Source organism: Sphaerulina musiva, assembly GCF_000320565.1.
Source record: "Sphaerulina musiva SO2202 unplaced genomic scaffold SEPMUscaffold_10, whole genome shotgun sequence".
Classification (NCBI taxonomy): domain Eukaryota; kingdom Fungi; phylum Ascomycota; class Dothideomycetes; order Mycosphaerellales; family Mycosphaerellaceae; genus Sphaerulina; species Sphaerulina musiva.
Window position 1 is genome coordinate 455558 of NW_016017392.1, and position 61504 is coordinate 517061.

At 40.9% G+C, this 61504-nt stretch overlaps 10 protein-coding genes and 1 non-coding gene across 11 annotated transcripts; 3 read left to right on the forward strand and 8 right to left on the reverse strand.

The window, feature by feature from the left end:
- Window positions 1-14113: 14113 nt before the first annotated feature.
- SEPMUDRAFT_51683 (uncharacterized protein) lies at window positions 14114-14314 on the reverse strand (the record flags this gene model as incomplete). The annotated part of the gene is made up of 1 exon (XM_016909199.1): window positions 14114-14314. A coding segment is annotated over one exon (201 nt), but the record flags the coding sequence as incomplete, so codon positions are not given.
- Window positions 14315-24779: 10465 nt separating this feature from the next.
- Window positions 24780-27062, reverse strand: SEPMUDRAFT_151401 (acid protease). Its single transcript, XM_016906795.1, has 2 exons — window positions 25058-27062; window positions 24780-24951 (listed from the first exon to the last, which is right to left on the reverse strand). The coding sequence occupies exons 1-2, from the start codon at window positions 26364-26366 to the stop codon at window positions 24836-24838; spliced, it is 1425 nt and encodes a 474-aa protein (XP_016757457.1). The 5' UTR covers window positions 26367-27062; the 3' UTR covers window positions 24780-24835.
- A 4580-nt stretch (window positions 27063-31642) lies between these two features.
- SEPMUDRAFT_120195 (uncharacterized protein) lies at window positions 31643-32019 on the reverse strand (the record flags this gene model as incomplete). The annotated part of the gene is made up of 2 exons (XM_016901579.1): window positions 31643-31823; window positions 31904-32019. 2 exons carry the CDS (start codon window positions 32017-32019, stop codon window positions 31643-31645), a joined length of 297 nt encoding a protein of 98 aa, XP_016757458.1.
- Window positions 32020-32129: 110 nt separating this feature from the next.
- Window positions 32130-33789, reverse strand: SEPMUDRAFT_151402 (uncharacterized protein). Its single transcript, XM_016906796.1, has 2 exons — window positions 32349-33789; window positions 32130-32296 (listed from the first exon to the last, which is right to left on the reverse strand). Exons 1-2 carry the CDS (start codon window positions 33597-33599, stop codon window positions 32144-32146), a joined length of 1404 nt encoding a protein of 467 aa, XP_016757459.1. The 5' UTR covers window positions 33600-33789; the 3' UTR covers window positions 32130-32143.
- A 347-nt stretch (window positions 33790-34136) lies between these two features.
- On the forward strand, window positions 34137-34210 carry SEPMUDRAFT_t68. Its single transcript has one exon. It is a non-coding gene; the product is annotated as a tRNA-Val (tRNA).
- A 581-nt stretch (window positions 34211-34791) lies between these two features.
- Window positions 34792-38814, reverse strand: SEPMUDRAFT_151403 (MATE efflux family protein). The gene is made up of 7 exons (XM_016906797.1): window positions 36181-38814; window positions 36056-36109; window positions 35748-35999; window positions 35551-35665; window positions 35100-35475; window positions 34994-35030; window positions 34792-34923 (listed from the first exon to the last, which is right to left on the reverse strand). The coding sequence occupies exon 1, from the start codon at window positions 38690-38692 to the stop codon at window positions 36713-36715; it is 1980 nt and encodes a 659-aa protein (XP_016757460.1). The 5' UTR covers window positions 38693-38814; the 3' UTR covers window positions 34792-34923; window positions 34994-35030; window positions 35100-35475; window positions 35551-35665; window positions 35748-35999; window positions 36056-36109; window positions 36181-36712.
- A 620-nt stretch (window positions 38815-39434) lies between these two features.
- SEPMUDRAFT_51707 (adenine nucleotide alpha hydrolases-like protein) lies at window positions 39435-40392 on the reverse strand (the record flags this gene model as incomplete). Its single annotated transcript, XM_016909200.1, has 2 exons — window positions 39435-40065; window positions 40190-40392. 2 exons carry the CDS (start codon window positions 40390-40392, stop codon window positions 39435-39437), a joined length of 834 nt encoding a protein of 277 aa, XP_016757461.1.
- Window positions 40393-40936: 544 nt separating this feature from the next.
- Window positions 40937-42427, reverse strand: SEPMUDRAFT_166069 (uncharacterized protein; the record flags this gene model as incomplete). The annotated part of the gene is made up of 2 exons (XM_016908199.1): window positions 40937-42262; window positions 42404-42427. 2 exons carry the CDS (start codon window positions 42425-42427, stop codon window positions 40952-40954), a joined length of 1335 nt encoding a protein of 444 aa, XP_016757462.1. The 3' UTR covers window positions 40937-40951.
- Window positions 42428-44961: 2534 nt separating this feature from the next.
- Window positions 44962-46533, forward strand: SEPMUDRAFT_120200 (uncharacterized protein; the record flags this gene model as incomplete). The annotated part of the gene is made up of 2 exons (XM_016901580.1): window positions 44962-44968; window positions 46196-46533. 2 exons carry the CDS (start codon window positions 44962-44964, stop codon window positions 46531-46533), a joined length of 345 nt encoding a protein of 114 aa, XP_016757463.1.
- A 1437-nt stretch (window positions 46534-47970) lies between these two features.
- Window positions 47971-48870, forward strand: SEPMUDRAFT_151405 (glutathione-dependent formaldehyde-activating enzyme). Its single transcript, XM_016906798.1, has 2 exons — window positions 47971-48562; window positions 48675-48870. Exons 1-2 carry the CDS (start codon window positions 48009-48011, stop codon window positions 48679-48681), a joined length of 561 nt encoding a protein of 186 aa, XP_016757464.1. The 5' UTR covers window positions 47971-48008; the 3' UTR covers window positions 48682-48870.
- Window positions 48871-50562: 1692 nt separating this feature from the next.
- SEPMUDRAFT_51909 (uncharacterized protein) lies at window positions 50563-50730 on the reverse strand (the record flags this gene model as incomplete). The annotated part of the gene is made up of 1 exon (XM_016909208.1): window positions 50563-50730. A coding segment is annotated over one exon (168 nt), but the record flags the coding sequence as incomplete, so codon positions are not given.
- Between the last annotated feature and the right edge of the window lie 10774 nt (window positions 50731-61504).

Here is a 61504-nt window from a genome sequence, read left to right on the forward strand (position 1 = left end):
AATTACCTCGGAACCTTCTAAAGTAATTGATATAAAGAGGATACGAACCAATCAGATCAAATGTTCCATAGAACACTGTATACCTAATTGGAAAGCTTCCGAGAATAATATAATAAAATCACAGAGGGACTATAAACTGTTATAGGGCGTTAAGCTAATAATAATCTAATTCTTTCTGTACCGAATTAAAGTTAGTTCTACTCGTATATTAGACGATAAGAATTAGAGATGTAATCTGATAAAAGAATAAGTTATATTATCTATACCAGGTAGAAATATAGATTGTAAGTAAATTGATTACCTCTATAATCTGGTATACTGTTCTAGAGTTTATTAAAATTCTAATATATAGCTCTATAAGGCTCCGAGATCTCTATCTCTACCTATCTGTAATTTGCTTCTCCGTTCTTTTATAATAGTCAATAGAGAACCTCAAAGATACTCTCTAGAGAGAGTAGGCACTTCCAGACTTTTTAAGGATCACCTAGAAAACTATAGAGTTACCGTAATAGTATGCTAGTTTTAGAGTAATCTATAACAGGGTTCGGAGAGCCTTTTTTATAGATTGTCTAATGCACATTCTGTAGAGTCTCCAGAGAAAGTAAGAAAAGCCACTATTTTTCTTCTTACGATATTTATATAGTTTGATACCTGATCCCAGCATTAAATACATCGATAGAAAGTTCTGATTGATCTAAATTGATCCTTTAGAATAGAAAACAATTTTGTGTAAGGGTATTATCAGTAGACTACTATTCCTTTCAGATAGCCTAGAGTCAAATTATTATAATGCTTTCAGAGCTATGCTGCTAAGATTTAGAACACGCTAAGTTATTGGTACTTAGAAAATCTTACTCCTAGCCAAGTAATATATTTCTTTAAATAAATACCTAAGATTCCCGAATCAAGCTGAAAGTACAAAAGCAGACCTTTTTGAACCCGAACGTTCTTTCTCTAGAAGACTTGAACTTTTCTTACCTATGGAGTATTACCTCCGAAGGCTATAAAAGCTTACATTAGAAAGTTTCCTATCCCTAGAATCTGAAATTCTCTATCTCTAGAATACTAACTAAATAAAATATCTATTAGACTATAAGTAGAGCATAATACGGGTATACGTAGAGCTATAGTAAGGCTAAGGCTATAGATCATAACTCTCTACTAATGAAGTAGAGCTCTATAATCTAGTTAACAAGAATCTTATAATGCTATAAGATATAAATGTATACAATACCTTAATAGAGGAGCAGTCAAATACGTTATTTGCATTCAGTTATACCTCTTTGTCTATATTGCCTAAATCACAAGAAAAGGATACGCTAATAGGATACTTCTAGACAAGCCAGGCTCATTTCTCTAGCTAGAGTATACTAAAGCTAGATTGATTGGTCCTGAATTCCTCCTACTCTAGCCTACGCTTCGCTTCAACAGGGAAGTCGGTCGCTCCGTAATAATAACAATTTATATAACACATTACGTAGTATTCTAGATAACCTAGTACTACAGCTGAAAATCGTAGTTTATTATAGAATACTTGAATACTAAAATAAGTATACTACCCGTAACTCTATTAGCCTATATAGGTTTTCTATACTACATTTCGTTACTTTCTATAAGCTTAGGACCTTAAACATTACAGACTCCTCTAGAACGTCTTTTACGCCGCCTTCTTTATTCAATTGTCAGATTTTCCGAGCTGGCTTATATACAAAGTTAGTCAAAGCTTACTCAGTCTATTATATAGTAGTGTCACTTTTAAAGTAGTGTCCGAGAGACAAGTACGTAATATAGGGATAATCACGGAATTAGGTTACGTTAATATAATCTCTTTCTAGGAATAATATTAATAAGGTTTAGAGTTTGCGTATATATATATAGTCGCTTATCGTGTCGGCTAACTCGACTCTTGTATATACTTATATTAGTACCGAACTGCTACCTATATCAAGGACTTTATAGACATTATACTAGCTTGTACGTTACCTAGATTAGTAACGAGAAGAACTTTACTATTAGAGGCGTTACGTTTGGCCGTATACAATTAGCAATATTAAGTATTGATCTACTTACTAAGTTCTACTATATATATGTATATATATATATATTACTCTATCGAATTTATAGAGTATAGATAGAATTAGATTCTGAATTGGTGTTATTAGTAGATAGATCGTATTTATATAGTACCTATAGTAGAGTTTCCTTCTCGTAGCAAACAACTACTATAAGAGTTTTATATGTATATAAGCTATTTTAGCATCCGGCGCTATAATACCTTCTATACTTATATTATAACAGAAAATACTACAGTTATTTGAGGGAGAGCTTTCTTAGCTATTAAAGGATACTAAAATATAGACAGTCGATAGTACGGAGGTAATTACTAAACTCTACTGCTCTACTACTCTAGATAGCGTATAAAGGGTATACTCTCTAATAGAACAGTACTTATTACCTCCTTAGTAAAAGGACCTCTTGTCGTAGAAGATAGGGATTGTAATATAGGCGCCGGACCCTTCTCTATCGAGTTCTTAGAGCTACGGTCTAGTATAATCTATTCTTTTGATTATTATAATAAGGTAATAAAGTAGGGTCTTATAAGGGTTTGTTGTTAATAGCGCCTATTCAATGTTATAAAAAATCTAGTAGCTCTAGTTACTAGGCCGGCTTCTATCTAGACGTTCTTTAAGAGTATAATCTTATAGCTAATAGATACCTCAATCTCTACCTCTAATTAACTATATTTATCTATAGAAGTATACTGTCTAATACTATCGTCGTTATGCTTAGCTCTAAGCTTAATAATAGAGGTATACAATACAGTTAGTCGCTGCTCGTTAAAGTTCCTAATATTATCGTTAGTAAAGTAGATATAAGTAGTATCCTTAAAAGATTAGCGCTCTCCTATAGAGAGTATAGAAGCAATACGAGTAGTAAGAACCTACTAGTCCTAACAAGTAAAAGCATTTCTATAGAGGCCTTTTAAATATTTGCGGAAAGTTAGTTACGTATTAGCCTTGTTAACTCGATAGTATAATTGAAGGTATAGTAATCGTTATGGCTACTAATATCTATAGTATAATTAAGATTAGTAATAAAGAGCGGAAGTCTAGTAATAGTTAGAAGTTAGAAGAAATTACCGAGAAGGATAATGTTTATTCCGCCGAATAGCAGTTGACTACTACGTACCTAAGAGAGCCAAAAATAAAGACTAATTACAGACTTTTCGTCAATAATAAGATAGTAGACTCTATAAAGCTTAGCCTATACGCTCTATAATATAGATACGGACAGCTCTTAAAACTAGCGGTACCTATAGGCAGTTCAAGGAGTTTGTAAAGGGTTTAGCTATTATAGCGTAAGTAGCTATACTAGTTAGTACTAGGCGGAGGACTAGATTCCTACGAGTTCTAGCTTTAGCCTATAAATATACAGAGGTAAGATTAATAATATATAATTTAGTAGCTCTAGTACGTCTATTAACATTTAGAAGTAATTGAGGAGGATCCTAGCTATCTAGAAGAGAGAGGTAGTAATTAAGTACTGTATTATATACTAAACGTTGCTCTAGATTAAGAAACTCTTTTTAATTGGTTGACTAGGAATCTATACAGAGTTCTATAGGGTTAGCCGCAATTTCTTCTTTCTAATACTTACGGGTTTTTATATATAGCGGGAGCATAAATTTTATACAGCGGGAGGCATTTTAGGATTAACCCTAAAGTCTAGGCCTTAGGCATCATTCTTGGCGTTGTGTAATAAGACACCTCCGCGCTCGCACCAATATATTAGCAGGCTACGATTCAGGCTACTACTAGAGCGATAGACGCGACGACGCGACGCGACGACACGACGACATTACGAGATGTACGCGAGATTGGCTAATAGAGAGACAGAGAGATACTGTCGATTATAGTAGGTAATATAGCTAAAGACAGCGGCAAACGCGTTTTTGGCTTAGAACTAATTCAGTTACCTCTAATAGACTATAACCAAAGATACAACTATTAAACAAGTTCGTCCTATTAGTATATTGTTACTATAGTTAACCTAATTTTCCGCTATACCAAGTCTGTAGTTATATGTATTGTTGCTGTCGCTATTACGGTATGTTAGGAAAATCTTCCTATATATGTATGCCTAAGGTTGTTAGGGTAAGCCCTAAGAGGCCTCCTGCTATATATAAAAACCTATACTTACAGGGAATTATATCCGGCGGGAGCAGAAATTCTAAATAGCAGGAGGTCAAGTTTGCCTAAGGCACGCCATGCCTATATCGCGCCGTGTGTCTATCGCGCCGTGTGTCTATCGCGCCGTGTGTCTATCGCGCCGTATGTCTATCGCGCCGTATGTCTATCGCGCCGTATCTATTGCGCCGTATCTATCGTGTCCGTCGCCGTATCTATCTCCGTATCTATTTCTCAATTGCCTACCTAGTAGGTAGGCATCTCTATCTCCGTCTCCGTCTCTATCTCTATCTCTATCTCTATCTCTATCTCTATCTCTTAATTACCTAGGTATTTCTATCTCCGAGCCTATTTGTTGCCTAGGGACCTTGTCTTGTCTTAGTTCTTCGAAAAGTCAGGTAGGTAGGCAGTACCTGTAGTATATACATTCTGCCTTAGGCAAATTTGGCCTCCCGCCATTCAGAATCTTTGCTCCCGCCGCATATAATTGCCTATACTTACGTTATAGATAATAGTAGATATTAGGGAATTTAACAGTATATTTACTAATAAAGGTAGACTAGTCTGCGTTAATATCGATATCTCGATTGCCGAGGGTATTAGTATCTGACTTATACTAAGTACGGCGGATATTAAGCTTATCCTAATATATAGGATCTACGTCTTCTTCGTCGAGTTGTTCTTTAAAGTCTTCTATATTAATTCGAGCTTAAACCTCTTAAGATAGCTTCTAAAGAGGGGCAATATATAGATCTAGGTAGTATTTATAATAGCGGCGGTACTAACGGTAGGTACTAGAATAGGTATCAAATATAAAGTTGTTAGTGCCTTATAAGTTAAAAAGAGTAACTAGTAATATTAGATAGGCTCTCTATAGACCTTCTAGAAGGACAACCTAAGTACGACAGTAATCCTTATATATAGAATTAGCCGGGTTATTCTTATACTTTAGATAATAACTTAACAGACGTACGGAGCCCTAGGGAAGGCCTTTTATATAAGGCCTACTTAACTCGTAGTTTGTAAGTACTATAAAGAAAGTAACATCTTTATATTACGGAGTATACTAGATATACTTCGTCTAGTATAATTTTCCTCTTCTGAAATCCTCTCGGGGAGGTACGTTGTCTAGATCCTTATTACCTAATACTAAGACGCGCTATTAAGCTAATAGGGGCCGCCTATTATCTTGTTTATAGCCTTGGCGGCAAGTTGGATAATAGGTTAATTATTAGAGGATACTATAGGGATAAGAGCTCTAAGTATTGCTTCAAATAAGAATAATACTATCTCTACCTTATTATAGTACTTGCTTAAGTATTTGACCGCTACCTATAGGTCCGTATATAGCAAATTATTGGTATTAGTACGCTATACTAGTAAGATTAATAGGTTTAAGTAATTAAGGAGCGTTTAATTGCTTTATACGTAGAATATAAAGTATACTAGATTTCGCTTTTTACTAGTCTCTATAGTAGCCTAAATGAAGTAGAACCGGCAAAAGGTATACTAATTATTAGTATTCTGTCCTCTTCTCTAGCGCTAGTAATACTCTAAGTATCTATAGCGTTATATACGATTGATTATATCTAAGGGATTAAATAGGCTATTAGAGATCTCTAGACCGAGACTAATTACGCTATAGTTAAATTAAGCGGTAGTTTGGCAGGGCTCTAGATTAATAGCAAAGAGATAGCGGCGCTATACGTCGGTAAAATTAGTACGCTTATACTTATTATCTATATTAAATAAGCCTAGCATATATAACTATACGAATTTATAAGCATTATTACTACTAGGTCCTTAGAATTCATAGCGATACTAGTAGTCTTGAATACAGAACTTTAGCTCTTTAGCTTTATTATATACTTAATTAAGGTATCGAGGCACTGTTAGAAGTAAGCGGTTACGATATAGGGGTGATCTCGGAGGTTAGTACAAGAGAGTTTGATCCTAGATTGACTATCGGCGTGATTCTATCGTTAATAGATATCTCTATACTAGTTAGGAGGTATAAGCTTTATTGCAAATTAGCTACGCTAAATATAAAGAAGAGATTACGCTTTATACTAGCGCAATAGGTAGGGGTACCTTGTAGGGCAGATATAGATCTAGTAATAGCATTTAGTAAACGTCGTACCTCCGGATTATTAGGTACCTTAAATATAGCTCGGATATCCTCTAATATAGTAGCTCAGTACTAAGAGTTAAGTTTTAAGAATTATTAATACTCCCTTTACGACTCTTACTATAGTAGAGCTTATAGACATTAGTATACTCTATACCTTTAATAGAGAATAACTATAGTTCTATATTAAACTAGCGCTTATTATATATATTATATATACTTATTATATCCGAGTTAAGAGCAATATTAAAGGTAGTCAAGAGGGTAGCATCAAACCCTAACAATACTAGTCAGTTAAGGTTATTATTAGCTTCTAAAGGTAGTCTATTGCTTTTATTAGTAAGGAGACGTATAACGTAGTACTCGTACTCTCGGTCTTTTAGACCGGATTTGTTAGAAGTCTTATAGTGTTAATAAGCAACGTACTACAACAATAGCGTAGCTTAAGAGCTTTAAGAGTAGTTATAATAATTGGCCGTTATAGTAGGTTTAGTAAATTAGAAGCTAGAGGTACTAAATTAGTATAGTATCGATTGATTCCTATAGTATCGACTCGTTATCTAATATAGGTTCGTAGTCTAACGTCTAAGATATCGAAGGTAATAGAGCTGTCTAAGATAATATAGACGATAATAATAGGAATTAGCAACGCTAAAGGAATTCAAGATAACTATAAGTAGCCGAAGACGTCGTATAAATTCCGAATTAGTTAGCAATTGCCAATTAACCTATATTACAGACGCAATCGAGGATTATTTATATCGCTTAGAAGCGATAGCAACGGTACGGTAGCGCTTAACGGAGTATCGTCAAACAAAGTAGCGCTTAATATAGTACCAATTAGTATAGCTGTCTCGGCGCGGAGGCTAGGTACAGATATAGTAGGTATAGGTATTAGTATAGGGCTCGGTACGATAGCCGGCGGATAGAGGTTTTGGTTTAGTACGAGTAGTTGAAATCGGCTACTAATACTCAATTGGCTTATAATTAATCAATACTAAGGATCGAATCCTAGATCGTTCGTATAGATAGATAGTAATAATTCGGGTATACTAAATATAGGGGCGGCGGTAGGTAAAGCGTACGGTACGAGTAGCTAGAATCGGCTGCTAATACCGAATTAGCTTATAATTGCTTAGTACTATATCGGAAATTAAGGATCGTTAACATTCGTCGGAAGTACGGTTAGTATTAGTATTAGTACTAGTGCTAGTACTAGTACTATAGTAGTACAAGATATTACTTTAGTCTTTTTAGCTAGGGATATATATTAAGTTATAGGTATACTAGGCGCTATCTGTCGATAGTTAGTATACGTCGTAACAGCTTTGCGGTGTCCGGCGCGCTTGTCTACAAAGTAATTCTTTGCTCGCTAGTAGCCGTAGGTATACCTCTTTATACCTAGATACTCGTCGTCGTAGTTAGATTCGAATTCTTTATCTAGATCAAATTGATTAGGTCGATCCGATAGGAGGGTACGCTTAAATAGTTGTTTGTTTAGTAGTTGCTTATCGCCGCCGGCTACGCTGTCCTAAACAGTAGCTATTAATTAGATTAGTAGGTATAGGTATAGTAGATATAGAGTAGGTATAGAGAGTATAGGGTAATTACGGGAGGTATAGGGTAGGTACGGTAGAATAGGGCAAGTATAGTTTAGCGGTAGGTACTTTGTAGTACTTAATTTATAGTACTTAATTCGGCGTATAGGTCGGTATATCGGTTTAGTACGTAGTTTGGTAAGCGTATTATCGGTAGCGTAATTTCTTCGATAGTATATCGGCGGTAGACGTCTTGTAAGAGGGGGTATGTAGTAATATATAGAGCATCCTTTCTACTACGTAGGACAAAGGAACAAAACTAATTCTTGTCCTTCGGAAAGGAGGGAGCGGCGTCGTATAATATACCCCTACGCTAAGTATACGCTGTCGCTGCATTACGCGGGCGGTCGCCCGATAGCCGATCGCCCGACGTCTCGGCTAGCGTTGCTGCCGTAGCCCGGCCTACCTTAGGCCGGTATACCTTAGGCTTAAATACCTAACTACTGCCCGGGCGCCTATAGGCCCGGCTGTTATACGTCTATAGTAGCAGTATACTTCGTTGTCGTTGTCGTCGTTGTAGCGGTAGGTATCGGTAGTATAATATTAGTATTAATATAAAGTAGATAGAAGGAAGCTATATAACTTAAAGTAGAAAGTTCTAGTCTACTTATATTATCGTAATACGTTATACTAGAGGAAGGTTTTCCTAGCTCCGAAAGCTGCGCTCTATACGCCTATCTTACTATATAGTACTATATAGCGCTACGCGCTATATACCTATATACGCAACGCGATATATATACTACGCATAATACGCGCGTAGTAGATTGCCTCTAGTAGGTATAGTAGTCCTTTACTTTGCTATAGAACTGTATAGGGAATGCCTCTGGTAGCTACTATATAGAGCTTTTTTTATACCTATAATAGGCTTTTATAAAGATAGTAACGTATTCGGTTTAGTATACTCTACTATAAAGGATACGCTAATAGGATACGTCTAGGCAGGCGCGTAGGCGCTGCCGAGTTTTTCGATTCCTCTATATACCTTTTCCTAATTAATTAGCCTCTACTCCCTCTCTATACCTAACTTACGCTACGCTTCGGAAGGCTAGAGAGATCGTTCTGTACCAACGAGACTCGCTATATTACTACTACGATAAGCGTAAGTTGTATAACTATATACCTAGTAAGGACTCTATCGATAATTATTTAGTATAAGCAGTCGAGAATTATAGAGAGTATAGAGTATACTATAGCGTCTTCGACGTCTATACTAAGAAATATAGTAAGAAGAAAGGTATTATATATACGTCTAACGAAGGCCTAGGATTGTTAAGAGAATATAGTAGATTTATTGTAGTAGATAGTATATATAGTACTAATAAGTCTCGATTTACTTTATTAAATATATATATCTAGGACTATAATAGCAAGAAACGGCTAGTAGCTTATATACTACTATAGTTACAATATATTATTTTACTCGCTACTAGCTTTAAAGCTCTGTCTTTCTAGGTAGAATATAGAAAGCCTGGCAGCTAGTGGCTTAAATACTATATTATCAATAACTCTATAAGTAATCAGAATGCCTTCAAACTAGTATTCGATCTAATTATCTAAGTATCGAAATACTACTATATTACTAGTATACCTTATAGACTATCCGGCGGAGATATAGCAAAAAACGAGGATATAGTACTATATAGACCGCGTTGCTAGTAGTATTATCGCTCGTACAAGAAATACCTTAGTTAAAACAATTCCTCGTAACGGCTTTATAGAGTCTTCTAGGCAGTACTAATAATCTACTATATAAATATATAGTACGCGAGTAGTCTATTGACTTTGCCCTTATATAGGCGACGTACTTCCAACGAGACAGTATAGTTAAGATAGGTATAAGTCTAAGGTACTCCGAGAATAAGTGTCTACTATAAACTTCCGTCTAGTTACGTACTCCGATAGAGACGAACTACAAACTACGTCGAGGCCTATTATTTAGAGTACAAACGCGGTAACGAGATAGTAATAAAGAGATAGAGCTTATCTAGGGCACTTAGTTACTTTATAGACACCGACTAAAGATAGTATAATAGAGCTAACGCAGTAGCCGATTAATAGTTACAGCTGCTACTTTACGTAACCTTAGATATAAGCGATTATACGATATCCTATACTTTATATAGGTAAAGGTAAAGGACTAGTATCGTATAGTAGAAGCTAATAAGTAACTCTTATTCTATCGAACCCTACTAGAGTTTAATGACTATTATAGAATCCACTTGCCCTCTAGTAAAGATATAGTATTAGACTTCTACTTCTTACTTATCCAAAAAGACTAGGGCTCGATAGTGCCGTTCTCTTCTAGAGTTTAGAAGATATACTTATTCTTCTCTATTATTACTTTCTAGAGTGTTATATGTATAGTATCTGAAATATCTTATAGAGAGTTGTAGAGGTTCTAGAAAGTTATATATCTTTTAAAGAGTCAAAATTAGGGCAGGGGGGAATCATATGCGGGGGTCAAGTTTACCTAAGGTATGCTAGATCTATCGCCGTTTCTATCGCTATATCTATCGCGCCGTATTTATTGCTATACCTAACGCTATATCTAGCGCCGTATAGATAGGGCGTCTATAATTCCTATTACTTCTAAAGCTCTCTCTACTTTGATATTCTCCTTCTACTTCTAATTATACTAGAGCTCCCTAGTCTCTACTATAGTTTAATCTTATAGTAGTTTTCTGTACGTTAGCTAATTTAGCCTTCTTGAGATCTAGGTATTCGTTATAGAATAGCGTAAGCTTTATAAAGAAGATTAGAGTGTTGTCACGTAATAATATTATCTATACCTTTAAGCCTTTGTATACCTCTTACCGCTAGAGAACGTATTAATACCGAAATAGCGTAGTTTGAATATCTTATTTTTTTTTTATATATACTTCTCTTTATTAACCTACTAGGCAGTCTATAGATAGCGTACTATCTTCTACTAGCGTTCAGGTATATTCTTTACGATAGTAGTAATACTAATAGGGTTTTTGATAGGCCGGGTAATAATATCTAGCTCTTCTACTAATTCTACATCTATTTAGATAGCTATAAATACAGCTGTATATATAGTATGAAAACATTCGTCGTTATCGCATTTAGGGATGTTATTCTATTCGTATATAGCTCGTTTGCTAAGGGCTATATAGGCATCGTTATATAGCTCGTCGGGTAATATATATCGGTATATCCGGTATAGAGTAGGGAACTGGGTCATTATAAACGTCGGGTCAATAAATTTTAAACGTCGGGCCCAAAGTTTGCCTTAGGCCGCATTATGTACCTAAGGCAGAATATTCGTATATTACCTGCTTCTACAACAAGAGCGACAAGACAAGACGAGACGAGAGCGACGAGACAAGACGAGACGAGAGCGACAAGAGAGGAGAGCGACAAGACGAGAGCGACGAGACAAGACGAGACGAGCGCAAGGAGACAAGACAAGACGAGACGAGCGTAACGAGACAAGACGAGACGAGCGCGACGAGACGAGACCGACGAGACGAGCGCGACGAGACAAGACGAGACCGACGAGACCCGACGAGACCAACGCGACGAGACGAGACCGACGAGTCGAGACCGACGAGACCGACGAGATATAACGAGACTGACGAGATACGACGAGACCGACGAGATACGACGAGAGCGACGAGACGCGACGCGACGTAACGCAACGCAACGAGAGCGACGAGAGCGACGAGAGGAACAAGATTAACGAGAGGAACAAGAGTAACGAGAGGAACGAGACGCGAAATACCTACCTAGAAAGGAGAGAGAGAGAGAGAGAGATAGAATACCTAAGAGAAATAGTTTGAGATATCTTCTACCTAAGGCATATTATGCCTAAGGCAAACTTTAGGCCCGACGTTTAAAATTTATTGGCCCGACGTTTATAAAGGCCCAGAGAACTCCTATATAAGCTTGCTTAGTATATATCTATTAGTCTTTTTATTCTTCTCTTAACCGAATGTTTTAGCTATACAGGCTCTTACTACTATATATATATACTTTTTAGTAGTACTAGAAGCTAGAAATACCTTCGAAAGCTCGTTTATAGCTACCTTATCTCGATTATAAAACAAATATCTTAGTATTATTGATCTAGTATTCGTCGAAGATTGAAAATGTCTAAATATAGCCCTTATAGGTCTCGTCCGGTATAAGTATATACGCAAGCGGAAGAACGGTTCTAATGAAGTTGAAGTAGAGTAGTAGTAGCCCTAATTTAATAATATTATAATTAGAGTCGTAGATAAGTACCTTAGTATTAATCTTGTATATTCAAATAAGCTCTAAGTATACAGAAACAAAATTCGAGCGGTCGAGCTATTTTCTATAGTTATAAGCTTATAGCGAATCTTAGCAAACTTATTATAGATATTACAAAGAACTAGTACTATAGCTATACTAGAAAAGCCTACTTTAGTAACAGACTCTATCTTTAGTCTTATAGTATATCCGAAGGAATTCGTAAAAGCGCTTCTTACGATATTAGCAACAATAGAATAGTAGCCCTATAGGATCTATACTAATATAGTTGTACTTCTCTATATTTCCAAGGTAGAATAACTACTTACTCTTAGTATTATCCTTATTAATAGCCAAAACCTACGCTATAGTACGATAGCTATTCTACTATATATACTCGTTTGTTTAGGCGATTGCCTCTAGTATAATTTATTATATATAATACTTCCTTACCTTATCTATACTACTAAAGTGTTTCCGGCCCCTATTCTTCATCTAAACAATACTATAATAACTACTATAAGCAACGAGGTATATATAAGCCGAAGGCTTATACTAGTAGAGAGGCTAAGGAATCTTATAGCGTAGACTATATACAGTATCCTCGTCATTAGTAATTACGTCGCTAGTATTATCGTCGCTAGAATCGTCGCTAGAATCGTCGCTAGAATCGTCGCTAGAATCGTCGCTAGAATCGTCGCTAGAATCGTCGCTAGAATCGTCGTTAGCGTTTTCGTTAGCGTTGTCGTTAGCGTCGCCGTTGTTAGCGTTATCGTTCTTAGCACTGTTTTCCGGCGTCGCTTTATGTTAAAGATTATAAGCTATTGATTGATTTAGTATCTAACGCACCTACCCGTGCCTTATATCTTTGTGCTTAAGCGACATCGGTTACAACCCTGACCATAATACTATTACTAACACTCCTACTTAACCGATAGTCGGTTACTTTCCGTAACGCCTTAATAACTCCTTAAAATAATCCTAGGACCCCTCTTAAAAAACCTCTGCCTTTATAGTAGGAAAAGAGTAGCCTCTGTTAATATATCCTAAAAATGCTCTAACTAGATTACTATTAACTCTATTCTCCTTTAACTTCTTTGCCCTTCCCCTATAAAGCCTAACAATCCCTATTCTAGATACGTATTGTTCGAAGGCCGTTTGATTCAGTACCTTAGTAAAAGTATCCGCCGTATTAAATAGTCCAGGTATATATAAGATCGTAATTGTCTTGTCTTTAACTAGTTGTCGTATAAAATGAAATTGTACTCGAATATACTTAGTTTTCTTATATATTTTAGGGTTATTCGAAATCCTGATAGCTACTTAATTATCGACTAGGATAATAATAGTTTCTTGTAGTAATCCGACGAGTTCTAGCATCTCCTTTAACTAGATAGCCTCCTTTCCTATATAATAAAGGGCAGTATATTCGGCTTCGGCCGTTAAGAGCGTAACGGTAGTTTGTTTCTTATATCTCTAGCTTACGGCTATACCTCTAATAGTAAAGATATAGTCGCTAATTGACCTGCTGTCTAAGCGATCCCCGGCGTTCTTAGCATCCATCGGTAAAACCTATTAGTTTACTCTTTAATTCTCCGTTAAATTCGAGTCTAGTATCTAGAGTTCTAAGTACGTATCATAGTATCCGCTTAATTTGTTCTTAGTATTTAGGTAAGGGATTTGAACAATATCGACTAGCTGTTAAGACCGAGAAGACTAGATCCGGTCGAGTACCGAGTATAGTGTATATTAGTAACCCTACTATTAACTGGTACTCTAGTCGCTACTTCGGGGTAGCCGTAAATTCCGGAGGTATAGGTTCCTATCGTTTGTTAGTAATGTAAGGAGTAGTGACTAGGTTAGATTAATAATCCGAACTTATTAATTATAGCCTTAAGATAAGCTATCTGAGTTAGTCTAATCTTACCCTCCTTCCTTTTAACTACAATACCTAGAAAATACTAGTATTTACCTATATCCTTTACTTTAAAGCGTTGTTTAAGTAATTGCTTAACGTCTTCAATTAACTCGAGATCTAGCCTAGTAATAAGCAGGTTATTGACGTAAACTAAGATAAACATTAAACCTTTCTTAAACACTGCGTTATTATATAGATAATAGGTAAAGCCGAGTTCCTTAAGAGCATTTATAAGAGTCTTATACTAGATTCGTAGTACTTGTTTTAACCTGTAGAGTACTTTATTTAACTTATAGACCTTTCCTATCTTCTTAAACCCTAGTAGAAGTTTAATATAAATCTCTAAGTCGATATCTCTATAGAGAAATACAGTTTTGACATCTATTTAATAAATATACTAGTTGTTCTTCGTCGCGAGTCTAAATATAAGTTGATAGCTTATTAGCTTTACTACGGCTGTAAAGGTCTCGTTAAAGTTTATCCCTTCCTATTACTCGAACCCTACGAACAACCTATCGTACCTTAAAGCGAGTGATTTCCCTACGAGACCCTCTCTTTATAGTAAAGACCTAACGGCTAGAAAGGGTAGGTATTCGTATTATTGATTCGTCTATCTTATTCTAGGTTATATTATCCTATAGGGAACTATATTCTTCTTTAATAGCTTTAATCTATTGCTTGCTATAAGGGCAGGAGATTGCTTCGTCGTAGGTCTTTAGTACGATAGGGTCGATTTCTACTAGCTATATTGTCGTAAGTTCCTTATTGTCTAAGGGTTCCTAAGTAGTTAGAATTCGTATATTGTCTTTAATTTCAAACTCTAGTATCGGTTCTAAGGCGTACTTCTTAAGGGACGTATTAAATACTAAGATTTGATCCGATTAATTAATATATATAAACGATAGTACAGGTAGATAATCGAGGGCCGGAATAGTTGGTCGAGGAGAGTTAAAAGGCACTAGGATTAGTATACGTTGGTTATTTGAATTTGATTGAATTAGTTATATAGGACTCGGTATTAATCGATCGCTAGGATATATATAATTCTCCTACTCGGATCGTATAGCTAATTGCTCTTAAATAGGCTAAAGATTTCTAGGGAAACGTTAACCGTAGGATTTTATAGTGTTTCTAGTCGGAAGAATATATTTAGGCGCCTACGGTAGAGTCTTATTTACTAATAGCGGAGGTAATTCTGTCGCTATTAACTAATAATCGAGACGAACATTCTCGTTAAAGAGAACTTCCTTCGCTTGTTCAATAGTACTAGTAACAGGATCCTAGAGTCGATAAACGTAGTAACCTTCGAAACTTTACTTTAGGTATAAGCTTATATACCCTATATCCGACTCGTCGTATCTAATCTACCTCCGGTATATTACCGTAGAATGCCTCGTATAGACTCTTGAAGTTTTAGAGGGCAGTAGTAGGTATATAGTTACTAATAAAGACCGCTGCTTTAACGAGTTTAGGCTAGAGCTCATTTCGTAGGTAACTATCCTACTTTATATTGCGTATACTGTTCTAGAGCGTTTAATGCTTCCTTTTAGAGACTCTATTCTAATTAGGTTAATAGGGAGCTAAGATAATAAAGTCTAGGCCTGCCTCGTAAGAAGCGCGATAGATAATATCTATAAATTCGGTACCTCTATCGGCTCTTGCCTGCTTTAGTTTCTTATTAAACTACCGTTCTATTCGTCTTTCGAAATCTTTGTAGTATCTATAGACTTCTAAGGCCTCTTCTGTTTTTAGGGTATAGATCTAGTAGTATCTCGTATAATTATTAACGATTAGTAGGTAGTATCGTTTACCTACTTAGGAAACTAGCAATAGGCTATAAAGTTCTATATAAACTTTGTTAATTCGCTTAGTTTCTCGAATAGGTTCTAATCGTATATATCTTTACTGTATCTTGTTGTAATTATATAATTTGTAGCTGAATTCGTTGTTAATAAACGGGACGCCTTGTCTTTTAAGCAATTCCCGAAGAGGCTTTTAGCCGATATAACCTAATCTTTAGTGCTATACATAAAGAGGGAGTCGTTAAACTATACGTTGATTAAAGAAGGAGGCGACAAAGTCGACTTTACCTAGATAACTATTCTTCTCTCGATTTTTATTAAAACTATTAAACTAGTAAGAATAGTAGGATCGTCTAAGAGAGACGTCTAGCTTCTAGAGAGATCTATGTTAAATACCTATACAGATTATTTAATTTGTACTTCTATTAATAAAGTAGTAGGCTCTAGTAACTAAGCGGTATTCTGTATTATTACGGTTAAGATTAGCGACAGATAGAAGATTAATACTTATTTAAGGGATATAAATAACCTTCGTAAGAACTATATTAATTATACCATTAGGGCGTATTATAGTAAGAACAACCTTTCTAACTCCTACTACAAAGAAACCTCTTCTATAGCCGATCATTTTAATTAGGTTTGCGACTTCTATATACTTAGTAAATACACTTCTTTCGATATATATATATTCCTAAGTACCTAAGTTAATTACCTAGTTAAACCTCTAGAAAGTTAAGTCCTTAACGTCCGCCTTTTTTACCAAGGGTTAAGTATTATCCTTAATTGCCTTGTAAGTAGCAATTGATATAGATTAACTTATTAAAAGGAAGGTTATAAAGGCCTCTAGAGTAAAATCGCATAACTACGATTAATCCCTAAATTCGTCGGATAGTTATTAATAGTCGTTAAAGACGACTCTTCCGCTATAGAAGTTGCTGTCTATATTAATTTAGACCGTCGAACCTTAACTCGTTTGATTTAGATTAGAGTTATCGGCAGTACTAAAACTTACGGTACCCCTAATATAAGCTTATATCTATAGATAAACGGAGACTTAATTCGACCCTGTTCCTCCCGTCGTTCTAATATACTTTCGCGCTAGTATCTCGTTATACTTGTTAGTGTTCTATTTGTAGTATTTATAATTTATATAATTTAATTAATTATACCTAGGCTACTAATACTTTATATTAGGCTAACCGAGTAGCTTTCCAAACGGAGGTTAATTTGTTCTTTAATTAAAAGAGCGTTTCTAACCTTATTTAAAGTTAGCTACAAACGATCGATTTTCACTTAGAACGAGGGCTCTACTATTATCTCTATTAACTAAATCCTAGTAATTCTAAGCGGCACTTATCGAAGTTGTATAATTCCTATCTATCTCTTCTATAGCCTATAACCTTCGACCCTTAAGTAATATTAGTAACCTAGGCCTTAAATTGAGGTCTAAAGGCGATTAGGAAGAATAGACATTTAATATTATCGTTAAAAACGACATTGCTTCTAAGTCGATTGAATTCGTTAAAGCCGTTTGTTAAATTCGATTTAAAACTCTAGGAAAGATAACGTCTCGTTAAATATATATAACTATAACTTCTTAAGATAAGAGATCGTAAGGTCGGCACTAATACTTATGCACTCGTAGTCGATAATTTGAAGTGCTTCTAACACTCGTTTATAGTTAATAATTTTAGCATAAAGGTATAGTATAACCTTAGATCAAATATATCTAAGAAGTAACTCGTTCTTAGCTAACTACGTTACCTTTTCGAGTATATAGTCGTTCTATTCTTCGGTCGGCGTATTATCTAGTAGTTCTATAGGAGATATTTCTTCTCTATTAAAAGGTAAGAGAAATCTAACTTTTCGAGATACGGTAGAGAACTTTCTAACCTAATCGTTATAGTTAGTTACCCCCGTAAGGACCTTATAGTTATTAAAAGCCTTAGTATCCTTATATGTACCTAGATATTCGGAGATATAGTATCGCGAGTTCTCGTTTAGGCGGAGTACTAGTTCAGTAGTACTACGGCCTCCTCTACGAGATATATTAGCATCTTCGTTAAGAGTAATTTCTCTAATAGGAGCTAAGGCGAAGCGTCGAGTTAATTCGTTAACTATAGGTAAGGAGTCTCGAGTAGGTATAGAGACTTTGTCTTTAGTACTGCTTAATAAATCGCTTAAGTCCAAGGACGAGCTACTTTCTAAGTCTAATAAATTAGAGTTACTAGACGAATCTAGGGCCGAGTTCTCCTAGGCTAGAGGATTGTAATATATTAAGGCTTATGTAGAGGAGCTTTAATCGGTAGCGCAAATTTTTCAATAGGTATATAGAACTATTACCGCCTTATATCCGCTGTTTTATATCGTTAGTTTGACGGCTAATAGTATTGCCCTAGTCGTCGATATTAAAAAATATATATAGTTAATCGATTTTCTCTTTCTATAAATAGTAATTCAAGTATAGAGTAATTCAAGTATAGAGTAATTCAAGTATAGAGTAATTCAAGTATAGAGTAATTCAAGTATAGAGTAATTCAAGTATAGAGTAATTCAAGTATAGAGTAATTCAAGTATAGAGTAATTCAAGTATAGAGTAATTCAAGTATAGAGTAATTCAAGTATAGAGTAATTCAAGTATAGAGTAATTCAAGTATAGAGTAATTCAAGTATAGAGTAATATCGTAGAGCTCGAGGAGGATAATAATTGAGTTGTCGAATACGTAACTCGTAAGCGTCTTTCTTTTATTTCTACTTCTACCGGTAGGTTTACGCGTATTATAAGTATACCGTACTCTAGTACTTAATAATATAATTCTCGATATGTAAAAGATTGAATAAGTCAGGTATAGTAGGTTACGGAGACCGGAGAAGAAGGATAAGAGTTATTTGAAAGTAAGCATTAAACCTCTTTAGGGCATAAAAGGCGAGGGTAAACCTCGATTCCTATTTAGCGTCAAAATTAAAAAATCTTTAAGTACTATAAGCTGCAGACTCCTGTCGGTTATCTGTTCTTATATCTCTACGATATCGGTAATTATCAGAATTTTCTATTGTGTAGCGTTGTACTAATAACATATGTCTTGTCTTAACATTCGCGTAGGTGGAAGGACACTCTAGAGTATATGTATCCTACAATTATTGTAGTATTAAGTAGCGTATAAGTAGCGTAGTAAGGCATTAAGCACGATTGCCTTAATACTAGTCTCTAAACAAAGGTACGTACAATAGACTACTATACTATTTGTATACAAACTTGTTATTATACCTTTTTATATATTCGATAGCTTATCTGTAGTTGTTCCTATCGGCCGTTTAAACGAGGAAACCTACCTGCCTAGGTATAGTTCTCCGCTTATAACAGCTACTCGAAGCAACCTAGTAAGGCTAGGTATCTACTCTATATTTTGCCTCCCTATATTATCTACCTTATACTTCTTTTGTTAGCTTAGACTCTATAAGTACTGCTAATACTCTCGATAACATCGTAGGTCTTAAATATCGAGTTGTCCTAAAGTATAGGTATACTCTGACTACCGTAAGCTAGCCTGTCCTACCTATATCTTTTCCGACAATAGCTCGCTCTTTTGTTCTAATATAGTAATATCCGCTGTGATCTATATTATTTCTAGTAGTACTAACAATCCTCTAGGCTCTATAAGGTACGATTCTATTGCGCGCTCTATAGCAAAGACGCGTACGTACCCGGGTATATACTCTATTTCTTTCGAGCGCCGAGAGTATAAATAACTTTGTTGTAGATAGCGAGTATAAGGTTTCCTTCTCGAATACGCAATAGACGATAGCAACAATAGCAACGATACAAACCTCCGGTAGGGTAGTATCTAGAGTTATAGTAATAGACTTAGTAATAGACTTAGTAATTGACTTAGTACCTTAGGTATATACCTTAGATATATACCTTAGGCAGCAATATATAGACGGATCTAGAAATCCGACCTACTTGAGTTATAGATGCCTAAGATAAAATTGAAGCCTAAGGCAAAATTAGGGCCTAAAGGTACTAGTATTACCGCAGATAAGTAAGCGGCTAGCTAGCGGCTTACTGCAAAATAATAGTATCAGTTGTTTTGATTTTAAGCTACTATACGACGTAGCCGGCGTTTGTATATAAACATCGTATCTTGTTTGTACGCTAACGTTTTATAAGCTGCTTATCGCCGCTAGCGCGTTTAGTAGATAGATTTACTTCTACTGTACGATAATATAATACGTTTCTTTCTAGCGAGCTGCTTAGGTTCAAAATTGACTAACAGTCTGTTATCCGTTTGTACAATTTGGCTATTTTCAATATAAGCGGCTGTTCTCGACTAAGCGTACAGCGCGACTAGCAGTATAGATACCGTTCGTCTTCTATTACAGCTTACTAAAACATTAGCTAACCTATAGTATATTAACTGTTACAAAATAGTAGAGGCCCTATTAAGGTAACCTTGTTAAGATCTATAGTAAGAATAGTATTATAGTAATCGTATAGGAAGTAGATGTACCTATTAAACTCCTACTTTATAGCGTATAGTTTAGCTTCGGCTACTAGACAATAAAATTGTTATTTTGTACTATCTACTAGAGTATATCAAAGTATATATTAATTATAATTAATTGATACCTACTATCGCTCTACCTTAGTAAACGCTTAGAACTCGTTATAAGGTATTATACTACGCCGATAATCCCCGTATATAGTAGTAGAGTTATAGATACTAATACCCCCGTCTATTGCAAGCTAGCGGTCGATATATAAATCTATTTGCGCCTCGGGAATCAGATTGGTATCAAACTAGCTATTAAACTATATATATACATAGGGCAAGTAGTAAGAAAGCTAGGCGTTACAGCTGTATTTAGATAGCGTTGATCTATTAATATAATAGCTTGTAGTACTAAAATTTACAATGTAACAATAGTTAGTCGTTAGCTTCTACTAGTACTAGTCTTTAACCTTTACTTACTTAGGTTACAGAAGAGAGGTAGTTGTAGTAATTTAAGTAATTCGGACAAACTCTACCTCTTTATATATGTCTCGTTGCCGCGTTTGACCTAAGAGTAATAGGCCTCGACGTAGTTTATAGTTTGTATCTATAGATTGTTATTTAAAAATAGTAGACAAATTACTTAAATTTACGCCTATTTTAATTATATTGTCTTGCTAGAAATATACTGCCTATATAGGTATGAAGTCGATAGACTATTTACGTACGGTATAGTTGTATAGTAGGTTATTGGCGCCGCCTAGTAGACTATATTAAACCTTCCAAATATAGTCTTTTGACTATATAGTGTCTTATACTAAAGAAAGTACTATATGTAAAGCGGTCTCTATAATACTATATCCTCGCTTCTTACTATATCTCTAGCGTATCGTCTGTAGTACATATTGTTAATATAGTAGTATCTCTACTTTCGGTTCAAATACTAATTAAATACGTTCTATTTACTTATAAAGTTATCAATAATATAGTATTAAAAGCTACTAGCTACCGACTATCTACCTAGGAAGAGGAAGCTTTAGAGCCGGTAGTAAGTATAATAATATATTGTAACTAAAGTAGTATATAAGCTATATGGCGTTTTTTACTATTACGGACGTAAATCGAGCTCTATTAGTATCGTACGTTCTATCTACTATAATAAATCTACTACAAACCCTTTATAGCGCTAGTCCTTTATTAGAAGTATATACAATACCTCTCTTCTTGCCGTTTTTCTTAGTCTAAACTTCGATCTTTCTAGGTATTACGACACTAATATAGTAAGTCCCGTACGCCGTTGTAGGTAGTCTAGTATTTAGCCTCGCTGCTACCGATATAAGTATAGTTGTTTCTTAACAACTCGCAGATAATAGCTAAAATTATCTGCTACGCTACCTCTTTTAGTATAGTATTCTCGTTCTAGAGGTCGTAATAGCAAATATTATAAGAATAGGGATCTTCGTTGCCGCAATAGGTTCCGGTAGAAAGATACCTTAGGGTAGGCGTTCTAGGTTAGCCTATACTAAATTTTATAGTAGGCCCCTAATAACTATAGAATTAGAATAATATAAAATGAATAAAATAACTTCCCTCTTTTTCATCAAATATATCTTACTCCTAACGTCTGTTTTCCTTTGTTTTTTTTTATATAGCCTACGTAGTCTTCGCGCTTCTAGCCTTTTCTACTTGCCTATATCTCTTAGATTACATTTCCTGTTTTTCCTTTAGGCTGTCTATAGCTTATATATTGCTATGTTTCGGCTTATAGGTATTAAGAGCCGCTATATCTACTATATATATACTCTAAGGGTTCCTAAGTAGGCTTTTAATATCCGGTCTACTTGACAAGTACTTTACGTCCCTTCCCTTTAAGATTTCCTCTATCTACTCTTCTTTATATAATATCGTTAGATTCCTATTTAGGTAAGGGGTCTTAGGCGGCCGATCTTAAGAGGTCGGTATAAAACACTAGGTAAATATTACTAGGGATCCTAGATAATCGTATAGAAACTAGGGATAGGACTTTCTTAATAGTATATTTTGCGTATTTAGTATCTAGGCTCTTCTTTAGGTATATAGTTATATAATTCCGGAGGTCGAGCTATACTTTGTCTTCTTTGTAGTAAAGTAGGGTAGGAGTTCTCCTCTTATTAGCGTTCCCCTCCTATTTCTAGACAGCCTCTACTATATTAGCGTAGTATGTTGTAGTAATCTTCTCTATAAACATTACCGCTCTCTCCGAGGATGCTAGTATAGTATCGTTAGATTATACTATAGGGAGAGGTACATTATAGAGGCTCTCGTTCCCCTCGGAATTAGGTAAGTCTGTTATGAAATCTATCGAGATTTCCCGGTCGGGGACCGATAGAGGATAGAGGAGAATATATTCGTACTCTCTCTATACCTTATTTCTCCTATAATAATCGCAAGGAATTGCTAGACCTATCGAGATTGTAATAGCTAATAGAAATTCCGTCCGAGGATATAGGCTATCGCGTCCCGGCCTAGGTAGCTATAGAGTAGGGAATTGTAGATAGACTAAATTAAATTGGTTCTAATGATATTATAGTCCTATATTCTAGGATTCTATAGATTTATAGTCGGCTTCTAGTATAGTAGGAGCGCTAGCTACTTAGAGTTTTCCATATTATTTTAACCGGTTCTCTTCGTTAATAGTATAATCGCCTACTTATATTTTTATGTATATCTTTATCAAGAAAGTAAAGATACTAAGATAGTTGTACTTTGTATAATTACTAAGCGAGAATGTCTACTCTAAGGGTAAAGGACAGTCCTTATCTAGCGCGTAAATACTTATTGCCGCCTAGTAGTCCGTATGCCTCTTCTTTAACGGCTTACGGTCAAGTATCGCGTACTTAAGGGTATACTTCTATACCTGTAGCGGCTTATTGTTGTTATACTTCCTACTACTATCATTTCTCTAGCTAAAGCTATATTGCTTTCCGTACGCGTTGATATTTTGATAGGTATCTAACTTAGAGGCGAAGCGCTAGATACAGGGTTCAGGAATTTTATAGTATATAGTAGAGGCGGCTAGGCTCTCGTCTTCGGTTTCGATATTACTAGAGACTGCCTCTTCGTCGACTTTAGAGCGATTTACGCCCTGTTCGCTATTATTACCTATACTAAGTCTATCTCTTTCTCTAGCCTATAATTAGCTCGGTTCTCTCGCTTCTACGTCTGGCAGTACTAGCGTATATATTAAGTTAGTCGCTACTAGGTTAGTTTCTGCCTTTGAAACTCCTCCATAATAAGTCTCTAGATAGTTATAAATTTTAGGCTTAAAGATTGATATTCGTATATTCTTCAGATTTACCTACTAGTAGAAACTAGATTATACGTATATATCTCTATCTATCTCTATCCCCTTTTTAGGTATCTTAAGTTCTTAGTTCTACAGTTCTAATATCATATTAGGCTATTTAGTACTATTAGATTAGTAATAATTCTAATTTTGTCTCTACTACCCTTATAATATAGATTTACAAACCCCTATACCCCTATTTAGGTATTATGTACAATTCAGTTATATTGATTTGTTCTTTTATTGTCTTGAGCTTCTTTATAGGGTGTATATCCTACTAGTCTGAGATAGGGCTAGCTAGGCAAGCTCTGTTCATTTATTGTCCCTTCTAGCGAGGTCAGTTGCCTAAGTGTTCCTAGTCATAAGTAGCTATTAGGTCCCTATATTCGAATCTATATTACTTATTAATTCAAGTCTGTTATCTAGTAGTTGTACGCAAGGTAGTTAAAGGGTAATTACTATACCCCTATTGTACTCTAAAGTAAGTAAAGATCGAGATTATAAAGAGCAACACTAGGTAGTTAGGAGCAAGGCAAGATTTTTATCAGCTATAAAGCTAGTTTTGTACCTAGATATACCTATATAGAATCAGACCTATATACGCCGAAAGGCATCTGAATAGGCAAATGAAATATATACCTATCTATATCATAGAAGACTATGTTTCTTATTAAACAATCTGTCGCCTATCAATACTACGAGTAGTAAGGCATCTCTAGAAACTATAGGAAAGCTAGCAAATCAATAGTACGAAAACTACAGAAACGAGACACCTAGAGAGCTTTCTTCAGTAAGGCACCTCTAGAAACTAGAAGACTATAGAAATGAGACCTCTAGAGAGTTCCTAAGAAAATACGACACGGCTGTTGTCGTTGGTGGGTGACCGGTTTTTCAACTACCTGGTGGCATCTGTGGCGCGCGCCTTCTTGCAGAGCCCGCCCGCCTCCGCTTTCGGGGGCTAGAACGCCGCATATGTGCTGAAATGGGCGCTGATGTCGCAAGTCGAGCTAGATTGGCCACGTTTGACCATCACCAGTTGAAGGGAGAATAAGGTGGAAAGAGGTAAGAGGTAAAGATCAGGTACATTGCCAACATATATGTCATTATGTATGCTATGCCAGTGCTTGAGTGCTACCAACAAAGACCTACGATGTAAGAAGTATGCCGCTGATAAAAGCCCCAATCAATGCCAATCCGGAGACACGCAGGCTGACCCCGAATGATTGATCTACGGACTCAGATCCTCCTCCTCCTACACCCCCTGTGACTGATGGGTTAGTAGTTGCTTATCTCTGCAGAGCTCGTCTCTCCCGTTGCTCAAGACACCATCAATAAAGATGAAGCGACGACGATGGAAGATGACTCACCTGGCGATCCAGTATTTTCCGCGCCCTCTGCCGTTGCTGCAATCGTCTCTCCCCCATTCCCAGCCTCGGTCGGCACTTGGGTACTGTTTGTCAGCTCGATAATGTTATCCTCGGTACTGTTGAAGACGGTCTGAGCAAGAGATATCTCGTTGCGCGCGAGATCGTAGACAACGTATGCTGATCGAAGGAAAGTGTCGCCAAGAATATAAAGCTCATCAGACGGCAGTATGCCCAGGACACATAGGTTGCGAGAGTAAGGAATGACCAACTCGTTGAAAGGGACCTGTATCGTCTTTTGGTCGGTGAATTGAAAGTCCAGTGTCGCAGCATCGTCTGCTCTGTCACACTCAATAAATGCGACTTGCTCGGTCCTGCTGTAACGTGCACCAAGCGCATTGTAGATGCTGATAGTCAGGTCGAAAGGCAAGTATGTTAGGCTGGATCCAGAGTCGAGCGCAACAAAAATCTCTTCGCCGCGAGGGATGGACGACTCACTCCCTGTGACTTGAACACTAGCAAGTGGGATCGTAAGTGAACGGTACACGCCATCTTCATATGGAACAACGCCAATCGTCTCCAGTTCTCCTTGGTACTTCTCCGTGTTGACACCTCCGAACAAGAGGTCTCCTTCAGCGGCATCCAAATCGTTCAACCACATAGAATAAGCCAGAGTACTTATATAACCAGAGTTCAAAAGGCTGGTCGGAACATTGCTGTATATCCCTTCCCCTTGTGAAGTTGCTGATGCCACATTGGAGACGTAGCCAATGCCCAGAATACCGTCCTCGGTTGACGAGATGTATCCCACCCCGAATTGCTGGTCCAATAATGAAACTCCCTCAAAGCGCACCGTGTCTGTAACATAATCGCCTTCCGATTCTGACCCGTCAAGATAAGCGATCTCGAAGCCAGAATTGACGTACGAGTATGTACTCGAGCTATTGGCATCGTACGTCCCACCTCGACATGGTTCTGATATGGATGAGCAGTATGCACTGCTGGCTGTGTTGAGCCATAAGTCCGAGCTGCCAGTGTCGATGTGGACTCTGAATTGTTGCTCTGGAGTTCCAACTGTGATGTTCATGTAATACAGAAGGACTTCGTTCTGTAATGGAACGTTCACGGTCCCCGACTGTCGTTTCGTATGCCATCTCCTTCGATCGTTGGCCACGGGATTTGCCACTTCCCTTCTTCGAATGTGCTGGTGAACCACTCTCGCCTCACTTCCGGATCGTTTCGAGAAGTGGATTCCTTCAACGCCAAGCGCTGCTGTCGCTAAAACGGCTGTTGATGCTGCCGGGAACCTCATCTTGTGTCTTTCCGGACTACAGAGGGACTACTAGGAATCCATGTTGGCAGCACGTCTGTCTCATATATTCCCAGAGAAGAACATGTGCGTGCATGCAATACTGGTGGCAAAGGAGTGTCGATGACGAGTCCGGCCTTGGACATCAAGGCTGTGCAAGCCCCTATGAACTCGTTTGCTGCACAAGTGTTGATCCTTCTGCTGCGGCCAAGAATGACCAAGCCATGCGGCTTGCCAAGTCCGCGGACATAACGCTCCTCATGCAGTGAAGTGCAGCAATAGAGATTCAGGCGCGTGATCGTGCAACGTCTCTCTCCATTGCAAGCAAGCCGTGGGCAGGGCAACATGAACACCGAAGTCACAGCTCTCTCACATCAGCCTTTCTCATCCTGAAACCGAAAGCAATGCATGACACCAACACTGCGAGCCAAGGCGGGCCAATCTGGCGTCGTCCTGTGAAAGAGCGTGCTCTGCACGCCCGGGCTGCGGGTAGCTTGACAGGTAATTATAGTCCTCGTGTCGCTTCACCAGCAGAATATCTCGTGGTCAATGCAGCCATGAGCGTAGGCACCGGAGGGAAAGTTCATGTTCCGCAGTCGATGAGAGCGCAAGGGATTGTGCTTTCGAGCTGCCGTCTTCACAGGAACTGTATACTGCCCGATTAGCACGGTGAAACGAGCATCTGCCGTGTACTTGCGAGGGGGAGGGGGGATTTGGCCGGCAACAACCTGTCATGACATCTGGCACAAGGAGACCAGCCAGCTGCAGCGAGCATGCCGAACCGGGGCTGGAAGGATGCTAGAGAGAGCTGCTAGAGAGAGATGCTAGAGAGAGAGCATATACCAAGTTGTATCAGCAGCACATCGAGGACGCAGCAATGCATAGGAGGTACCTCCGGAGGCAGAAGAAGCTGTGGAAAGAAAGATAACCAATCCGTGCCCCAGTCTGTGCGGGCCGATGGCAGACGCCTCGTCGGGCCGAAGAACATGAGATAGTGTCCGAAATCTGTTTGCCAGTGAAAGTGAAGCCCACGATGAAAGGGGGCGACATGGAATCTGGCGCATCAACAGACGGGAAAAAGGTGCACATGAGATGCGTGCGACCCACGTACGCTCCGCCCTAGGGCGTTGGCAGCAATTGACATTGGTACAGCTGCAGCGATCCCGGTGGCTCTCAGCGGGGAGTCAGACTCAGTATGATCCTTTGTCCCTCGACAACACCCCGGAGCGGCTTCGAGATGAGTGCAGGTCGCGTTCATGGAGTCCGAGGAATCTGCCCTGCATCGGACACAATGTTTTGCTTGGTATGGCGAGAGATGCTGCTGACACCAGTCATGAAAAGGCACGTATACAGGATGCTGTAGCGGCGTCGCAAACACGTCTTCCTCGGGGGGATGGAGCGATCTATGGCGGTCAGCATCTTGACAACAAACTCACTTCTGTAACGATTCGGTCGTCCCCCTGAGAGAGTGGCAGATTTGTCTGGCGGGTTACTTCACCTCAGGGCCGTCAAGTGGACATCTTACCAGGTATACACCCATTTCTGCAAGTGTGCCGCTGCTACCTCGGTCCTTGATAAGTAACGGATTCGTTAGATTGCTTCGTTCTATATCATCCTACTAAGTATATAAGGAACTGTATAACGCGATATCTATGTATTTCAAGACAGCAATCTTAGTCATCAAGCAAGCAGCTTTTGTAGTATAGTTGGTTATATGTTTGTAAAAGTACAAAATTGTAGGCATGTAGTACTAGGTTGTAGCTTCAACTTAGGCGCTAAGTATATAGGTATCTGGATATAGTTAGTAGCCTAACATTATTTCCTATTATTCTAGGAAGCCGAATATAGGTTCTAGACAAACTTGCTCTAAAAAGATTAATAATAGTATTAATTATAGAATGTTGCTACCTGTCCTATAGCTCTATCGGCCGTTTTAGTAACAAAGATTATCTAATCGGAGTATATAACTATAGTAGGTCTTCTACTCCTTTTACTACTCTATAAGATTAGACTAATTATTCTCGACTAGGATCCTACCTATATACTTCTTTATAGATCCTATAGATTTCTCCGTTCTAGTCGGTTCGTTTCTAGAAATTTAAAGTATAATTGTTAGTTTATGTATTTAAGGCATTCGCCGTTCCGACAACGATTTCTTAATATATATATAATTTTTACGATTAGGAATCAGTTCCTATAAATTAACGATACAAATTGCTAAACTTGTATATTAAATCTATACTTTAATTACAAGCTATCCTTCTCTAGAAGTAAATCGTCGGCAACTAAGATCTAATATAAGGTTAGTAGTAGACGAATCCTAGTACAAATTCGCTCCTTCTATATAACGATACTTAGCTATAACGCCTACGGACTAACTTTATTCTAGGACCGGACCTAGACCTCTTAATATATAGTCTAGCGGTATACGATATCTATACTGCTCGAAGCTAGTCTGTTCTAGCTATCGTCTAGATAAGATCTACTCTTTAGTTCTATAAGATTGTTTAGCATATAGCTATACGACGTATATTAAGGATCTAGACCTAGTCTCTTAATTCTATAAGACAAATCTAGGTATAATAATAGGAGGCGTTCTAGAAGAGGTAACGTTTTTCGGAGTTATAGCATTTATATTCTAGCGCTTTAGAATTAAGAGGATACGAAGACAGTAGGAGTATAAAGCCGAGGAGTAGGGGCCGAAGGCTTCTATTATAAAAACCGCCTCTCTAAGGAGTAAGGAAATTACCCTTAGACATAACTCTTCTAGCTATACAAGCAATCTTATTTAGATCTGCTATATACTAGAGGTTTTGGAAACATATTAGATAAGATAGCTTTCCTCTAACAAAGTCGGTTATTATCTAATATCTATCTCTATACCTATAGGAGAAGTACCGTACCTCTAATACGGCTCCTATTTATCTTGTAGCCTGTACCTTACCTATAATATAAGCAGATCCGGGACCTGTTATTAAAATTATAGAGTTACTATAGTAGAGTTATAACAAGGAATACTATACTAATCCTATACTACGCCTTACAACTAGCCTATCCTAGTATTATAAGCGATATATAATAGGGAAAGACAGTAGTCCTTCGCTTCGCTACGGAACTGCGTAGAGGGGCCTCTAGCGGCTACTATATAGAGCTTTTTTTCTTTGCGCCTACGGCGGGCTTTTTTTTAAGGTAGTAACGTATTGGGTCTAGTAGATTTAGCGCGCCCTACTAATAAAGATCGCGCTAATCAGCGTATACGCTCTCTAGGATTTCTAGCCCTATTCTATAGATTGATTAGCCTCTACTCCCCTCCTACGCCTAACCTACGCTACGCTTCGGAAGGCTAGGGAGGTCGTTCCGTGCCAATTATAAGCGATATATAATAGGGAAAGACATATTAGGCAGCGAAAGTATAAAGAGACTATTAGTAAGCCTACGGCGCGTCTAGGGAAATTGGAATACTTTAAAAGAAGTCTTGCAATACAAAAGAGCTTACGTAATTTGTTTAATAGTATAAGGAAAGGGAAACCCTATTTCTATTATTACTTAGATAACCTAATTTGACTCTTCTATAGAAGTATAAAGTTTACGATGTTTAATCCTCGAAAGTACAATATATATAAGAGAAGGAAGACCGTAGTGTCTTATTATCTTCCTAAAAAGCATACAAAATTATATTTTAGTAGAGGTTCGAGCAGTATACTAGTAGACATTCTATTTGCTATAGTTAAGTACTTCTCTTCTACTAATTTACATACCTGTAGTATTCCTACTACTTAAGGGACTTTACCCTTAGTTCCTCTTTTAAAATCTACTAAATTAAACCTACTTAGATTCTAGTCTATAATATAGACAATATCTAGGCAGAGTTATACTAGATCTTACTAACAATAGGGTTCGAGTAGCTTTTCCGGCAGAACGTCCTACCCTATATAAATTTGCCCTTTATATACAATATTATATATATTATACTTACTACTATATAGGTATCGCTAAAGGTCCTTGCTAAGATCGACTATTGCTCCGTTAATTAAGCTATCGGGAGTTGTAGGATCGCTTAACTAGTATCTAATACTAACGTAACTAGTACAACGGTTAACAACTATAGTACTATAACTCTTGCTAGAGAGTAGGTTAGTAAAGATCTTAATCTTGCTATAGTTAATAGGCGTAGGCTAAGAGTCCTCTAGCGTAGTAATACTATTAAATACTGTCTATAGTATTATATAGAAGCTATCCGGAGGTTTGATATTATATCTAAAAGTACATCCGTTGCTTTAATATACAGATACTATCTACCTCCGAGTACGTAGGAGGCCGTTCTAATAGGGGTTTAGCGATAGCTAAGATTAATAGAGGTATAAGATAAGCTTCCTGTCTGTCCGACTACGTCTCCTCTATACTTTAACTATTGTCGAAACGGCGGAAGGGGAGTGTCTCTACTAGATATAGTAATACTAGTTTCCAAGGGTATAGTATCGATAGGCTAGGGCTTAGAACCGATATAGGTAATTTTAGGCGTCGTTATAGGTAGAAACGATATAGTGTTTAAGGTTAACAATAATAAAGCTCCGTTAACATAATACTAATCTTATCCTAATATAGTCTACTAGTATCTAGAGCTATATATTTCTATCGAACTTAGCTCTCGTAACCTATAACTTCCTTCCGTACTCTTTAAACAAGGGATATAAGTATATACTAAAGAGATAGTAGCTAGTATAGAAGAGAGCTACTATTAACGTATAGCCGACGCTAAACATCTTTAGTATAGAAGCAAAGAATCTACCTATATATAAGATCTTTCTACCTTTATATATAACTTATATACAACCGAGGGCTAGATTCCTAGTTTCGGTTCTTAGGCTAATGTTAGACTCTATATAAGACGATTACTAGCCCGTATTATAAATTACAAAATAGACAACATCTCGGTTAGTTTCGAACAAGACTAGGAGACCTTATAAAAGAGCTTTAGGAATCGAAACGGACTAACAAAGACCTTATCGACTATATAGTAGGCTCTAACTTTAGTATTTTAAAACGAATAGTAGCAATTATAATAGTAGTTCTAAGAGAGGCTAAGAAGGAGAATTCTAGAGGTAAATATAACTATTATAACTTTCTAGGGCTAAATAAAGTTACTAACAAGATCAAGCTGTATAGGTTCTTAAGTATATAGTTCGATTTGCCGCTAGGAGAAGGACGCCCCCGGATCTGCAGTCGGATATAGGTACAGGAAACGAGCCATCGGATCGTAAAACTTCAGGGTGAGTCTCTTACTTCAATTGGGCGGCGACGAATATGGCATGATACATGTAGATATCAGCGCAAGGAACTTCTGTTCTGGGCTGAGAAGAAGGATCCGTCTGCTCATCAGGTGCATTATCAGTAATGTGCTGGATGTCAACATAGTGTTTCCGCTGATGCTTACAGAAGGCAGAACAGAGCTCCGCTTTTCTAGAAATTTGAATCATGTCATGCTCTTTTGCAAAGATCGCATTCATAGAAAGTCTGGTAGCTTTTAGGGTCCAACCTACCGAGACGCAACCTGTGCCGACACACATGCTGCTCGAGGCGGACTAGGGAGACATGGCTCGATGAAGGAGGCGACCTTGCGAACACCGCTGACGCCAGTGTTGTTCGATGCGCTCATGTCTTTACATACCATGCGAGGAGCGCACTGTAACAGAATCAGATTTCATCGATACTCAGGGCTACTAATGTGTCCAAAGTTGTCCAAAGTTCGACGAGCTACGAGATGGGAAATGGCATCAGTGCTACTCTTGATCGATTTGTGGCAAGCAGTGCTTCTCAAACCATTCACGAAAGTCAGTATGCGCCCAGTGGCAGACAAATTGCTGAACAGCGACAATTTGATAGACTCCCTTGCGATAGAGAGCATTTCCGATCTCGTCGAAAGTCCACACGACCTGTGTGCCAAGTTAGCATCGATATTCGTAGCCAAGGCACAAGTCATCGTACCGTCTTTGCGTCAGCACCTTGAGACGCAATGTAGAAGTCCCATCTTTCGCCTTCCACTATGAAGAGGGGCAGACACGGCAGAGGCTGCTGTGCTTGCCCGTTTGCCTCCAGCAATAGCCGCAGCCGCTTGAAGATAGCATAGGCCCAAATACCGAGCTGATACTCAGCCTTTTGAGGATCACCCCCATCCTTCTTCGTTTCTATGACTGACGCAAAGGGGCAATGAATTACATCTGCTGTTAAGGTCGGCGCCCAGCTTGGATCGTCAGCCCCTGGAAGTGGCTCGAGGAAAGGTAGGGCGGCTTGTAAACGCGGTGTCGGCTCCAAGACAATTGCATAGTCGGCTCGTGCAGCATCCGGGGGACGCATCGCAATTGGCGTCGGTAACAAGCATGCACGCGGGGCAATGTCCGCTGACTTGACGTTCTGCCAGCGCACATGTGCTGCGTCTGCTGAATATCTGCAAGCAAGCTGACCGATAGGCACATGGCTCACGTCGTTCCACACGTCTTCAGACGCAGTCTTCCGATTCTTACAACGCGTGGTGTCCTGCCGTATTTCCTCGACGCGTGTCAGTGGTGGGGCCTCTCCAAGCTCTTGTCTCACTCCCGAATCATCGAAGCAACAGTCATGCCCAAACTCATCGCGCCGGTCATCACGTTGAACTTCCTCTTGCATTGCACGGGGCAGAAGCCGTCGACCACGCGCGTAGTCTTTGACGCGATCCCACATGTCCTGGACATGAGCTGGCGGCTGAGGCTCTCCACTATACGGGTCTTGTTTCACGTACACGATTGGGTCAGGGAGGGCTGCCAGTGTCGTGAGCTTCCGAGGGCTGGTGGAGCGACTTCGGGCTGAAGTGGTGGTACTGTGCCTGGAGGACGTGGCGGGGAGCTCAGGCACGTTTTGCAATGGTCCTGTCGAAGCTTCATGTTCCTCATGAGGTGATTCCCGACCACCTCTTCGTCGCGAGGACCTCCGCGGCAGGCGTAGCGCGTTGGGTGTCGTATCGTTGAGCGGTATCCTCTCATCGGCACGACCTCTTCCTCGTCCTTTTGACGCAGGTATCGCGCGTACTCGTACTGCTCTGTTGCTACGTCCTACGTACCTATGACCTTTGGCGAAGCGCTTCCGAGGCGAGGTTGCTGTGGCTTCGGCCTTGCGTTTCTGACCTTGACTGCTCTGGAAGGGCTCTTGATTCTCAACTCCGAGGAGCCAGGTGGTAACAGCTGATTGACAAGATTGAGACATCGAGTCTACATCACCATAAGCTGTTGCGGAAACTGCTGATGTTGGATACTGGAGAGCGCATCAGTTTCGCATTCAATTGGCAGTTGTCAAAGGATTTTTGTTGACGCGCTCGGTCTGGCATCGGCCCGAGCTTTCAGAAACATGACGTAACTCTCACAGTAGTCTTCGCAATTCAAAGTTTCCAGTTATGATACATGCTTTGTTCGATCAAGTGTCTGAGGCAACGATTAGATATAGTAGAAAAACTCGGAACTATCGAAAACTAGATACATGTACCTTACTTCATGTCTCCGTTCAGACGCTCTCTCTTTGATATGACGTCAAACTTTCGGAGCGGAGATACTACTACCCGGACCGCTGCGCTTTTCAAAGAGGTATACACTCATTTCTGCAAGTGTGCCGCTGCCACCTCGGTCCTTGATAAGTGATGGATTCGTTGGATTGCTTCGTTCTATATCATCCTGCCAAGCATGCAAGGAACTCTGTAACGTGATATCTATTTACTTTAAAACGGTGATCTTAGTCATCAAGCAAGCAGCTTTCGTGGTGTAGTTGGTTATCACGTCAGTCTAACACACTGAAGGTCTCGAGTTCAAACCTCGACGAAAGTAACGGTCTGGGTATATTCAGTTTCGTTGTTCCGGTTGTTTACTCAACTCAGCTTGTACTTTTATTGTTTTCTCTCTCTTTTTCATTTTCCGGTTGTTACTCAACTCAGCTTGTACTTTTATTGTTTTCTCTCTCTTTTTCATTTTCCGGTTGTTACTCAACTCAGCTTGTACTTTTATTGTTTTCTCTCTCTTTTTCATTTTCCGGTTGTTACTCAACTCAGCTTGTACTTTTATTGTTTTCTCTCTCTTTTTCATTTTGACTATCATTCTGGCTACTATCTCACTCGGATGTCGGTCATGACGGTCATGTCAGCCCCAGACCACAGCAGTCTTATGGTTTGCATTTCGTTGTTCCGAACATCCTACCCGGCAACACTGCAAGGACACTGTTGGTAAAGCTTTTCACGCCGGCATATTGGTGGCCCTTGGGAGTGTGAATCTCATCTATTGGTGTTGCTCGTGATGTCGCCTCGTCAATGATAGATCGGCCAGGTCAGTGATGTCAGTGTAATCTTCACCATCATATGAACGCGCCCTTGGACACAGAGAGGTACGTGGAATTTCCAAAAGCTCGCAAAGATAATTGATTACGATATGACCGCCGCGGAGACTGCTCTAGGTTACGTATTATATGAGGTTCATTCACTAATAACAGAACTTCACCGGTCCAGATCTGAAAAGAAACTGACATTGCGAGGGATAAGCTGTAGGCGCTGAAGGAACCAAGAGGTGTGGTTAGCGCAGCAACACTTTCAAATAGTCGAGGGAGGGCATTGCACATACCTCTGCTCGCCGTAGGGCTAGATGGCGCGGATGGTACCTGCATGGGTCAGCACTGGTGGGAACTAGGTAGGTACCAGGTACGGCTTCTTTCGCAGAGGGTAATTACCAAAGTAGTTCTAGTCGAAGACACTAGTGTGGTGGCAGCAGGCACTGGTGTGCTCACTGGTGTACTCGCAGCAGGCACTGGTGTGCTCACTGGTGTACTCGCAGCAGGCACTGGTGTACTCGCAGCAGGCACTGGTGTGTTCACTGGTGTACTCGCAGCAGGCACTGGTGTGCTCACTGGTGTGCTCGCAACAGGTACTGGTGTGCTGGCAATAGGCACTGGTGTGCTGCTGGTGGTGGTCGTGAGTCTACTGGTGGTAGTCGCTGATGTTCTGGTGGAAGACACTCGTGTGGTGGTGAACACGGGGGTCGCCGCTATTCTGGAAGCGTACGCGGCGTTAACCGTGCCTCCCCCGTACTCGGACGGGGTACCATATCTATTGTGTGAATCGATGTCAGTGTGATGTCTTCACGTGGCGAGCTGTCCGTGAGCTGTCCGTGAGCTTTCTTACTTGAAGTAGCAGTCGATTGCGCCCGGGACGTTGTCCGGCGGAACGTCATAACCATTTGGAGACACGTATGAGAACATGGTGCAAGGGTTAGTCGCGGTGAGGTAACCGTTACAGCCTGATAAAAGTCAACAGATGTCCCCGCCCATGGCAATACCTTTGATACTTCTCCGCGAACGAGCGAGCCTTTTCATACATACCTATCATGCAATCCGTCATGTTCGTGCCTCCATACAGCGGTGATCCTGTGTCGGAGGCCGAGATATCGAACCCACAGCGCACCAGCCATGGATAGCCTTGGCTGTCGATGAAGGTGGTGCTATTATAGTACGGGCACGGAAGTCGAGGTGTTCCATTGCTGAGAAGTTGCGCACCGGCGTAAACGCTGGAGTTGGAGGAAAACTGGCCAAGGTCCATTCTGAAGTAGCACCTGCCAACCCCGGAAGTTCCAGCTGTGAAGAACGATTAGCACACGGTCTCTCTCCCATTCGGAGTGTAGAGGGCGCACTTGTCTGGTACCCTATGTAGCTCCATCCTCTACAGGTTGGTCTGTTATCGCAACCTGCATATCGATGTTCTCTTGTCAGTAAGTGTTCTTTGCGCCAGGCTGACCGTCAGTGCTCCCATACATACCTTTCGAACAACCATACACCCCCTGATTAGAGGTGCCAGCCTGGTCGTACACAAACCCATTGCTGTCTTGTTGACAACGAATGGCGTATCTCGCACCGTAAGGGTCATCGTAGTATCCATTGGGATCGGCCTGGTTCGCCAGGCCAAGCGTGCATCCGACATTGTCTGTTGTGCCTCCCGTAGCCGCTGCGATATTCCATGTCTGCGTAGGAGTGTACGTTTGAGCATTGGCCAATATCACGAGCGCCAGGGATATGGCGACCCATTTGCAGATTCTCGAAGAGAATTGCATCATGGTCAGTCTCTAGGAAGACAATGTTGCGATGTTTGCAGTAGAAATCAAGGTGCTCGAATGAATGAGAAAGAGAGAGAGAATATCGGACTGGCGTACCGCTAAGGCCTGCCAGTCAATAATCTCTCATGATGATATGTCTACAATCCGACCCACAATCCGAGCTTGCTGCCGGGACTAGCATTGTGCGGCGTTGAAACGGGAATGTAAGAAAGATTGCATGTCAGATATGCGAGGTCGTTAATCCGCAGCATTCCTCTTCGCAGCCTCATCGCTCGCCTTTTGATAATCCGTCCTCGATATGTAAATGCTCTCGAGGGCAGCTACTATTCCCAAACCAACGGCAGGGCCAATCCAGATACCCACCAAGTCAAAATGCAAGCCAAATCCCAGAGCAAAAGACAATGGCAAAGCGATGGCATAGTACGCGAACAGGTTGATATAACCTCCAATTTCCTGTTTGCCCAAACCTCGTAATATACCATTGCACTGGGCCGCTAGTGAGTCGACGAGCTGGAATGTCGCGCAGACGGGCAGCGTTGCGGCTGCTAGAGCGACCACGTCCGGTGCGCTGGAGAAGAGGCGGGGAAGGTAGTTGCGCAAAGAGGACAAGAGTACCACGTTGAAGACACCCAGGACCACGCCGATAGCAAACGTTACTTTGGTGGTCACTTGGGCAGCGCCTGGTAATCCAGCTCCGATCAAGTTCGCCGTGCGTGTAGAAGCCGCAATCGAAAGTGGGAAAGGCAGCTGATATGTCAGAACAGATAGACTCTGCAGCACGGTGTTCGCGGCAAGATGCGTGGCGCTGATTCTCGCAGAAGCCAATGTCAGGATTTCAAAGGCAAGAAATTCGGCCAATACCATAATGAGTCCTGGAAGTGCCAAACGCACCATGGGGCCCCAATTTTTGAATGCCTTGCGTGTGAAGCCAGGCCAGCATTCCATTCCGCCCACGAAGCGCACATAGAAGAATAAGAGGATGGGCATGAGACATTCTGTGATGGCCACGGCGATTGGACAGCCTATAAAGCCCCATTGAAAATGCCAGACGAACAGATAGTGCATCAAAACATTGAGGGGGGCAGCGATCAGCAGCACATACAGAGTAGCGGCGAATCGCCCTTGGGCTTGCACATATCGCTTTGCAGCCTCAAAAGCCGCGTATCCTGGGGCACCGATGACCAGTACTCTCAGGTATTGTCCTGCCAGGACAGCAATTTCTTTTTCCGGAACAATCACAGAGAGAATTTGTTCTGCCGACAGCCAGATGATGGCAATGGGAATCGTGATGCTCCAGAGGAAGAATACCATGCGCTGGAGTTGGAGACCTACGAGTTTCTTCTTGCCCGAACCATACGCCTGCGCGCAAAGCGTGTCTAATGATGTGGCGAGACCGTGGTAGACGGCGTAACCCGTGATGTTGGCGGTCATGGACCCGAGGGAGACGGCGCCGAGCTCGTTCTTGCCTATGTGGCCGACGGTGAAGACCGAGGTCAATGTTAAGCTGTTTTGAAGAATGAAAGTCAGTATCAGAGGCGCGGAGTATCGGACCAGAGTCTTCATTTCGCGCTGCCAGGTGGTCTGAATTTGGCCCTTCAGCACCGCTTCCTCCCACTTCTTCGAGATGTTTTCCGGGCTGTCTTGGCCGCCATACGGGAGGAAGAGGTGGTGGTGGTCGTCGGCTCCTTGCTGCTGCTGGGCGAGAAGGGCGGTAGTCTCGGTGGCTTGCCCTCCTGCCGCCGCCCTCTCTGCATCTGTATCGACAAGCCCGCCGCCGCCGCTGCTCTTTCGTCTGCTGTCCTTCCGCCGGGGGTGTTTGGGCGGAATGATGTTGTTGTCGCGGAGCAGACTCCTCTCCTCGCTAATGGCAGCCTCCCAGTCTTGGTCCAGCGGCACGCACGTTTCCGGCTGCTGTGAGCCCAGAAACGGTCTCGACGTCGGGGCGATGTACGACGGGCGTCTGTAGTAGCCGGCCATGGAGTGGGCGCGCAAGCTGGGCACATCGTGTGTGTGTGCGCGACTGAGGGCATTGCCGTCGTCGGCGGCGTCTTCGTCGGCGAAGTCATCGTCCTCGAGGTCTCGGGAGATGGACTCTTCGGCAATGGCAATGGCAGCAAGGTGCGACTGGGAGCGGTAGGAGGCGCCGATGCTGCGAGACGTGGTGGGTGCAATGGGCGACTGGCTGCGACGGCGGGAGGATGTGATTGGATGGGACATGGTGATGGATGCTGAAGGTAAGGTACCTGTAGTCTTTTCGAACCACTACCTGGACCTGTACGTGACTGCCGGACGCATGTAAGTACATGTATACCAAAAGATGGCTAAGGTATGAACCTGAGAGGTAGGCATGCAAAGGCCCGTGGTTGTGGCACACTCGAGACTGTCCCCTGGGGCATATGTACTATTGATAAGTGGCGAAACAAGGCGAGCACACGAGGAGTTAGTACATGGAGCCTAGAGGTACCTAGGTAGGTACATAGTCTACCACCTGTCGCAATGCGGAAGTCGTTGCCGATACACACACATGCCATCACCCGATGTCATCATCTACCTTAGGGTTCGAGAACGAGGCCTTCCTTAGGGTTGCCTATTTCCCGTGGGATTTTCTATGCTTCTCTCTCTCCCTCCCTCTCCCACGGCGCCAACAAACCCCAATGAACGTAGCGACGGCCGATCTAACCCATGTGTGACGGCGGCGGAGCGGACGAATTGTGGAGATTGGGAGAAGCGAAGGTATCAGAAAAATGCCCATGGAAAATACATTGCACCGTGAAATTGGGCTGTGCTGTGGCCTCGCATCATCGTCATGCTATCAATGGCAGTTCTGAATCAAAACATTGACCCCTTCCGTTCCATACATCGGACATTCCAGGCAGGATCTGCATCTCTGCCTGTCGATACTATACCACCAACATCTCCCGAAACTCACACCCGTCGCTTCACGAGTCCAATCATGACATTATTGTCTGCCATCCCTTCCCAACCTCTCCTCTTCATCCTCCACCAACTCATATGCCGGTCGATATCTCACCACGCCTTGTTCATCATCATCAGTACTACTCCCATTCGACTTGATCGCCAACGCCGGGTTGGGATGCGTGTCATCTGTCCCTCCCAAGCTCGTATATCCCATATCATACAATTCACAATACTCTACTCCCACCCCTCGCACGAAACTCCATATATCCGCATAATGCCAATCAATGACCGGATGTATCCTCACAAACTCGGGCCACCCGCCATCCGTGGGATCAAATGATGTCAATTTCGCTCCATGGGGATCCGTACGTCGTGTGCCAACGAAGATGGCTTGGATTTGAGGATGGTCTTGGAGGTAAGATGCAAAGGCTTCTCGCATAGGCTTGTGGTATTGCTGGAGCGAGAGGTGGTATTTCTTGGCCGAGTGATGGACGAAGGACGTTACTGCCGGGAAGGGGTTGGGTGTGACGATGTAAACAGTTTGAAGAGTCGAGGGGAGGCGGTAGGAGGAGGTGGACTTGGTGGAGTGGGTGTGGAGGGCTGCGAGATAGAGGATGAGCAGGACGAGACAGTCTTTGCCGCCGTTGTAGCTGAAGGAAAGGTGGTCGAGGCTACGATGATCATCAATCAGTCAGTACAGACACTCACACACACACACACACACACACAACCCCCTTCCCCCTTCCTCATATATGCAGCGCGCGCAGCGAGCTGCTGAGCTCCGGCAGAACACACCTATATCTCTCCAATGCCTCTTCAATCACGTCCAAAGACTCCCTCGTCGTGCGCTGTACCTGTCTCAACCGCGAGTTACTCTTCGCATCCTGGCGCAGAAAGGCGTCGACCCGGGCATGGACATTCTTGCACGCATCGCCGAGGTCGTGATACACATGCTCCTTGTCCGTCGTCACCGCGGCGACGCCATTGCTCTGCTGCATCCTCTGCGATGATGATGATGGTGATGATGATGATGACGACGGCGACGTCTCATTCCGGGCGAAGTCGGTGGGCATGCCCGGCCGCGGGCACGAAGAGATGCTCCTCTCGTGGTTGCTAGCGATATGGGGTCTACGGAAGTGTGATGGTGATAGGGCGAGGGCGGTGCGGGCAGATCGGAACATTGAGAGACTACATGTAGAGTCTGGTAGCGGGCTGTCTCTCGCTGGTCTAGCGGGCTGGCTCCTAGGAGGTCAGGTACATGTAGGCGGCGGGAATCAGTCAGTGGTGGCGACGTTGACCGATGAAGAAGCCGAGCCGGTCTATCAAATCCACCACTGCAGATGGAGGGGCGGCGCGGGGATGTCAGTCCCACTTGATGCTCGTGCGTCGGTACATGGTACCTGCGCATGCCGACGAATGGGAAACATCAAGGTACAATACACGTATTATATATAATGTAGGTACATTATTACAGTACATACCTTAAGGTAGGTACCTATATACTGGTGACTGTATACATAATACATGATATGCAAGGTACATCGATCATCACACAGGCTATCGTTTTTGATCAAGCCCCAGTCTCCCCACGACCCATCTTCCCAATCGGACACTGGGCGCATCGAACACAACCGTTCCGACGTGCCCACACGCAATGTTGAGGGGGAGGATGAAAGCCTGCGCAACAAGGAATCTGGTGGTAAACCCATGAATGCCGAACTCGGGTATGGGAAATCTCTCGTCCCACATGGTGGTCATCTCAGGCATCGTGATGTGTCCAAAAAAGCGGTATATCCGGTCGCCCAACGTCCACATGATCGGGCCATGCACCAGATATAGCGCAAAACTGATCTTGCCCAAATACTTCAGCGGCCTGCTCGCGAAGAATCGCTGCAGCCAGGTGATTCTCAACACTCCATAGACGACTAGAAAGGCCCCCCAGACATGCCACCAACGCCAGTATTCCTTATCCGGGTCATCATAGTATATCGGAGGAATGAGTTGTGTCAAAAGCCACCATCCCGGTGTGTCCGAGGAGACTTGCGTATCCCTCATGCCGGCCGTTTGGCACAGAAGATACCACCCGGAAAAGAAGGCAATATGATGCAGCGTCTTCTTCGCTCGCGCCGAAAGTTGCATTCGCGCGGTCGGCACTGGTTCTTTCAGATCGTTCATCGCCAGAAGTATGCCTGCCATGAAACATGCCATTGCCCATTGATACATGAGCAGGAGAGCAACATACATGAGCCCATACACCACGGCGCGCATTCTCATCGAGACGTGTCCAGAAATGGCCACAGCAGAGAAGATCAGACAGGAACCCACGAGTTCCACGGGAATAGTATAAACGGGAGGATCATATATGAACCAATGGGCGAGGACATCCGGTTTGGTGGAAGGTTGGAGCGCGATCAAGACTTCATACATCCAGGATTTCATCTCCAGCCAGAGTGTTTCTTTCGGTGCCGGCCACGCTAATTGAGGCGCGAGTCCCAAAGGTAAATGAAGACCAATGACAAAGGCCCCACTCACGCCGATGACGGGGAGGTAGAGACGTATGGGACGTCTGATGACGCTGGAGATGAGGGCGCGATATGTCTGTTGGACGTGGCCATCTCGGAGTTGGCGGAGAGGCGACAAGGAAAGGACATAGCCGGACAGAACGAAGAAGATAACCACTCCCGCATTTCCTCCCGTCAGGAGGAGCCGTATAAACGGAAGTTGGAAGAAGTAGTGGTTTCCATTCGCGCCCCAGCCATTGATGATGTCGTCCGTGGGACCGAAGTACCAACTGACGTGGTGGTAGAAGTAGACTAACAGTGCCGCCAGTCCGCGGAGACCATCCAGGTATACAGTATTCTTCTTCTTCTGCTTATTCTTCTGATCCAGCAGTGTCTCGTTCTGATGCGTGTTGTTCAGACTGTTCGATGGTGCCAGTGGATCATCTCCTTCTGCTATATCGTCCAGAGTCGCAGGCAGAGTCTTGTCTTCCCAGTCGTCCAGCTCGACATCGGGTTCTAGAGGAGGTGTCATGTTTGCACTTGGGCCTACCCGTCATTTGGATAGTGGTCCAGCAGCTGCTATTTCACCGGCTCGCCCGCCGTCCTGTGCGCTCTGACATGTTGGAACAGTTGGATGCTTGTCTTGAACTCTTGGATGATGTCCAATTCTAGGGGGGTGGAACTCAATACCTGCCCGTGACCCCGTGTCAGTGATGTCCAAACTCTAAAATAAGTAATTAGTAATTACTTTTACTTTTACTTTTACTAATATAGGTCATAAGTAAAATACGTTACTAATACTAATTACTAACGGAAGGTCGTAAGTAAAAGTAAAAGTAAAAGTAAAAAGTAATACTAATTAGTAAATACATTTACTAATTAGTAACGTAAGTAGTAACGTAAGTAGTATAGTATAGTATAGTATAGTATAGTATAGTATAGTATAGTATAGTATAGTATAGTATAGTATAGTATAGTATAGTATAGTTTCTATACTTCTTTATATTATTTATATAGTTAGTTTTATATAATATACTACAATATACTTAAGTTTTATCTAGATATATATAAGTTCTATAAAGACAAGAATACTCTAGTATAGATAGTAGTAAGAGAGATATACTATATTATTATATAGTATACCTTAGAGAATAGCGGCAACGTATAGAATAGATATAGATATAGATATAGATATATATCTATAACTAGAATAGATAGATAAATGCTATACTACTAGTATATAAGTATATAGAGTAGCTATCTCTTATATTAATCAAATATACTAATATTATATAAATATAATTCTATTAAGGCTATTAGAGCTATAGATAGCTTATATATATAATATATCCTCTACTTACTATATATTCCTCCTAAACTACTTATGTTTTATAAATATATAGGTATTAGGTATATATAGCCTAGATTAGTAAAATTATCGTTACTATTTTACTTTTACTTTTACTAATTACTAATCCTCAAAGGTTATAAGTAAAAGTAAAAGTAAAAGTAAAAGTAACTAAGGGATTAGTAAAAAGTAATTACTTATTAGTAATTACTTTTACTATTTTACTAAGGTTTAGACATCTCTGCCCCGTATTACTAACTTACTACGGCCCGAGGCGCGATACGGTTTCTCTTGGCGCAGCTGTGCCTAGTATTATCATTTATATATATAGTATGCAAGAATAAATTTAATGTCTCTTCGCTGCCTATCTTTGCGATCGGCTATTTCCGATTTCGCCTCGAGTCGACCGGTACTACCTTCCCTCCCTAGGTACAGTATAGTAGGTACAGTACAGTAGGTACATATATAGTTCTTATTAATATGTTCCGTAGCAAACGACCGGTTCCTATCGTAGCTATCTACTGCCCCGACGCAATATCTACCTTCCTCTAGCGTAGGAAAGGAGCAGGAAGATAGCTTAACCGTACTAGCTCTAGATTGCCGGATAGGATTACCCGGGTAGCGGCGAATTGATATACGTCGAGGATCTATCTATAGTACGGATATTCGTACTATATAATTAGGCGGTATTAACAACGACGACTAGGATGAATTAACGCTAATATGCTCCCTCTAGGTACTAGTCTGCTAGTGCCGCTAATGTAGAATACGCCGTCTCTAAAGCCTACGAGACATTTCGCTCTAGTGTCTAGTCGAGATAGAAACGTTACTATCGTACAGATATGCTAGAGAAGGCCGCAGAGCTGCTAACTACTAACTTACCCGATCTTATCGCATTAGAGGTCTAGCAGACTAGGCGTACTATCCGAGAGATAAAGGCCTAGGTGCCGTTATTAGGTAGGTAAGTTCGCTATAATAATAGCATACCGGATAATAGCTTATTACAGAAATAACAGTAAAGTGGTTCAAGTACTATGCCGCACTTATACGGACGGAGGAGCGACCGGTCCTACCGACTACTAGTAAATTATACAACTAGGTAGATAGACGTCTACTAGGAGTAGTTGTCTAGATTACCCCTTTTAACTACCCGCTTCTGATTGCAGTCAAGAAAATCGCCCTAGCTCTAGCCGTAGGCAATTGTATAATACTTAAGCCTTCCGAATTAACTCTAATTACCTCTCTCGTACTCGGAAAACTGCTCAAGTAGGCCGGTTTGCCGGACGGCGTCTTCAACATTCTGCCTAGGTACGGCGCAAGCACCGGCAAAGCTCTAGTATCCTATCTACTAATTAAAAAGGTCGATGTTATAGGGGGTACTCCCTTAGGAAGAGCGATCGGCGCTGTCGCTAGAGGTAATCTAGCTAAGTTTATAGCCGAATTAGGCGGCAAAGCGCTAGTTATTGTAACTAGCAACGCTAACCTAGATCTCGCCGTCAATAGGGTAGCCTTTGCGTCCTTTGTAGCAAGCGGACAGATATATATAGTAGCGACACGAATTATCGTATATTACCTCGTAATAGACTTATTCGTAGAGAAGATTGCAACTAAAGCAGAGTCAATTAGTCGCCGGATAGGGGCGCCGACGAATCTAGAGTCGACTATAGGACCGATTATTTTATAGAAGCAATTCGATTATATCTCGAGATTAGTCGAAGATGCTAAGTCGACTAGGCTAGAAATCGTAGCGGATAGAAGTCGTATGTTAGGACGGTCTACTATTAACGACTTCGACTTTACCCCCGGTTATTTCTACCTACCTATAGTTCTTGTATATCGTACAGGTATTAAAACTATCTAGGAGTACCGAATCTAGAGAGAAGAGGCGTTTGGACTAGTTATTATTATTACCTCGTATACTACCGAAGACGAAGCTCTCGTACTTACGAATAACAGCGAATTCGGGCTCGGTACTACCGTCTAGACGTAGGATCTTTCGGAAGCATATTAGCTGTTAGAACGAATAGAGTCTAGAATCTGCTAGGTTAATACGTATTACCGAAATAATCCGAGCAGTCCTTAGGGCGGGACTAGTAGCTCCGGAGTAGGAAGTAAGAATAGAGTCGATATATATTACGCGTATACGACTACTAAAAGCACTATTATTAATTATGTAGACGAGAGGGAGGTAGAGACGGAGGACTAGTTTAGAGAGGGGAGTAGTAGGCTAGTACGATACGGCTAAGTAGTCTACATTAAGGTCTAGGAGGTAGGTAGGATAGTATATATAATATTAGGACCGTACCTCCTAAAGGGTAGATACCTTTTACCTCCCGGTAGTAGGAGGTATGTTAAGATGCCTTAGGTATATGTACCTAACATGAATTATAGGAGGTACCTATAGGTATATGTACGGTGTACTAGGTAAAACATGAAAACTAGTCCTATGCCAAGCACCGATACTTTCTAGGCTTCTTTCTAGGCTTCTTCGTAGGCTTCTTCGTAGGCTTCTCTATTTTTCCTAGGTATCTCTATCTCTATCTCTATCTCTACCTCTACCTCTACCTCTACCTCCTCCTCCTCCTCCTCCTCCTCCTCCTCCTCCTCCTTGTCCTTATCCTTGTTCTTAGGCTTCTCTTCTTCTTGTCATTCTCTTTTAAATCTTAGATAAGGTAGCCTATAGGGATAGGTAGGTAGGTAGGCAGGTAGGTAGGTACTTGATATATAGGAAGTATTCAAGGCCAGCCGGAGCGGAGGTTAATCCGCGCCGAGGCTTCCGAGTGTCCTTTCAGATCGTCCTGCCCCTTGACTCTTGCCAGCCGGCTTACCTTATTTACTCCTCCCTGTATGACAATCACTCGCCAAGTCGCCGATGCCGAACATCTCTCGGTCTTATCAGTACATAACATGCTTGACTTGAGAGATCCACTGCCCGTTGACTATATCTTATAGGAGAACCGGAGTGGGCGAAGTCTGGTCGCTACACGAGCTTTACAGAGCTTGACCTGACTCCAGAGGGCGTTGCACAGGTGTTTTCCACCGCGGCACTGCTCGTAGGCAAAAGCAAACTCATCGACCCGCACCGCCTCGCGCCCGTTGTTGCCAGCCCGAGAACAAGGGCTAGGACGACCTTGAAGCTTTTATTCTCCGCCGATATTATCGAAGAGACAGTCATCTTCACCGAAGACATTACGGAGGAGTGGAATCATGGTGCTTACGAGGAGTTGAAGAAGAAAGAGGAGATTCTACGTCTGAGGAAAGACAAGAGCTTGAAGAACGATCGAGAGTGAAATGTCTGGTCAGATGGCGGTGAAGGCGGAGAGCAAGGTGCATAATGGATCATTTCATGAGTATGGTCAACTGCTACCCGTCTGACAAGTTTCTGGACACCTTGGGCGGTATTCAGTGTAGGACGACTGTTCCGCGAGCGCTTTTTGGGCACGGCACGGTATGGCAACTGGCCTCTCCGAGACGGCAAGACATAGGATCCATGTCCCTGTCAAAGTGTTCTTTGTGCTGTCGGCGGAGTGATCAACAGCTCTCCACAAGATGCTCATGCTACCACATATCGGAGCTGCGAGGAGTACTATACCCAGGCCTCAGCTAGCATATAGGTGGGACTTTCGCGATGGTAGAAGTGATATGCGTGTTATCACTCTCGTCTCCCGGCTCACTGACATTTTCAGTGCACCCTCCCTACATGAGCAATCTGCTCTTGGTTTGACTGCGTCGAACATCGAGTGGTACGTAACCTTACCACTCCCCTGTAGTGACTTCATTTAAGGCAAGTTACAGAGTGCCATCAAAACAGATTTACAGATGGTTTTCGAAGAGGTTGTCAGAGAGACTATGCACAGCGCTTCGACGATGTCGTCAATGCGAATGGTGATTACATGTACCTGATACCAGACTAGAATAGACGGCGAATCGGAGCCACATCTAACTTTCCACTTCCGGCGACATCCGCGCGAAGTAGAAATGTGTGTGGTCGGTCCATTAAGGTCGTCTGTCTCGTCCACCAAGTCTATATAGACCTCACCTGCCCTCCTACATCCTTTGATACCACTTCTTGTGCCTTCGTGTAGCGACTCAATCGATTGCCCTTCCTCGAGATACCGGTTGGTAGGGCATGTCGCTGGACTTATTAACTCTAGTCAGACTAGTTCTACTCGTTTCTTAGCCTACAACACGATCACCGGTGACAACGCCGACCATGGAGACCGCAAATACGCCATAGGATGATGATACCATATGTGCGATACCGCTATCCCAAAAATCTCGCAAGCACGGCAGTCAGTAGCATCAGTAAGTTGTCATCACTGCAGTCGAATTGCTACAAGGGGCAATTCCGACTACTCCCGGGTCAGCTCTTTAACTACTTTCCTCTGCGTTCCTTTGGCTTCCGGCCAAGCACGTCTCTGCGTCGACGTACCACCTCCACCAAGGATGTCTTGGCAACTTTGCCGCTATGCTTCCGCAAATCCCCTCTTTTGTATGCTCACAGCGTGAGGGAGTCTGTCCTATGGGATGAGATCCTGTATCCTCTATCCTGGAAGATGTTGCCAGAGCTCTCAGGTTCCGGGAGGTGTGACGCTGCAAGACCCCGCTTGACTGGCATTGATCCATGCATGAAAGGGTGAGACTGCTCATAATATATAAATTCGCACGCAACTCCTCGAAAAAGAAAGGAACGCCTCTGCACCAATATCCTTCAAACTCCCTCTTCCTTTCATTCAGACCGCTGAACCAAAGACGCCCAAAAAACATGTCTTCCCTCAATCTCCACCCCGCTATCAACAATGGCCTGACCAAGGGTAGCACAAGCTTCAATGGCGGCACGCTGCAATGCCACTGCGCATCCAACAAGGTCAAAGTCCAAATCACCGGCAACGTTGCCCACAACCACGCCTGCGGCTGCTCCAAGTGCTGGAAGCCCAAGGGAGCCCTCTTCTCCATTGTCGGAGTCGTCCCAGTCGACAACGTCAAAGTCGTCGAGAACGGAGCCAAACTCTACATCGTCGACTCCAACGCCGCAATTCAACGCAACGCGTGCAAAGAATGCGGCGTGCACCTCTTTGGCCGAATCGTGAAAGACCACCCTTTCAAAGGCCTCGATTTCATCCACGTCGAACTCAGCAATGAGCAAGGCTGGCAAGAGCCGCAATTCGCCGCTTTTGTGAGCAGCATTATCGAGCAAGGGTTCGAACCTAGCAAAATGGATGAGGTGCGAGGCAAATTCAAGAGCCTCGGGTTGGAGTCGTACGATTGCCTCAGTCCTGCTTTGATGGATTTGATTGCGGCGTTTACGGCCAAGTCAAAGTAAGTTGTGCTGTGCCCCCCCTCTTCTTCGCGCGCGTACCCTACCACTATGTGGGTTGCCGGTCCGTGGGCTGAGTAGCGCGCAAAAAGGCTGACGAGTGCGCACAATCAGGTTGTAGATCAAGAAGAGAGGAGACAAGATGATGAGCAGACCCAAGAGATGAATGTTCGTGGGTGGGGTCTCTTGTGGAAATGGCTAGGTATCGTCAAGAAGCAAAAGTCGATGCAATCTAGGCTGTAACTCTATCATGTTTGGTCATCAGAGAGAAAAACAAAAATGCAACAATTAATAATGATGTCTGTGTCCGAGTGATGTCTCTCCAGGTTTCTGTGTGAAATCAGCACTCGTTGATTATTTCCGTCGCCAGCTTAGGTAGATACCTACCTACCTCAGGTAACCATTCTACCTGCTAGTAGAGCACATCTGGTGTCTACTAATACACCCTTAGGTAGGTACAAAAGGCGCACATCCATTGTCGTACTGGGGACGAGGAAATAGGAAGCTCTGAACCTAGCAAGAGGCCAAATCTTCGTTTTCGGAAACTTCCTCCTAGGAACTCCGATTTGAAATCTTAGGCTTCCTAGAGCGCGTTCGCTTGTTCCTTATAGCTTCTAGCCAGAAGCTAACGCTAATCAAACTCTCGCTCTTAAATGTAGGCCGTTATAGCTGAAGCTATAAGCCGGGGGTATTCGCTTTCTATTCTTATAAGAAGTTATAACTAGGCCTTATTATAGGTACAACCTACCCTAGTAGGTATATAGGATAGGTTAGGTATTAGCAATACCTAATAGGTATAGGTATTTAGCTAGGTATACCTAACCTATCGGGTTAGGTACAAACCTAGTAGGTATTACGATACCTAGTAGGTATTACGTACCTATTAGGTATTGAATCTTCGTATATAGAAATAAAAAACCTAGAAACCGGGTACTCTAACGAGAGCGAAGAAGCGATTTATTTAGACTAGGTATAAGAAAAGAAACTGTATATAAACCCGATATAGATACGAAAGTAAAGATTATAGTTAAATTAAATAAAGAAACTTAGGATTATATATACGCTATACTATAAGTTGTAATATTTTGAATCTTAAGAAATATAGTCGGCAAATATAGTCGGTAGGTAAACTTTATACAAGCTTAAAGCAATCTCCCTATAATCGTCTCGTAGTATCCCGGAGGTACTTCTACGTAAGCTTGAAACTTAGGCGTACTAATCGCCTTAGCTCCTCTACTATATTACCCTCGTTATCGCTAATCGTATCTAAGTTACTAATCCGTTCTATAAGATCTTTCGTCTACTCTCGGTCTTTACTAAGGATCTTCTATAAAGTTAGAGTACTAAGAAGCGCTTAGGAAACCTCTATAGCCTTCTAGGCGATAAGAATTCTAGTATCGTACTTATCGTCCCGATAGCGAAAACGAGAAACTATTAATCTAGAGAATATTAATATAGTATATTAGCAATTAAAACGACTTTAGTATCGAGCGATACTAAAATCGCGCTTATACCTAACTCCGGCGGTAGGAATATAGAGAATATCCCGCGCTATTAATACGAGAGTAGGGTACTTAGACTCTATTAAAGACTACGTCTTTAGTACCTCGAATAGATCCCCTTTATCTATATTAGCGTCTAAATAGTCGGCGAGCTCGTTATCCTCGTTAGTACTACGTCTTTAACTTTAAGAAGACTCTATACTCCTACTAAGAGTAAAGTCGATATAGCCTTTATACCGACTCCTTCTAAAACGGCCCTACTAGGTAGAGGTATTTAATAATAAACGATAGCTCTTCTCCTACTCTGCCCTTAGCTTACCCTCGTAATATACGCAGTAACTTTTATTCCTAAAGTTATCGTATACCTAGAACTTCTACTTAAGGTAGGGGGTAAGGAGGACGCTAATACTATAGTAATCGCTAAATCGATCCTAGGTATCTCGATAATATTTCTCTAGCTTAGCCTAAGTAGCCTCGTATACCTAATAGATATCCTTCTTCTAGGATATCCTCTTATTCTTAAGTCGCTTTATCGCCTCCTCTAGAATATCAAAAAGCTTATTATAGTATATAAGGACAAGGTAAATCGTCGGACCTTTCGTTATTCTAATTACCGCTATCGCCGCTATAAATAGTTTCGTAAGGTCGATAAGGTACTCTACCCTTTGCTATTCTTCGGAATCGATACCTATATCTTTACTTAGGTCAAGTCGCTCGATATAAGATTTAATAACTACTTAGAGTCTACTAAAGCGATCGAGTATTAACGTTGTTAAGGACTACCTTGTCTTTACGTCTTAAACGACCCTTAGGATACAATCTTAAACGCCTTTCTACCGACGGTGCTTTATAAATAGCTACTTCTTTTAAAGCATCTCTTTCTAGAGGTCGATAAACTGTTCGAACCTTTAGGAGCTCGAGTTAATAAAGATATAAAGCTTCCGGATCTAGAGATTAAGATTAGCTAGAGTAACAAACTGCCGACTATAATTGCTAACTACGCTAGTCAACTATACTTTCGAGGTAGAAGGGTTTATAGTTTATTAGGCGTAGATACTAATCTTACCTTTAAAAGAAGATAGGGTATACTATTAGCTTAAGGACGGCTAATTTGCTTACTCTATACTCTTCTTCTCTATAATATCTTTCTATCCTTCTCGTAATCCTAGAATTCGGAAAGGTCGTTTATAGGATAAAGCCCTAGGCGGTCGAAAAAGGCCTTTAGGAGAAGTTAAGCAGTATAGGCAAAGTAGGGAAATCGCTCCGGACGGCTACCTCGATTATACTCTATAATTGCCTCCTCCTCTTCCTCTCCTATCTCTAATTCGGAACTAGTCTCCGTACGTAGATAGAGAGATAGCTACTCTAAGCTCGTTAGTAGCTTAGTAACCGTTATACTATATCTCTCTTAATAAGTATTAATCGCTAAAACACTATAGAATATTAGAGGAGAGTAATAATAGTAGAGTAAGTATCCTTATATCGTATTATATAGCGTCTTATTATTAGAGGCGTTATCGTATATAATAGTAGTTAATCGGCGCTTAATCTCGAACTCTTGTAAGATCTCGAATAGTATCTCTATAAGATAATTACTAGTATAACGGCTAGTAATATAAGGGAAACTAAGTATCCCTTCGTACTAAGTCTATTAGTTATCAATCTAGTAGACCCGTATAGTTAGGATAAGGTTTTTATAGTCCTGGATTACTAACTATTATACGCGATAGCTATCTTAAATCTTCTAGCGAGACGGGCTTTAAGAGAGTCGGCGGAGTCTATAACCTTAGTATCGAGCATCCTTCGGTATATCGACGCGTATTTAAATAGAATTGTCTCGACCTATCCCGGGAGTAGTACTATATAAGTCTGTTTTACTAAGGGTCGTTTAAAGAACTAGAATAGTAGACTATTGTCGATAATTATCTTAAAGTATAGGCGCGGGAAATCGTCTAGTATATAGCCTAGGTCCCTTGTCTACCGTAGATTGCTAATAGTCTAGAAATATCCTTTTAGTATAAGTAGCTAGACGTAGTTAGTAGACGTAGTCGGTAGGTATAGTCGGCGTTAGTTAGTATTTACTTGTCGATGCTTCGCGGCCGTAAACATCTCCTTTATAAACCCTCGCTTATCTTGTTTCTCCTAGTAGTTCGAGGAGTCGAGATACTTCTCGATAGATATTGTACTAGTATTTAGTACTAGATGTTTTAGTACAGCGTTATAGTATCTATATACAACTTTAGGCGTTATATCTTCTTAAAGTATTCCCTTCTCTAGGAAATCCTATACCTAAGATATCCGAGACTTACTCCTCTAGGTAATTAGGGACCGATCGAATATAGTACGACCGTTCCGCTTTTTAAGGCGCTTTCCGGTATAATTCTACTAGCGTACCTCGTACTAACGCTCAAAGTTGTCCTTATACCTAAGCCTCTATAGCTAGTAATTTAACTTAATATCCTACTCTCCTATATAATTAGGCTCGATAGGGAGAATAAGGGAACTATCTAGTTCCTCTTCTACTAGACTCCGCTGTCTCGTTCTACGCCGCCTAACGTTAGGTTGTCGTCGGCGTCGACCTAGTATTAGACTCGATAGCGCGTTGAGTATCGTCCTATAGCGCTAGCGTAGCCGTACGCTCGATCGCGTAGAGGTCCCGGAAGAGGTATCGGGCTAGGAGGAGGATTCGAGCCGGGAGCTTCCTACTCCTAGGGAGGACGAGAAGAAGGACGAAAACATAGTAGATAGACGACAATAGCGTAAAAGTCTAGAGGTATCTTAAAGAAGTAGGAGTAGAAAGGGGAAAAAGAAAGAGAATTTCCTATACTTAATTATAGTATTACGCTATAACAAGGGTATAGCTAATAGGATATACCGACATTCTGCTATATCCGAGCTAACCTATCGAAACCCTAGTTTAGGCGTCGCTTACTATTTACCTATCGCTTCTACTTCTTAGTCTTAAACTTTAATAAGGGTAGCTAGTCTCTTATCCTTCTTAACTAGTTCTTCGAAACTAGAAATCGAGAGGCAGAGTTCGTCTTCTTAGAGGAGGAGGAGTAGAATAGCTTCGAGAGTAATACTAGTATACTCTTTTACGCTACAATAGATAAGGCTATCTATTACTACTAGCTATATTGTCTATTCCTTTATAAGAGAGTTCTCTTTCTCGTATATCTTATACGCTATCTTTACGAAATACTTGTTCTCCTTTATTGTCTTTAAAGGCAAAAAGCCGTTAGCTATATAGTCGTAGGTAGGGGGAATAAGCTAAGAAGGGCCTAGTAATCGCCCTCTATAGTAGGCTTGAGCTTTAGTATCCTACAATAGGACATTCCGGCAAACGGCTCGCTTAATAGGCGAGAAGATCTTATATAGTAATAGTATTCGGACTTCTTCGATACAAATCTAGAATTATAATTAGTTTCTATAGTCGGCAAATATAGTCGGCAGATATTTACCTTTATTGTCTCGCTACTAACGATTTTTAAGACCTCTTTTATACCTTTTTTATTTAGTATATCTAGGTTCTTAAGGATAACAATCTTGTCCTAGAAGTAGTAAATAGAAGAGCGCTATTAATTATAGGCCGTCGAAAAAGTAGAAGAGGATGCCTAGATAGCAAAGGTACTAATAGACTTAGCCCTCGCTTCCTCTATCTATAGAGTTAAGAATAGATTAAGAACTAATTCCGAGGGAAGGCAATAGTTACTAAGGCCGCTAACCCCTTTGTCGTACTCCTCGCTAATAGATAGATACTCCTATTCCTACTTAATCTAGTCTTCTTTCTAGAGTATCAATCGTTCCTTAGAGTTAATATTACCGAGTTCGAGAAACTAGTCGGCTTTATTAATCTTTGCCTACTTATCGGGAGGAAGTATTGTACTCTTTCTAGTCTGCTTCTTTATACTAAATTAGAAGTTAGTACTCAAATCTGCCGACTATATCCGCCGACTATATTTATACTTACGCTTTTTGATTATACTCCTTTATATATATCTTTCTCTAGCCCTCGATAAGTTCCTATTGCTTATCTTTAGCGAGGCTTTCGAAACTCGTATACTCCTTAATTTATGCCTTTTTGAATCGCGCGAAGGATTTGTTACGCGCTTTACAGTATCGATTCTATACCCTCTTTTCTTCGTCTATAGCGGTAGTACGCTCTCGGTCTCGTAAAGTATTTAGCTTAAGGAAGTACTCCTCGAGTAACTTCGAGGCTACGCCGAGCTTTGCGCGCTTGTTTACTAGTGCCTCTAGGGTATTACTCTTGCGTTTCGGTATAGTAAGGTTTCTAATATTAGTATAGTAGTTAAAGAAGAACTCGGTCTGATTACGAAGGTAGGTATCGACGGCGCTAGTAAAGGTACGGAGGTACGGGTGTTATAGAGGTATTGTAGTAAGGTAGTAAAGTATAGGCCTTATTATAGGTACAACCTACCCTAGTAGGTATATAGGGTAGGTTAGGTATTGCGTACCTATTAGGTATTGATTTTTCGTAAACAGAAAGAAAAAGCCTAGAAACCGAGTGCCCTAAGAGCAAGTTATTTGAACTAGGTATTAGAAAAGAAACTATATATAAGCCCGATATAGATAAGAGGATAAAGAGAGTAGTTAGATCGAATGAATAAATATAGAAGAATATATACGCTAGATTACAGCTTGTAATATTTTGAAACTTAAGTACTATAGTCGGCAAATATAGTCGGTAGGTAAACTTTATACAAGCTTAAACTAAGCTCGCTATAATCGTCTTATAGTATCCTAGAGGCACTCTTACGTAAGTTTAAAGCTTAGGCGTACCGATCGCCTTAGCTCCTCTACCCTATCTCCCTTATTATCGCTAATTATATCTAAGTTACTAATCCGTTCTATAAGATCTTTTGTCTACTCTCGGTCTTTACTTAGGATTTCCTATAAAGTTAGAGTACTAAGAAGCGCTTAAGCAGCCTCTATAGCCTCTTAGGCGATAAGAACTCTAGTATCGTACTTATCGTCCTAGTAGCGGAAACGGGATACTATTAGTTTAGAGAATATTAATACGGAGTATTAGCGATTAAAACGACTTTAGTATCGAGCGATACTGAAATCGCGCTTATACCTAACTCCGGCCGTAGGAATATAGAGAATATCCCGCGCTATTAGTACGAGAGTAGGGTACTTAGGCTTAAGCGAAGACTATATCTTTAGTACCTCGAATAGATCCCCTTTATCTATATTAGCGTCTAGATAGTCGGCAAGCTCGTTACCCTTACGAGTGCTACGTCGTTAAGTTTAAGAAGACTCTATACTCCTACTAAGAGTAAAGTCGATCTAGCCCTTATACCGACTACTTCTACTATATAACTCGTAGGTAGAAGTGCTCGATAATAGACGATAGCTCTTCTCCTACTCTATTCTTAGCTTACCCTCGTAATACTCGTAGTAACTTTTATCCCCGAAGTTATCGCGTATCTAGAACTTCCGCTTAAGGCAGGGGGTAAGGAGGACACTAATACTATAGTAATCGCTAAATCGATCCTAGGTATTTTAATAATATTTCTTAAGCTTAGCCTAAGCAGCCTCGTATACCTAATATATATCCTTCTTCTAAGGTATCCTCTTATTCTTAAGTCGCTTTATCGCCTCCTCTAGAATATCGAAAAGCTTGTTATAGTATACGAGGATAAGGTAGATAGTCGGACCTTTCGTTATTCTAATCGTTGCTATCGCCGCTACGAATGGTTTCGTAAGGTCGATAAGGTACTTAACCCTTTGCTACTCTTCGGAATCGATACCTATATCTTTACTTAGGTCGAGTCGATCGATATAAGATTCGATAACTCTTTGCAGTCTACTAAAGCGATCGAGTATTAACGTTATTAAGGACTACCTTATCTTTACGTCTTAAACGACCCTTAGGATCCGATCTTAAACGCTATTCTACCGACGGTACTTTGCAAATAGCTCCTTCTTTTAAAGTATCTCTTTCTATAGGTTAATAAACTGCTCGAACCTTTAAGAGCTCGAGTTAATAAAGACGTAAAGTTTCCGGATCTAGAGATCGAAATTAGCGAAGGGAATCTCGGGTACTAACTATAATTGCTAACTACGAGAGCCGACTATACTTTAAAAATAGGAAGGTTAATAGGCGATAGGCCGTAGAGACTAATCTTACCTTTAGAAGGAGGTAAGGTATACTATTAGCTTAAGGACGGCTAATCTACTTACTCTGTTTTCTCCTTCTCTATAATATCTTCCGATCTTTTTCGTAATTCTAGTATTCGGAAAGGTCGTTAGTCAGATAGAGCCCTAGGTAGTCGAAAAAGGCCTTTAAGGGAAGCTAGGTAGTATATATAAAGTAGGGAAATCGCTTAGGACGGCTAGCTCGATTATACTCTACGATTACCTCCTCCTTATCCTCTCCTATCTCCGAGTCGGGACTGCTCTCCGTACCTTCCTCTAAGCTCGTTACTAGCCTCCTAGCCGTTATACTATACCTCTCTTAACAAGTATTAATCGCTAAAATACTATAGAATATTAGAAGGAAGTAGAAAGAGTAAAGCAAGTAGTCTTATATCGTATTATATAGGGTCTTATTGTTCGAGGTATTATCGTACGTAATTGCAGTTAATCGGTACTTAATCTCAAACTCTTATAAGATTTCGAATAGTATCTCTATAAGGTAATTACTAGTATAACGGCTAGTAATATATAGAAAGCTAAGTATCCCTTCGTACTAGACCTAGTAGTCGTTAATCTAGTAGACCCGGATAGTAAGGAATAAGGTTTTTATACCTCTAGATTACTAGCTATTATATACGATAGCTATCTTAAATCTACTAGTAAGACGGGTTTTAAGGGATTTAGCAGACTCTTAAACCTTAGTACCGAGTATCCTACGGTATATCGAGGCGGATTTAAACTAAATTATCTTAACCTATCCCGGGAGTAGAGCTATATAAGTCTGTTTTACTAACGGTTGTTTAAAGAACTAGAATAGTAGACTATTGTCGATAATTATCTCGAAGGATAAGCATAGGAAATCGTCTAGTATATAGCCTAGGTCCCTCGTCTATCGCGGATTGCTTATAGTCTAAAGATAAAGTTTTAGTATAGTTACTTAGACGTAGTCGGTAGATATAGTCGGTAGGTATAGTCGGCAGGTCTGGTCGTCGGTAGTTAGTACTTACTTATCGATACTTTGTAGTTATAAACATCTCCTTCGTAAACCCTTACTTATCTTGTTTCTCCTAGTAGTTCGAGGAGTCTAGATACTTCTCGATAGACGTTATACCGGTATTTAGTATAGGATATTTTAGTATAGCGTTATAGTACCTATATACGACTTTAGGTATCGTATCTTCTTAAAGTATTCCCTCCTCTAGGAAATCCTATACCTAAGATATCCGAGACTTACTCCTCTAGGTAATTAGGGACCGATTAAATATAGTACGACCGTTCCGCTTTTTGAGCCGCTTCCTAGTATAGTTCTACTAGCGTACCTCGTACTACTTCTTAAAGTTCTCCTTATACTTAAACCTCTATAGCTAGTAGTTAGCCTTAATATCCTACTCCCCGATATAGTCCAGCTTAACGGGGAGTACTAGAGAGGAATCTAGATCTTCTTCTATTATAGTCGGCCGTCTTATATAACGCTTGCGAACCTCTGTTCTACGTCGGCGGTCCCCTAGTATTAGGCTCGGTAGGAGGTTCGTCGTAGAACTATATCGTTAGCGTAAGCGAGCGCTCGATCGTATAGAGGTAGTAGAAGAGCTTTCTAGCTATAAGGAGGATTCGAATCGGGAGCTTCCGACTCCTAGAGAGGAAGTAAAGGAAGACGAAAATATAGTATTTTAGACTCCGACGTCGTAAATCCGTTACGAGAGGATAGAGAAGAGGGAACGTAGGAATTAAAAGGAGGGAAAGTAGGAATTTCAGAATCCTAGTACGCTATCCTATAGGGGTTAAGCGAATAGAATTCGTAGGCCTACTTCCGGCTACGAGCTAACCTATTAGATAGTCTAATTCTTACTACTAACCCTTCTACCCTTTCTTCTATCCCTCTTCGTCTTCTTAAAATAGGCGAGGCTCCTAGTCCTCCGAGTCTAAAATCTCGAACCCTCTAATAAAGTTGCGAATATAGAGTCCTTTATAAGTACCTTCTCGATTCCCGAAGATACTAGGTATAATTTATCTTCTCGTAGTAGTAGGAGTAAAAAGGCCTCTAGAGTAATCCTATTATACTCTTTAATATTGTACTCGATAAGGGTAGCTATTATCTTAGGCTAGAGAGTCTATTCGCGGCTTAGAGTATTCTCTCTCTTATAGAGCTTATATACTATCTTCGCGAGGTACTTCTCCCCTTTTAAGCTTACTAATAGAAGGAAACTATTAGTAGAGTAGTTATAATTTTCTAGTATTAGCTAGGAGGGTCTAGGAAGACTACTTAAATAAGCCCTTTAGGCTACGATATCCTAGGTAAGGATACTATAGTAGACTACGCGCTCGATTAGACTAAAAATCTCGTATAGTAGTAGGAGTCGTACTTCTCTAACGCAGATCTAGGATTATTAGAAAATAGTTAGTAGGTATAGTCGGCAGATAAGCTTACCTTTTTAGTCTCGCTATCGACAATTTGTGAAATCTACTTTATAGCTACCTCGTTAGGGAGAACTAGACTCTCTAGAGCAATAAGTTTGTTCTAGACCTTCCGGATTAAGCGATACTATTAGTTATAAGCAGTCGTAAAAGTAGAAGAGACTGCCTAAAAGGCAAAAGTTCTAATAGAGTTCGCTATCTCCTTGTCAATCTCTTTTAATAATAAAGGATTAAGAATCGTTTCTTAAGGAAGGCATTCGTTACTAAGGCCCCTAAGTGCTTTATCGCATCGTTTACTAAGAGTAAGGGTATCCTATTCCTACTTAACCTAATCCTCCTTTTAAAATGTTATCTTTAATTTGCTTTTACTATCTCTAAGCTTAAGGAACTAGTTAGCTTTATCGATTTCGGCCTATTCGACGGGTAAGAGAGCTAGATTAGTCTCTACTTACTTCCTAGTACTAAAGAAGTTAGCCTTTAATAGGAAGTAGGAATACCGACCGTAGATGCCGACTATAGATGCCGACTACGAAACTTATACTTTCCGGTTATATTCTACTATATATATCGATCTCTATTCCTTAACTAGGGTAGCTTAACGGTCCCTACTTAGCTCGCTAAACTCGCTAGACTACTTAATCTAAGCCTTCTTAAACCGTACGAACGATTTATTACGAGCCTTTCTATATCGATCCTAAGCTCTCTTCTCTTCGTCTATAGCGGTAGTACGCTCGCGGTCCTATAGGGTATTCGGCTTTAGAGAGTATTCTTTAAGTAACTTCGTAGCTGCCCCGAGCCTAGTACGCTTATTTTCTAGCGCCTCTAGCGTAATATTCTTCCGTTTCGGTATAGTAGTATCGGTACGGAGGTAGGTATAGACGTAGGTAGAGATATAGATACGGAGGTAGGTACAGTAGTACGTACAGTAGTATATACGGAGGTAGATACGTAGAGTAGAAGCCCTTTAAGAAATAAAATTTCTTTTATCTAAGAGATTTAAGGTTTAGGCAGCAGCCGGAACCCTGTCCCGTAACCCCGAGTACTAACACTACCCTCTATAATAATATTATACTTCCGCGCCTATACTAAGCTCCTCTGCTACTACTATTATCGTCGATTTCCTAAGTACCCTCCTCCCTACCTAAATTTTATTTCGAATATAAGTTGTTGTCGCTTTATTCGCTATTACTAGGACAACTGCTATAGGGTATTATATATAAATACTATATTATCTAGAGAAATAGTTAGACTACTAACTTCTTAAGGTATTGTAGTACTTTCTAGTAAAAAAGTGAAATCTTATAGCTAGAGTAGAACGTATTCGGCAGACGTAGTCGGCGTATAAACTATATAACATAATATAAAATATACTAGTATAGATATATATAGAACCCCTATCCTAATTACTAATTACCTTCCCGCGCGATCTAATATACTCGAGAGATAAGCGGCTTAGCGATTTCCGGGTCTTCCTTATACCTACTAACTTATCCTCTCTTGCTTTTTTCTTATCCTATATATTCCTACTAAGTCGAAACTCTTAAAATGCCTAATATAGACGTACAATCTCTCTCTTCCTACGTCTCTTCCTCTCTTCCTCTCTTCCTAACGACGACGACGACTAGGAAAGAAGAGATAGTCCGCGTTAAAAAGAAACGAAGGCTAAAGTACTCCCGAAGGCTGCCTACGATAGCGGAAGTAATAAGAGGACTCGATAGTAGTTAGATTAGACGGTTAAGCCGACGGAGGAGAGGTAGACAGAGAAGAGGTAGACGGAGGAGAAGTAGACGGAGGAGAGGCAGATAGAGGAGAGGCAGGTAGATAGAGGTATAGGTTAAGTTAATAATAATAAAACGAACGAAGATTTAGACCTACCGACTAAGCAGCGTAGTCGAGACGGGGTAGTATCGGTTCAACTAAAGGGGCTATATATTATCTATAATAGATTAGACCGATAGCTCTCTAATATAGCTTCCCCTCGACTAAGTCTCGCCGTAAGGAGACTAGGACGTATAAAAAAAGTAGTATAGAAGACCTATCCTAGTAATAAGAGACTACTAGGAAGTTAACGACTATAGAAAAAGCCTATTGTTCGAAAGGGGCCTAAAGCGAGAAGACGAACAAAGCCTAGTATAGCCGCTCTCCGAGAAATTAGGAAATACTAGAAGTCTACGGAGCTTTTAATACGCCGACTTCTATTCTTAAGGATTTGTCGAGAGATTACGATAGATTTAGCAAGCAATACCGGTAATAGTATATACCGTTTTCAAGCTAAGGCTCTACTTTGCTTATAGGAAGCAACGGAAGCTTTTCTTATATAGGAGTTCGAAGTCTCTAATATACTAGCGATTTACGCAAAACGGGTAACCTTATAATAGAAGGATATAAAACTTTGTCGCTAGATTCGGAAGCGCTTTGTAGGAGAAGCGAATTCAAGTACCGAGCTTTGATCTTATAGTAATACGCCGACTACGTCTACCGACTATATACTCCTAATATCGTTTTCGAGGCTAGTACTTAAAGAATTAGTACTAGATATATAAGATAACCCGAAAACGAGCTTCCGTAAGATATTGTCTCCCGTACTAATTATATCTATATAAATCTCTAGGTCTCTTGTTTACGGGCTAGGCACTGCTTATACGGTCGTTATATTAATATTTCCTATTTCCGGCGATCTTACTTTACTATTTCTTACTTCTATTGTCTAAAAACGGTAGGTACCTATCCTACGTAGACAAAGAATCCCTAGCTTCTAATTGGTCGCGCCTCTAGACCCTAAATTCCGCCGCCTTTAAAGGTATTCCCTACTTCTAAAAAAACCTAACTTACGATATCAATATTAGTTGTTGACCCCCCCCCCCC

Excerpts from the sequence above, each read along its gene's own strand:
- SEPMUDRAFT_151401 (XM_016906795.1), bottom strand. The coding sequence starts at position 26,366 with ATGAGGTTCCCGGCAGCATCAACAGCCGTTTTAGCGACAGCAGCGCTT. Across the intron at positions 24,952-25,057 it reads GGAAAATACTGGATCGCCAG|GGGGTGTAGGAGGAGGAGGA; the intron begins GTGAGTCATCTT and ends CATCAGTCACAG.
- SEPMUDRAFT_151402 (XM_016906796.1), bottom strand. The coding sequence starts at position 33,599 with ATGTCTCAATCTTGTCAATCAGCTGTTACCACCTGGCTCCTCGGAGTT. Across the intron at positions 32,297-32,348 it reads AAGGTGCTGACGCAAAGACG|GTCGTGTGGACTTTCGACGA; the intron begins GTACGATGACTT and ends CTTGGCACACAG.
- SEPMUDRAFT_151403 (XM_016906797.1), bottom strand. The coding sequence starts at position 38,692 with ATGTCCCATCCAATCACATCCTCCCGCCGTCGCAGCCAGTCGCCCATT.
- SEPMUDRAFT_151405 (XM_016906798.1), top strand. The coding sequence starts at position 48,009 with ATGTCTTCCCTCAATCTCCACCCCGCTATCAACAATGGCCTGACCAAG.